Here is a 72,089-nt window from a genome sequence, read left to right as displayed (position 1 = left end):
AACCAGCTGATACTGGTATAGTAGAGGAAGCAGTATGTTCTGAAGAATACCCACTAGATCAGAATAATGATTCAGAAATGAATGGACCATCCTGGGACTACGCTGAAGAATCGACCAATCGAAAAGGAGGCGGACCAAACTGGTTGCTTCCAGACAATCAGGAAGTAGAAGAGTGGAACCTGGGATCAGAGGAAAATCCCAAAATGATCAAGGTTAACAAGCACCTCAACCCGGCAATGAAGGAAAAGGCACGGAAAATGTTCCAGAACTATAAAGATGTGTTTGCCTGGGAACATACAGATTTGAAGGGAGTAGATCCTGAACTATAAAGATGTGTTTGCGTGGGAACATACAGATTTGAAGGGAGTAGATCCTGAAGTCTGTTTGCACTGAATCCCACTGAAACCGGATGCTAGGCCAATAAGATTGCAAAGATACCGGATGAACCCCAACTATGCAAAGAAGGTCAAGGAGGAGATTGATAATCTTCTCAAGGCTGGGTTCATTACGAAAGTGGCAAGCAGTGATTGTCTATTTCCCATAGTCATCGTTCCCAAAAAGAATGGGAAATTAAGAGTTTGTGTTGACTATAGGAAACTAAATGCCCAGACTATTAAGGATCCATTTCCCTTACCTTTTACTGATATGTTGCTTGATGAGATCGCAGGATATGAGATGTATAGCTTCATGGATGGTTATAGCGGCTATAACTAGTTACAGATCGCTCCTCAAGATAGAGCTAGAACCACTTTCATCACTGAGTGGGGAGATTTCATGTATCTGGTGATGCCTTTTGGCCTGTGCAATGCACCAGCTACTATTCAACCGTGTATGATGGAGATGTTTAATGAATTTCTTCATCGGTTCCTCGCCATTTTCATGGATGACTTCACTGTCTATTCAGATGAGGACCAACACCTTCTATTCCTAGAGATGGTTTTTAAACACTATCAGGAGAAGAGGATTTGTTTGAATCCATTCAAATATGATTTTCTAGTATGGAAGGGACAGCTACTGGGACATGTGGTTTCCCGCAATGGAATAGAGATGTCCAATGACAAAATACAGTGTGTTTAGCAAGCTAAAGCACCCATAACTGCTTCAGAGTTGAGTTCTTTCTTGGGTTATGTGAATTTCTATAGAAGATTTGTACACAAGTTTGCTTCTCAAGCAGTACCACTATATGAGCTTACAAAGAAGACCAGTAAGTTCAACTGGACTGCTGAGTGTGAGGAGAGTTTCCAGACTTTGAAAAAATCCATTACCAGTAAACCAGTCCTTAGGCACCCGAATTGGGATATTATTTTTCATGTACACGTGGATGCTTCAGGATTGGCAATGGGGGAAATATTAGCTCAGCCAGATGGCAGAACAAACTATCCGGTTTATTTTGCTAGTTCAGCTTGACTGAATCTGGATTTTGCAAGCTTGTCTGTGGTGGCAAACACTGATTTGCTGATGTCAGAAGTTTTTGTAAAACTTGTGACATATGGCAAAGAATGGGCCGACCAACAGTTGCAGATATGACTCCCTTAATGCCAATACAACCACTGGGAGTATTCATGAAATGGGGACTGGATTTTATGGGACCTTTTAAGAAGGTAACTCCTAGGAAAAACAGTACATAGTGATGGCTACTTGTTATGTTACCAAGTGGGTTGAAGCTAAGGCTCTTCTCGACAACACAGCCAAGTCAACTGCAAGGTTTCTGTTTGAGAATATTGTCTACCGATATGGATGTCCAGTAGATATTGTGACCGATCAAGGAACACATTTTATCAATGACACTATGGAAATCCTATTGGATATGCTTTCAGTCAAGCATCGGAAATCTACTCCTTACTATCCGAGATGCAATGGATAGGTTGAAAGTAGCAACAATAAGACAATAAAGACTATTCTCACTAAGGTGGTGCAAAAGAAACTAGACCAATGGGATTTGAAACTTCAGACTGCTCTATGGGCTTATAGGACAACTTGTAAAGTAACTACTACTAGAATGACACCATTCAAAATGGTGTATGGTATTGAAGCTGTGGTTCCTATTGAGTTTGTAATCCCAAGTCTAAGAATGGCTATGAAGTATAGATTAGACTTCAACCATAATCTTAAGAAGAGGCTGGATGAACTGATGCTATTAGATGAACTTAGGCAAAGGGCTATATTGGAACAAGAAATTGTTCAACAATGAAGGAAGCACTAGCATGGTCACCGAATTAAAGTTCAAGAATTCCAGAAAGGAGACTTAGTGCTTCTATATCAGTCTAGAATGGGTCCAAAGAAGCCGAACTTGAAGATTGCCTGGGCAGGACCTTTTGAGGTAGATTGGGTCTTCTCGAATGGCACAGTCAGACTGAAAGATTTATCTGGATTGATGTTGCCAGGAGTATATAATGGAGCAAATATCAAGCTTTATTATTCAGAGAGCAGAGAAACTCGGCCAGAACAAGGTACTAAGGAACTGGAGGTTGTTGATCAAGAGATATCGGAATCACACATTTTTGGACTTTTTCATGTGCAACCAGTTCCAGCTTCAAAACTAGTAGAAGAAAGACTAGATCAGTCTGACCTTAGAATCAGTACCAGTATGGTCAAGCCAGACTGGAAATCAGTTCAGTACCAGTATGGACACACTTTCCAATTTTAAGTGGCCAACGGTCAAATGGCACGCCAGTGGTAATTATTACAAGGATGGGTCGTAGTCTTGTCCAATGCATGTTTGCCATGACAGCACACCGACACACACAAGTCTAGGAGCGGCAAGTGGTGGAGCTTTTATGGCGCGAACACGTATAACAGTCAGGAGAGTTAGCATTGTTCCTCATAAATCACCTGCGTGACGCTTCCCTCCTCTCAACCATTCGCCATCGCCGATCTCCAAGGTTTTTTCACTACAGCTGCAAACTTCGACCTCTGACGAGACAGTTGACTATCAAATAGTCTTTCTAGCAACACCAGGAAACGGCTTCGACACGACAAGTAAGTCGTCTTCTCCTTCGCCTGTTTCATCGTCATCAACCTCATAGTGTAGGGGTAGAAAGAAACGCTCAGAGAAGATGCAGGAGTCTCTTGAGGAAACCCAGGCTATAGTTGATGAGGCAAAGGTAAGCCTTCCCGTTCTCCCATACAGTAAAATCTAGCGATATGTACTTACTGATCAAGCAATGACTCTGCTACAACTATGGGATCTTCGAGTTCTATTGCAAGCTACAAGGATTGCTTTTGATTCAGATATCATCAAGCAAGTTCTTGATTCCTCTGATGCTAAAAGTGGCAGTGCCATGGTAAATAGTACGGAGGTGTTAGTAACACCAGAAGCCATAGCATTTGCATTCCGGATGCCCAATGAGCCCAAACCTTCTGTGGCAACTGCGCAGCAAATAAGTATCGCTCTAAAGGAGGATGAAATGGCTAGAAGGAAGCACAAGGCAAGTGCTCAAGGAGTTCCAGTAGCAGGACTAGAAGCCTCCACTGCTTACAGGTTTGTAGCTGAAGCAGTAAGCCTTAAGAACAACCCAACGTATGTATCCGAAAAATTGTTTGCTATGCTGTTGGCCAAGATTCTGGATCCACAAGTTCATATCAACCTTTGTCAAATTCTCTCGCATAATGTACTCCAGCAGACTGCCAAGATAAAATCTCAAACTGTTTTCAAGGCCTGGTATGTTTGGCAATTCCTATATTGGGCTACTGCTGCAAATGCTAATGAGCAGGTACAGAAGGCTTGGAGAGAGAAGCCAATTTCTGAACCAAAGAAAATTGAACTGTCCTCAGACGACGAGGAAACAGACAGTCAAACCATTTCCACCAACCTAAAAAGGAAACCAACTGCAGATGAAGCTGGCAATTCAAAGAGGCCAAAAATTACACTGACTTAAAGCAGTGAGTTTTTGAAACAGATAGAAAGCCAGGTCAAGGCACTAAGCACTGAGAAAGCTGAACTGAGTCAGATTGAGCACCAATCTGCTCAGAAGACTGTGGGGCTGATCAATCAGTTGAAAAAAGTACAGTTGCTACTGGGTTTGGGAAAGATCATGTCAAGCCAGTCACTATTGAGAAGATAACAAACCAGTCATGGGACAAAGGCAAGAGTCAACCGGACAAAGGAAAAGGTCCAACGTTCTCGACTTTGCCTGGTGGAGTTCCTACAATTACAAGAAACCCTCTGCAACTGGTAAAACAGGATAAGTTGTAGCAAATGCAGACTCAAAAATTGAAAGGGCATCTTCTGCTCAGCAAAGCTGATTATGCAACTTTACCCTACGTGGCTCCAGTGGCAATATATGAGCCTATTGATTCTGATCCAACCACAGTCAAAGACAAATGTTTAGTCCTTATACAGTCTTCTTGGAATACCATTGTCAGTTGTACGGGACAACTGATGGAGGCTGCTGGATCGGAAGAAGAAGTCAAAAAGCTCAAAGCTAACTTGGCAGAAGCACAACATCAGATTGAAACGCTCTAGAAAGCCCGAGAAGTGCAAAACATACAACACAGGGTACTGGAAGCTCAATCAGAAAGGACTAATGAGTTGTTAAACAAAAAGATAGCTAAGGCTAAATCTGAAATCATGATCATCAAGAGTGAAAGGAATGAAGCAGTGAGAGCTGTCGAGCGAGCTGCTCAGGATTAAACGGGCGGAATCCAGAAAACTACTACTGCACCATACAGCTCTGAAGGCTTCTCTCACTGGAAGATATATCTACAATAGCTTGTCTGAAATTTTAAACCCATGAGGCAATGCTGTTTTCAATTTAGAGAATTTAAAGTCTTTGATGGAAAGTATGCAGAGTGATTTGCGGGACAATGTGAGTGAGTATAATAATGCTCTAATGAGCCAAGCTATAATGGATTATATTGAGTAGCAGACTTCTCAGGATGAGGATGAAGAAGACGCAGAAGATGAAGCTGATCAGGAGGAGGATGGTCCAGAAGTTGGGCATACAAAGGATGATGATGATGCCCTACCACCATCTCCACCTCCAGGACCTGGTACTGGTGGGACAGAGCCAAATGAAGGAGGCCAGTCACACAGCCAAACAAGCCAGACCAGAATAAGGGCCAATAGGAAAGACAGGACAAAGAGCACCAGTCAGGTAATCAGTAGGCTAAAGAGCAGCAGCCCAGTAACACTGGGAATCAACCAACTGATCAGTCCAATCTCAATAGAGATGCTAAAGGGAAAATGAAAGTACAGGATGAGGGACTAGTTGTTGATCATCAACATTCACTACAGCTCATTACCCTGAATAGGCAACTGAGACATCAACAGGCCTCCATCACCAGACAGTATCTAGAGGATGATGATCTCTTGAGTGACATGGAAAGATTTCAAAGACTATATGTGGGAGCCAGGGAAATGGTAGAACATTGGAAATCAGCAGCTTTCCATGATAAAGAATCTTGTCGACTACCTGCGCTTCCTAGTAGAGTCCAGCTGCTGGAACGAGTTCCTGAATGGATACTCAATGCTGATGAGAGAGTGGAAAACCGGCACTGGCATAGACATTCTACTGTAGATTGTCACTCCCTAGCTCTGGAACTGGAACTTATGCGGGGTAACAAACCAACTTACCGCTGTATGAAGGATGTTAGGGTACAACTCAAGAAAGTTTTGGTACAAATGCAAACTGCCAGAGGTGTTTTGGATCAGAGAGTCAAAGCCATTTTTGAGGACTAGACAGCCACTAGCAGAGGACCTCAAACGCGAATGTCAGTAGGATCATAGGCAACTGCGCTCTGAACATTGTTACAGCTAGTGAGAATCACCACAAAGATGATGTAGCAAGAGAACTAGGCCGTTCTCAATTTCTTAGAATTTATGTCTTATTCTCCAGTTCTCTTATATGCTGTTCCAGCAAGAGAAACCAAGCTACTAAGATTCTTTCTAGCGCTGTATCCTCAACATCAAGAACTAGCTAATCGTCTCACATACTTCAAAATTACTCATGATCTTCAGGATTGGTATGAGCAGTCAATTGTAGAATGGAAGACTTGGGAGACGTTGCTCAATGATGCTCTTCAAATCAATGACATTCAGGCAATGAAAGAGGAGCTGCATAGGATCTTGCTGTGTATGGGCCAGTGGAAGATTCAAGTCAGAGGAGTGACCAGGATTACTAATCAATTGCTACAACTTATGGTCGAATCTTCCAAATTACCAGAAAAAGACATTGCAGCAAAGCCGGGTCTAGCACCACAGTACAGGGAGATGGCTGAGATTCTTTTCGAAGCTCGACTCAAAACTAATGAGCCTCTTCTAGAAGGATGGATCCATACTGCTTTGAATTCTCATAAGCTGGCCAAAACCAAACTGTGTAAGGGCAGGCGTACACTCTATGATCCTGACACCAAAACCTACCATTCTCTCACGCCTTATGAAGTAGAGATGACCACCAACAGGAGGGATCATCTTGAGTAGGAGGCCATTTACAGACTGATTCATAAGGAGAATGCTGGTTCTGGGACTTCTCAGGCACCGTCCCGGTCAAAGAGCAAAGGCAAACGGAAGAGGGTCCAATGGAAGGATACTGGGTAGTTCCATCTGAGAATTCAGTGGTGGCGACTTTTCTTCTCAGCAGGCAGGGAGAGATGACAACTCTACCTTGGCCTGATGACAGTTCCACCTTGGCCTGGTGAGATCTCCACCTTGGCCTTTTCTGATGCCTCTCGCAATCCCTGGTTCTTCTTGAACTCCTACTCGTAATCTTTGAATGGCCATTCTCTCAGTGGTCAAGCTGGCATTCCAACATCAGAACTAGACGATGGATTTTTCAGTCTCACATCAGAATCAGACAGGTGAATTTTTCAAAAATTTTGGAATCTTGCCAAAATACAAGAAAGAAGGGAAGTATGTAGATAGCTGCTGGATAGTCACTATGTGGGAAACGTCTTCTTAGAAGATGGGCATCGAATTACTTAGTAATTACTACAGTAAACCTGAAGTGTATAAATAGGGCCCATTACATTGTTATCAGGTTGGCAATTGTTATCACTTGGGTTAGCGCTTTGGCTATAATTGTACTTGAGCATCATTGGCAGTATTTTTGGTTGTACTTTCTCTCTGTACTTACTTCTCGTCGAGTCTTCAGAATCTGAACCTTATTTCCAGTACATAAGTCTGATTCTTATTTCAGTATCCACATTTCAGTCTACTCTAATTCTTGTCTAGTCTGTTGTCTGAAATCTTCCCACACTAGTAGTAGCTGAAATCTTCCAACACTAGAGCTGTCTCAAGAGATCATCTCCAATTCCACACTCCTTCAAGCCTCTCACAACACAAGAGTGATTTCCTTGTACCATCATCCTTCCATTTGGATTTCTTTTGCATGGTCATTCTCACTTGGGTGTTAGACGTTAGCCTGATGAGGTTGCAACATGAGTGCGTATCCCAATGCCTTTGTGCATATGTACTATGTGTTGATTTTCACTTTGTGTCCTAGCTGCACTTTTAGCTAGGTCGTGCCTCAAGGGTTTTTCATCCTTCCATTTGGAGTTCTTTTGCGTGGGCATTCTCACTTGGGTGTTAGAAGTTAGCCTAATGAGGTTGCAACATGAGTGCGTATCCCAATGCCTTTGTGCATATGTACTATGTGTTGATTTTCACTTTGCGTCCTAGCCGCACTTTTACCTAGGTCGTGCCCCAAGGGTTTTTTTCCCCTCCCTGGATGAGTTCCGTGTGCATAGTCTTCATGTATAGGCCAGCAAGTTTTTTTTGCATGTCTCACCTTTCTACTTGGAAAGTGTGAATTCATCCTTGCATCTTCCTTGTCTGACCATATAAAAGGCATTGAAGGATCAACTTGTGCCAAATACTCTGAGATGTAAACAAATGCCTCTTGCACGATCCACCCTTCAGCCATACATGCCTCTAGTTGAGACCATAGCCGCACAACATCTTTGAGAGAATTTAAAAAACTTTCTAAGAAGAACATCCATCGTGCATGCACTACTCCACATATAGCAATCTCATGCACCACGTTAACCAAGAGTTGGATTTGAATAAGAAGTACCGATCGAGGAAATGCATCCTCAATGGCACACATAGTTTCTGTTGCAAGTGTTTGAGCAGCAGGGATAGCATCTATTCCAATTTCCTTGGAGCTCACAAATCTGCAAGAAAACACACAAGGATACACTAAGTGCTAGTTCAGATTATTGTGTACATTAAAAAAAAGTGTAGTTGAGTGGAGTTTTGTGTGTACCTTACTAGCTCTCCAAGTTTGAAAATAGCATCCTGGACTTTCTTGTCCCGACATATACACATACTCACCGAAAAAATGAGCTACAATGTAAAATAGGGAGAGGGAAAGTGAGAGAAAGTCATACACACAAACTATATATAGAATATGGGGAGAGACATTACCTGAAGCATCTTGTGCCAATCATGGAACTTCAACCCATACAATTGAATGCTTCCACCTTTCTTCACTTTTTTGAAAGCTCCCTTTAGCAACCTTATGTATCCTGTTGGTGTGCAAGTAGAAGCAATCTTCACTTTGTCTAAATCTTCTTTGGCAAGCATCCATGGTGCTTTAGGAAGCACAATATTTCCATTAGGGACACGACCTGGAGTAGCAGAGGGTGAGCAGATGTTTCAAAAGCCTCAAATCCTCCCTCACACCCAAAGAGTCCTTCTTGCCAATAATGTGGTCCCATAGAATTTAGGCTACATTCTTGAATATGTGCATGGGATCCAAGAGGTGTTGTACTTTTAAGTCCTTCTAATATGGAAGCCTTAAAAATATGGAATACCTTGACATACCTTTTGGTAGCTTGGGCACGGAGTCGGATTGTTGTTGAAGTGCTCTTCCCAAATGGTTGGCCAATCTCCCATCGTGAGCTTCAGAGGGGTGTTCACATTTGTTGGAGCCTTGTGCTTGCTATGTCCTTGGGGTAAGAAATGATGTTTTTTGGATAGATTACCTTGTGCAAGGCATCGAGCCTCTCTATCACCAATGATGGCCCGCAAGTAGGACATGCATTGTGACCCAATGTGCACAACCCTACATACATATCATATTGTTAGAGAGAGACAAAACTAAAGGGAGAGAGAGAGAGAGAGAGAGAGAGAGAGAGGAAAAGGGAGACACCAAAAATATCTACAAGCCCAGGATAGTCCTGCATCTTCCACATAAGGACTCCCCTCACAATGGCTTCTCTTCCCCCCTTTGCAAGTGAGACATCTACAACAAGAATTCCTCTCCATAACTCCTCCAACTTTTTGATGAGGGGCTCAAGATAGACGTAAATATTTCACACTTTGTACTTCCTTAGCACAAGCAAGGAAAGAAGTATATTTCCCTTCTTGGTTGTCTCCCATGGTGGAATATTATAATTGACGATCAACACAGGCCAAGTGCTCCATGAATTAGACTTAGTGCCAAAGCGCCGGGTTGACACCACCACTTGCTAACCCAAGCCTCTAGCTCGTCAATGACCTGGAGGCATGTGGTGATCTTTTGGAAACATTTTGCCCATCAAACTACAACAAATAAGCATATTAGTACAATAGAAAGGAGGTGGCACCATAAAGCGAGAAGGGTATATAATTAAGGATCCATATTTCAAACTTACCCTAGTGCATCGACACTTGCATTGCTCCAACCAAATTTTGCTTGCAAGTTGAGGACTTCGAATGCTGCCCAGAGCATCAAGTATTGTGCACCGTCGTAAAGAGGTGTTTGGGCACTTGCCATCAATCTATCCTTCATTGCCACTGCTCGTTGAGTGCAGGGCTAGCAATCCTCCTTGCACATGTCGCGTTCATGAGCTAGTAACTCATCACACATGTCGAACATGTGCTCATCCTCTACCTCAAAGTGTGACTGAGAGGGCCACAAAAGCTGTCGAAGTAGAGCTAATGGGAGGATCACCATGCAATGCACCCAAATCGTTCAATAGCTCTTGCCTCTACCGGTTAGCCTTGCGTGTTGGTGCACCAACCCCGAACACATACCAATGGGGCACATCCTCAAGCGATGGGTGAGTGGTGCTCTCATCTCTCTGAGTGCTTTTTTGAGGATGCCAATGCCCTTCGTTCTCCACGTGATCCAATGGAATGCGCCTCAAGCAAGGTATTGCCCTTTTGCACTTGGCCCAAGGACAAGGGAGTTTTTCCTTGAGCCATCGATTGTGCTCAGGGCCTCCAAGGGGGCTAGGATCATCCCAATCAATGTCTTACACATGTGATAAACCTTTTATTACGTCATATGTGCCCGAGAAAATAAAGGATTAATTAATAAAAGTTCTAAATTTCAATAAAAAAGAAATGGCATTAAATTCAAAGAGAATAAAGTGCAATGAGTACTACAATTATTTTTCAATAAAAATTGACTTTACAACTGCAATTAAAAAATATCTAAAAGTAGTGCCAAAAAAAGTACTCATAACAAAATTAAAAATCTTCATCAAAAAACTCAAAGGCTAAGAAATGAAATAATTGATATCTAACGGTAGAGGGGGTGGTTTGTACCCCCCCTCCCCCCCACCCCCTCCCCTGCAACCTTGGATACTCTTGTATCCATTTGAAATGACGGGTCGCAAAAATAATCATAGTAATACCTACGGTAATGCTCGCAGTAATAGCGGCGGTAATATCTGTGGAAAAGACTGGAACCTACAAAAGGAAGTAGGGCAAAGCATGTTACGTTTTTGTTGCATACCCGGCCCTCCTTCTCCACCATGCCTCATCTTTGTGCTCCTTCCCCCCCTCTCCACCTCCCACACCCTCACTCCCTCTCTCCCCAGTCCATCTCTCTCCACCTTCTCCCTCCCACAAACACAACAAAAACAACAACAACACACACATACACACACACACACACACACACAAAAAAAAAAAGACATGCACGTTCGAGTCGAGGAGGAGCTTCAATTTTCTTTTGGTGACTTCATCGAAGGGGGGTTTATCGCGCTCGTCCTTGGAAGCTCAGCCTAACGGGCAACCGTGCTACAACCTAAGGTAAGCACAACCACCCCCCCCCCCCCCCCCCCCCCCCCCTCCCTTCCTATTGTATTCTACTCCACAAACACACGCACACGCACACACATGCACACATACATGCATAAATGAACAAAACAAGAAAGATAGAGATAGAGAGACATACCTCGGTCATTTGATATAGGTTGCATTGTGGCATAGATGAAATCTCTTTGTGAGTGGTAGATTTTCTAGATTTTTTTGCAAATGTTAGATATGTTAGAATCTCTTTGTGTTAGATTTGTTTGCAAACGAATGTGCAGAATAGATTTGATAGGAAATGGATTATGAGAGAGAGAGAGAGAGGGAGAGAGAGGAAAGAGGGAAAGAAAGGGGAGAGAGAGAAGGGGGGGAGAGAGATAAGGAAAGAGGGAGAGAAAGAGAGATAGAGAGGGAGAGAAAGAAAGAGAGAAAGAGAGAAAGAGAGGAAAGAGGGAAAGAGATATAGGAAAGAGGTAAAGAGATAGAGAGATAGAGAGATAGAGAGGAGAGAGAGAGATAGAGAGGGAGAGAAAGAAAGAGAGAAAGAGAGGAAAGAGGGAAAGAGATAGAGAGATAGAGAGGAGAGAGAGAGAGAGAGATAGATAGTTCTATTATCATCCTCAAAGGTCAAATATGACCTATGGGACCAAATAAACATGTCATGTGCTGTGAGTGGAGGTCATAAAGTGACTCTCGATGCTCAAAAATGGATAAAATGAGCGTCGCAATAGAGAGTCCATATTGTGGTTGGGAGAGGAAGGTATGTAGGGAGAGCTCATGGCTGAATAGATGGGGAAAAGAGGACCTAATTTGGTCAAAACTTGAGCACGCAAGTAGTGTGCGGTACTCACTCTCTCGCACTTGATGAGGAAATAAGGTGCAAAGTCGATGAGACTCCTTTCCAGTGCCCCAACGTCCTGTCTCGCAGCGTAGAGAATGGGAGCTAAGATGAATCGAGGCAACGGTGCGGATCGCACTCAACGCGATGGGCTCAAGGATGTGGGGATCAGTTTGGTTACCTTGTTCGGAGAAGAAGAGAGATTTGTAGTTTTGGCAAATATGTGTGCTGTAATCGTTGCAGCAAGAACCTCTGGATTTCTCCCAAGCTGTGATACATTGGTGTTGTAAGAAGGCCTCATTAACTTGGGAGTCGATCGATGCATCCTTGACCAAGTGACATGCATCCCATCTTCCAAACCATTTCTTAATGTCAAGCATCTAGCCGGAAATTAGTATTTTGCTCTTGCATGTCTTTTGGACCTTTTGACTTTCTTGATATGAAATTCTAGGAAGTCGATACAAAGGGATACATTGTGTCTTAAGCATGTACTCGAGAACCCTTTGCATGTCCATCTTTCGCAATTCTGAATTTGGTATTATCAAATCCAACAAACAGACCAAGATCAACAAGTCTAGGAACTGAAAGAAGATTACGTTGAAGATCTGGTACATGTTATAGTCCTCGCAAAATTCGAGTGGAAGAAGATAAGGTGCCAAGATATAAGTCTCCAATACCCTTTACTTGACAAGTCGTATCATCACCAAGATAAACAATACGTTGAACTGGTAGTGGATGATAGTTATGAAGCCACTTAGACTGATATGTTATATTTCTTGTAGCACCAGAATTGACAATAAAAAGTGATTCATCACGTACATGTAGTATTCTGTCTGGAGCAACTGAACATAGGAAGCAGCTTGTTTCTGGTACAATACTGTTTCGATATTCATTAGCATATGATCTATTACAATCTGTGTTGAATCGACACTTATAGCACATATGAGTGGGATGATCAGATTGTCCACAATATTCAAAAGAAGAAGAAGAAGAGTTTCTAGATAAACGTGGTTGCTTTGTGGTAATATTGTGTTCTTCATTATATTGACGTTCCCAACAATCATCTTCAATATGGCCATTTTTGTTTGTTGAGCTTATATGTGAAGCTACTCAATATATGGCTTCACATCATCTCATGTGTGTATTCTACACACTTTGGGGTTCTATTTATGTGCTCTCTCTCTCTCTCACTCTCTCTCTCTCTCTCTCTCTCTCTCTCTCTCTCTCTCTCTCTCTCTCTCTCTCAACATGGTATCAAAGTAGTACGCTTTTGTTTTCAAATTTTCTCTTGATTGAAAACAATTTTGCAGAAACTAATCTTGTTGGGCAACGGAATCGATGTGGTCTACAACTTTGCAGAAAGTTTTTTCAAATTCTGCACCGATTTTGAGTTATCGTTCACAGACTGTGTATATGTCCGAAAAGCAACTTGCGTTTTATGTTTTTAATTTTTCTCCTGATTGAATTCTTTTTTGCAAAAACTACTCGTGGAGAGGGCCGGAATCAATGTGATCTACAACTTTGCAGAAGAAAGTGTTTTCAAATTCTGCACCGATTTTGAGTTATCGTTCGCGGACTACGTACATGCCTGAAAAGCAACTTTCATTTTTTGTTTTTGATTTTTCTCTTAATTGAAAATGATTTTGCAAAAACTAGTTGTTTGAGCCATTGGAATCGATGTGGTCTACAACTTTGTAAAAGAAACTTTCTCTAATTCTGCACCGATTTTGGGTTATCTTTCTCGGACTGCGAACATGTTTGAAAAGCAAATTTTACTTTTTGCTTTTTATTTTTCTCATAATTGAAAACTTCTCAATTATATTTTCTCTTCATCAATCATATATTTTTTACTGATGTAACTTTGCTGCAGAAGCCAGTTATATATCATTCCGATTCAGTCGAGTCTTTGATCGTCTAAATTATATAGAGTTACTGTTGGTACATGATCTTTTGTTATATGATATATTCGTTCATTGATTCTTGTATAATTATTCTTTTAGATATATAGCTTATGTCATTTTATTGATAATCTCTCGTTGATACAATAGTGATTTGGATGGTACCATGATGATGTTTGTTAGTATTTTGATCATGGTGATATTCGTTGATACCCTGATGATATTCCATTGATACCATGATGTTGTTTCGTTGATGCCATGGTTATTCTCGATGATACCATGATGTTGTTTCGTTTATACCATGGTTATTCTCGATGATAACATGATGATATTTCGTTGATGCAATGGTTATTCTCGGTGATACCATGATGTTGTTTTGTTGATGCCATGGTTATTCTCAGTGATACTATTTGTTTCATTGATACAATGATTATTCTCGATGATATCATGATGTTTTTCGTTGATACCATGATGATTTATTTATTTTTATTGATACAATGATGATGTTTTGTTAATACTTTGATTATATTCATTGATATCACTACGTTGATAAATGTCGTTTTATGTAGTATATACACATGTCATTTATATCACGTTGTGAGCGGGATGAAAACACACACAACGCCTGTATAATGACCCGACACACACTCTTGGGAAGATATACACACACACTATGGGGCACCACTCGGCTTAGACAACACACCTGGCCGAGACAGGGAACACACCTCTGGAGTGAGAGGAGAGAGACTATCCACTTGCCCACTCCACACAGACACACACACACACACACACACACACACACCCAAAAAACTCATCTCAAAAGAGGAGAATTTCTGATGTTTAGATACAAATGAGCTTGGGCCAACACCAATGGGGCAAATAGCTCACACAGTATGGGTAAAATAAGCCAGACATAATCACAAATTGGAGCAGAAACTTCGCTCATAGGAGAAACTTACACAGAAAAACAGCAGAAAAAGAGTGAGTAATTTGGCAAAATGGACAGCTCCATTGCGTCCGGAACGGTCCAAAACCCCAGTCTACAATGTCAAAGTGCTCAAATCCGACCTCGGATGAGCAGCTTACGGCCAAAACAGGCTCCAAAAACCCAAAAAAACACACCTGCGGCTGTTCCTCCTCTCTTCTCCATGTTTTTTCTGGTCTTCTCTCTGTTTTTTCAGTTCCCACACTTAGATTTATTAGTTGGGCACCCTTGGTCTTTTAGATGACCTCAAACGGACCCCGAACAGGCCAAAAACTGACCTCGCAGTGCATAGTTGTCACCTTTTTGCATCATCCGCACACCTGGCACTCAGCTTTTTTCCAATAATGCATCTCACCACCACGTGAAGTGGCCCCAAAAAGTGTTGCTAATGATGACCTTTCTGCATAACTCTCACAAGAAAACACCCACGTCGTGTCCGTCCTCATCTGCGTGCAAATATTGACCTCGTTCGCCCTCCTGACGCCACTAGATGCCATCTGACGCACCTGCTGACCTCACGTCGTCGGCCCACGGATAGCTTCCTCGAGAAGTTTTATGTGCTATAAACTCCTCATTATTGTAGAAAAAACATATTGGTACTGGTGATAGTGAAAATCGATGCACTATGTACACACTGTCCTACCTGTACACATGTGGGCCCCACATAACCACCTGGCTAAGGAAAATGGGCAATCCTTTATTTGATGCACCATGCATGTATATGTACATATGCGCAATCCCTTGCTCCAAAAAACTCCTAACATTTTTTGCCCATCCCCTAGCCTGCTAGATCATTCATGATCAGCAGCAGCAAAGAGAGATATGAGACTCGCCGCATCACAGGTCTCCTCATCCCTCACCAACACTGCTTGATCCACAGACAGCTCATCTTGCTCCACCATCATCAATCTAGCATGATACAATTTAAGACGCAACCCATTTACCCTTGACTTATGTAGAACATCATCCAGGTTAGCCAGCTGATATGTGCCATTTGGAAAACACTCCACTACCTTGAAAGGGCCTTCCCACTTAATTTGAAACTTCTTTTGGAAGGTGTTGTCCAGCTTACTGTTGTAGCGCAAAACCAAGTCATGTTTCTTGATACCCTTACTTTTAACCTTTTCATTTATCTTTGCCAAAGCCTTATCCTGCATCTGCCCATAATGCTTCAATGCGCTCATCCTATCCAACTGGACCTCTTGTAACTGCAAGAGCCTCTCTTTGAATGCATCACTAGGCGACCCAAGCAACTTCTCTAACATCTTGACCGCAGGCAACTCTACCTCCACAGGCAATAGTGCTTCCTTTCTATACACCAAATGAAATGGAGTAAACCCTGTACCTGTCTTCACCAAAGTACGATAAGCCCATAATGCACTAGGAAATTCCAAATCCCAATTCTTTCCTTGGTGCTCTGTCACTTTACAAAGAATTTGTACCAACTCACCATTGAATCTTTCATTTAAGCCATTACACTGCGGGTAATAAGGAGTGGTATGCTAGTGCCTAATCTTCATCTTTGTGCATAAGAAGTCTAGCAGTTTAGCTCTAAATCCTGGCCCCTTATCTGAAAGTAGCTCTAATGGCACCCCAAACTTGCAACATATTTCATCATACACAAATTTTGCCACATCCTTTGCAGTGATCTGTTTTACTGCTATAGCCTCTGCCCATCTAGAGAGATAGTCCACTGCTGTCAAGATATAGCTTTTGCCCCTGCTTGTGATAGGTAACGGGCCTATTGCATCAATCCCCCACTTTTCAAACACATCAAACGCCATAATGGTTTTTCGGAGCTCTGGCTCCAACACTCTCTTCCCAAATGCTTGACATCTATTGCAAGACCTACACCAATGGTGAACATCCTTGTGCAAACTAGGCCATACATACCCCTCTTGCAAAATCTTATGCAAGGTGATCTTTAGAGAAAAATGGCCACCCCATGCACCTTCATGATTGTCTTCCAACACTCTGTAAAGCTCCTCCCGCCAAGGTACACGTCTCAACGCGAGATCAGCCCCTTTCATGTATAAGACATCACCAATCAATTTGTACCTGTATGCTCTACGCACAAAGCCATACTTCTTAGACTTCTGAATCTCCTTTGGAATGATTCCTGTTAGCAAAAGCTCCTCTTCTTGAGCCAAACTTTCCCGGCCATGATAAAGAGGTAAATTGGTCCTCAAAACGAATAGCTCCCCAATCATGCCTTGAGCTGCTTCATGTGCCTCTCCATTTAGAGCACGTTCAATGTGTCTGATGCTCCATGCTTCGAACTTTTTTAATAGGCCTTTAATTCTCAAGCACATTTCCTTCAATGAGGTGTTCTTGCTCTTCCACACACCCAGCACTTGCTTCACCACTAACAAGGCATCACCTTTTATGCTCAACCTTCGAACTCCATGCTTCAAACAAATGTGTAATCCGGCTTCCAATGTAGCATATTCAGCCTCATTGTTACTATGAGCATCCAATTTGAACCCTCTCTTGCATACTAGCTTCCCCTCTGGATCATAAAGTGCTATATCCCCTGAAGCTGCATCATGGCTCTTTCTGTATGAACCATCAAAGAACAACACATGTGCATTGCTGATCTGTGGCACTTCTTCAACTACCTTTCTCACCACCTCTTCCTTAACAATAAGGGGATTCTCCTTGTAGGTCAACAAATCAGCTAGGGTAGCCCTTGTACTATCTTCCACTAGAAAAGAGAACTCAAACTCTTGCAGCTCAATTACCCATTTCTTCACCACATTTGACATGTTAATACCATTAATTAACTGTGGCAAAAAGGCATAACTCGTCAAAAAAACAAAAGGCCGTGGTAGCAAGTAATGACGAAATCGTCGACAAGCAAATATTACACTGGCCATCACTAGCTCTACTTCCGATAACTTTCTCTCCGCTACCAACTTCACTTGGCTTGCACAATACACTGGCCTCATATAATGGCTGCCCTTCCCCTTTTGCAATAGCATGGCTCCAATGGCATCATCCCCTACTGATGGATTTACATTAAAAACTTTCTCCCAATCAGGAGCCTGCATGGCTGACAACCCCCCTAACACCTCTTTCACCTCTTGAAACACTTCTTCACACTTGTCATCCCATTGCAATGGATCATGCTTTGCCACTTGCTGTAATGGATAAAGAAGCTGCGAAGACAATGGAATAAACCGTGCCATGTACTTCACTTTGTGTATAAAGGTTGCCAATTGCTTCGTACTCATAGGTGATGGAAGAAGAATAATAGACTTCACCTTATCTGGATCAGCCTCAATGCCATTTCTGACACCATATGGCCCAATAACTTCACCCTTGGCTGTGCTAGATGACATTTCTTTCGATTTAGTTGTCCTCCACATTCATCATATCGAGCCAATACCATCTGCAGCTTCTCATGGTGATCAGCCCTACTGCTATAGACACAGAAGTCATCCATAAAAGCTTTAACACAACTACCAATGAATGGTTCCAACACCCAATTTGCTCTCTTGATAGAAGGAAGGTCCATTTGACAACCCAAATGGCAATACTGTGTAGCAATAGCAGCCCCATGGCGTAATAAAAGTTGTCTTTGTGCGGTCTTTAAGAGCAATCTTCAATTGAAAATAGCCTGAAAAACCATCACACACACTGTACCTCTCATAACCTGCCACTGAATCCAAAATCTGATCAATGAATGGAAGAGGATATGAGTTCTTCTTAGTGGCTGCGTTTAAGGGTTTAAAATCCACACAAATTCTCCACTTCCCATCCTTCTTTGGACTGACTACAACTGGACTCACCCATTCTGTGGTCTCCACTGGAACTATGAACCCTACCCTCAATAACTTGTCCACCTCTACCCGCAAGGCTTCCATTTGCTCTTGACCCATCCTTCTTAGCCTTTTCCGCACTGGCTTAGCACCTTCTTTCAGCTCTATATGCATCTCTTTGCCCTTGAACCCTCTGATCTCTTCATATGAAGTAATGAACAAATCAGGAAAACTAGCCAGCATGTGCAAATATATATCCTTCTCCATAGTTGAGAGGTCTCCACTGATCATTTGTGTCATCAATTCTTGCTTCTTTGACAACTCAACCTTGGTTTGCATCAGCCCTTCAATCACTTCATAAGGCCCTTCACTTTCATCTTCAACCTCATTCGCAAATGCAACTAAACCAATCTCCTGGATTTCTTTGTCCATCAAAAGAAATGCAACATCAGCATCCTCATCACTGCTGGTAATGCTATCACTGTCCTCATCTGTCACCATGGAAGAGTCTTCATCACTAGACTCATCCTCATCTTCATAAAGCTCCTCTAATCGTTTCCTTGTGTTCATATTATAAAGCTTCTTGGTACCTGTCTTTCCATAGAGGCTAATCGTACCATGTCGCCAATCTTGAACAGCTCCCACTACACGTAACCATGGTCTGCCCAGTATAATAGGATATGCTCCCAACCTTGCTAGCATCACATGAAAATCAACCACTGCCTTTGCATCATATGCCTCCACTTCTAAGCTCTTTACAACACCCAAGCATTTTACTTTTTGATGGTTTGCCAATCTGATCCGAAACCCTGACACCCCAGCCACTGTGAGACCCATCTTCTCAACACATGAGTGTGTTATGACGCATATTTGGGCTCCGCCATCCACATAACCTTGTCCCAAATTTTTCCTTTTATGCCACACATCTACTATTGAACAAATGTCTGGTAGCTCGTCCATTGCCAACACCTTCACTGAACCTCTCTCTGGCTCTTTCTCCATTGGGTTAACCATCCTCTTCCACTGTCGCTTTAGCTTAGGCACCATCTCTATAAGCTGCCCAAAAGTAACATCTGCCTTCCTGCTCGTCCGATCCTCCTTCAAGTCATAGCCTAATTGCCCATCCCCTAGTGGAAAATCTGAAACATGAAACTTTCGACGAGCTCTCCTTTTCCTCTGGGCCTTGACATCCTCGCCTTCATGGCTCTTTCCTTTCTTCTTACTAGGACCTGGGGCACTTCTTCCTTCCTTTTCCTCTGTGGTCCTCTTCCCAATAGGCATCACTAATGTATCCTCTAGCTTTGATGCCTTCTCCAAGGTGACTACACTTAGCACTTTTGTCTTTCCCTTTTCCTCCTGGGTTAATCCACTGGTTCCTTCATCTCCCTTAATTTCGATGCCATAATCATTTGACCTAGTTATTACCTGTCTTGGCAATGGATACATGTCTCCCCCCATCCTTAGTGGCTTATCACATTGCGGGCTGATGTGACCCAACTCTCCACAATTATAACATGTGGGCGTCTGCCTCCAAAACCTACCATTGCTTTGTCCAACACCATTCCTAGGCCTTTCTTCACCTCCTTGCTGATTTGCAAACCTCCCTCGACCTCGATTATTTCCCACTTGACCTAGCATGTTTAGGCTGAGATTCTTCATCAAATCTACCACTTGCCTCATGTCTTGCCTTAGCCCATCATCTTGCACTGATGTAGTGACCACTGTTGGCATAACCTAAGTAGTAACAGGAATCACTGGTTCATGATGAACCCCTGACATGCGACCTTGTAAAGATTCTATAGGCTGAAATTCAGACCTCATTGGCAAAGACTCCACCCCTAACTGGCTCATTTTCCTCAACTTCCACTCTTTGTTCCTTGCTACCTCTAGTGCATCTTCATATGTCCTAGGCTTCTTTAGCTCCACTCTCCAACGTATATTCTCCCAAAGACCAGCTAATAACCTGTCCTTCTTCATCATGTCAGGCGGGGGTACTTGTGGTGCTAAGGCCTTGCACATTCGCTCCCATGCCAATGAAAACTTACGTATGTACTTATCTACTGGCTCACCTTCCTTTTGCACCAAAGCCTGTACTTCTTGCCACACCTTGTCAGGATCTTCTATCTTCACAAACTCCACTTCCAACCCATGTCGTAGATTGTCCCAACTCAACCTTACAGGTGGATCAGCCACACGCAACTCCTCTTCAAATGCTTTAGACCAAACTCGTGCATCACTCTTCAAACAAATTTGGAGAAGGCGTAACATTTGCGTAGGGTCATGAATCTGGTTGCTAATGCAGGCAACCTCCATCTTTTCCAAAAATTCTTCCACATCTTCATCACTTCTTCCATGAAACTCCGGATAAGAGAAAGCCATGGCTACCCAAATTATGATGCTTTGAGAACCCCTTTGAACACACGTGCAAGAACCCAAAACTTTTCACTACCCAATCCCCAGAAACTTCAATGGAGCTCAACTTTAGATAAGGACAAACACATGCACATCAAATGAGTTTTCATAGTTGATCATCAGAATTACAACAGGCAAAGGACATTCCAGGATCTCTCTCAATCTTCTTGGCCCAAACATAAAGACTATGCGCAACTGGAAAAAGATCTTCCTGGACACATGAACATTAATCTGAATTCTTTGAGTTAAATGAAAAGGAGTGAACTGAGGGCCATTTTGATCATCCATTAAAGCCAACCATGAAGCTCCCAAGAAGGCACACCTGACTCAACCTCTGATTTTGCCAAAATTTCAGCAGCATAACAGCATAAATGGCTCAAAATACCAAAAAACCAGCCATCATAACTTGGGAAAATTTCGACAGAGTTTCCCCAGAAGTAGAGCAGTAGGCACCCAAAATATAGACTGTCTATGTATGCATAAACTATCAACAATAGAACCCGAGCATCAAGTAGGACTCACTAGTACATAGCCTATGGCGAGGTCACAAAAAGGGTGCTCCAGCTACCTGTATCACCGAAAGGATCTCCACATTTGAGAATCCCCCAACTCAATAAAAACCTCACGCTATCGACCCTCACACGAAGGCTAATGCAAATCGCATATAGTCAAGTCTCAAAAATGACTATCTTCTAGACCAAGTCTCAGAAATGGCTGGGACTGCCAAATACAACCAAGTATGGCTCCACAAATGCGTACAATGGAAGTTTCCACAAGTAACGTACAATCCAGCAGACAATGCGCTCAAATAGGCGCCAAGTGATGCATTCCCACAACAACTGCAAGTGACATCACTGCTAGTATATCATTGTACTCCAGCTACCTGTACCTGTGTAAATCACCTGTACCTGTACCTGTCTCTGTAACCTATAACCTATAACCTGTAACCTGTAATCTGCAACCTGCAACCTGTAATCCCGAAGCTCGAAGCAGAAGGTACTCGAAGAAGATCCTCAGTGGGGGCACCAAAAGAATGTGAGCGGGATGAAAACACACACAGCGCCTGTATAACGACCTGACACACACTCTTGGGAAGATACACACACACACTATGGGGCACCACTCGGCTTAGACAACACACCTGGTCGAGATAGGGAACACACCTCTAGAGTGAGAGGAGAGAGACTATCCACTTGCCCACTCCACACAGACACACACACACACACACACACACACACACCCAAAAAAACTCAGCTCAAAAGAGGATAATTTCTGATGTTTAGATACAAATGAGCTTGGGCCAACACCAATGGGGCAAATAGCTCACACAGTATGGGTAAAATAAGCCAGACATAATCACAAACTAGAGCAGAAACTTCGCTCATAGGAGAAACTTACACAGAAAAACAGCAGAAAAAGAGTGAGTAATTTGGCAAAATGGACAGCTCCATTGCGTCCGGAATGGTCCAAAACCCCAGTCTACAATGTCAAAGTGCTCAAATCCGACCTCGGATGAGCAGCTTACGGCCAAAACAGGCTCCAAAAACCCAAAAAAACACACCTGCGGCTGTTCCTCCTCTCTTCTCCATGTTTTTTCTGGTCTTCTCTCTGTTTTTTCAGTTCCCACACTTAGATTTATTAGTTGGGCACCCTTGGTCTTTTAGATGACCTCAAACGGACCCCGAACAGGCCAAAAACTGACCTCGCAGTGCATAGTTGTCACCTTTTTGCATCATCCGCACACTTGGCACTCAGCTTTTTTCCAATAATGCATCTCACCACCACGTGAAGTGGCCCCAAAAAGTGTTCCTAATGATGACCTTTCTGCATAACTCTCACAAGAAAACACCCACGTCGTGTCCGTCCTCATCTGCGTGCAAATATTGACCTCGTTCGCCCTCTTGACGCCACTAGATGCCATCTGACGCACCTGCTGACCTCACGTCGTCGGCCCGCAGATAGCTTCCTTGAGAAGTTTTATGTGCTATAAACTCCTCATTATTGTAGAAAAAACATATTGGTACTGGTGATAGTGAAAATCGATGCACTATGTACACACTGTCCTACCTGTACACATGTGGGCCCCACATAACCACCTGGCTAAGGAAAATGGGCAATCCTTTATTTGATGCACCATGCATGTATATGTACATATGCGCAATCCCTTGCTCAAAAAAACTCCTGACAACGTAATCACACAACATGTACTTTTATGTTCATACTATATGTACCATATGTTGTCATGTGTATATATGTTGTCAAAAGAGTGGCGTCGCGAACCATCTCTTATGGCATCACCTCCAGTGGACCCAAGTCTTGAGGCGGTGAGAACAAGCAAATAAATAAAGAGTGTCTCTAGCTAGTTAACCCTAAATCATGAGTGTCATAAAATTATTTTTATTATTTGCGGGCATGGCCATCCTACATGTACTCTACTTAGGTTCCTCCACCGATCATAGATCGAGACCTACAACAGGATCTCTCTTTATGAGACTAGTACCTCAGTTTGACGGAGGGATTGTTTGGCCGCTACACTGTGTAGCAGCTTGCATCCTATGGTCTTTTTCCGCAGTCCACACCATGGGAGAGTAAAGGAGGGACTCCTAAGAACACTCCAATGAATTTGTTGAAGGGTCTAGAGATTTTCTCCCTTACATGATTGAATGTGTCTGGTGCATTAGTCAAGCCAAAAGGCATGACTAGATACTCATAAAGACCAAACGTTGTACAAAACGCAATCTTTAGGATATCTTCATTCACTATCCTTATTTGATGATAGCCACTTTTAAGGTCAATCCTACTTTGGAAGTAGGTAGAGCCAGACAGATCTTCTACCCAAGGTATGGGAATTTTTTTTTTGACAGTGATATGGTTTAGTGCTCGATAGTCCACAAACATGTGGTATGTACCATCTTTCTTTTGCATTAAAAGAAATGGAGAACAAAAGGAAGAGGAGCTAGGCCTCACCATACCTTTGTCTACCATTTCTTGTACTTGCCTTATGATCTCCTCTTGTTGAGCTTGGAAAACTCAATAAGGAGACTTGTTAGGCATTGAGCTTCCCGATAGGAGCTCAACTCGATGGTCATCATCCTCTCGTTTTTGGAGCTAAGTCCATAGGGATATCATCGGTGAACACATCTTGGAATCTATTTAGAAAATTAGACAAGTCTAACTCTTCTTAATTCCTACTTTACTTTTGATGAAACATTAGGACCTTTTAGGGCTCTTTGACAGAAATCATGTACGTAGAAACTGAGCTTTTCATTGATTTATCAAAATCACAAGAATTTACAAGTCATATAGTACAACCAGACTCACTAGCGTCTATATACATGCTCTTTTCCCTGTAGGTGAAGTAGATTCTCCTTACAGGGAACTTCATGTTGGTAGCCATGTGGTTGATCCGTGGTGCCCCTAGGATAACATCCTCATGTTGGAGAGGAGAGATGAAAAAGTCTTCTTTGTTGACATAGCTTTGGACATGAAGCCTCAACTTCCTAATCAGGGGAGTAACAGAGGCTTGCTGTCCATTGAAAGCTGTATCAGCAGTTACAGTATCTCCCATCTCAAAAGCTTGAATGTCCAACCTGGTGTCCTATTCCGTTGATATGAAGTTGTGAGTAGAGCCAAGGTCAAACAAGATAAGGGTGTCATGCTCCCTAAACTTTTCCCAAGCATAGGAAAGAGGTGATCCTTTGAAATGAGCATCCTCTTTTGGATCCTCGATAGTGGAATCTCTAAGAGTCTCATTGTGGGAATTTCTCTTGGGGCAAGAACGATAGCCATGTCCTTGCTCCCCACACTTCATCACACAAATCAAACATCCTTGGGCTTGTTGAGACATTTTGGGAATAGAAGGTAATTTAGCTAAGATGAGCATGTGATTATTAGAATTCATGAGCAGTTGCATCCATCCTAAAAAGGTTCATTGATTTTAGACATTTTTATCAAGTGCATTGCATGTCTAGAGTGGATGAGGGTCCTTAGAGAGGGAATTACATTGAACCTATTAAGATATTCTCGGTAGGTAGTGAGACAAAGAAGTTGAGCATGCCCTTTCTAAAACCCATGAGCTGTTGGTGTTAGGTTTAATGGCCATGTGGCCGACCGCCCATCACTAACTGCCACTAACCCTAAGTGTTCAGCTATACACTTGTGTGAGACAGTAACACTAAGTACAATGTGTACTGTGCCTTAGTGCATAAGATAAGAGAATAAAGAAAGGGGACACACAATACGTTAGCTCTCCACCTTTAACATGTGTGTGTGGCTATGGTGGTGTGTGAGTGAGTGCATGTGTATTCTTCTTTCGTTGTGCTCCCAGCTCCTCCCCTTCATCTGGTATCAGAGCGATTTCATTCTCAAAATCGTTTCCACGCGCACGTGCACTTTCAAGAGTGCAAACATGATTCCGATTTCACCATGGGCAAGTTCAACTTTCGAAGAGCGTTTCCACCAAGTGTCCTGGCGGTTTACCCCCCTTTCGGAGCCATTCGAGCCATCAGAAACCCCATTCGAGCTACGTTCAGGAGCTGAAGTTTTCAGCCCTTTTGTGGTAGTTTGTGTTGCAGTGCTTCCATAGCCAGTTGCATGTACCATTGTTGCAGTCTCTTCCATCTACAAAAGCCCACGGCTCATTCAGGAGTATGTAGCCTCTTTCAGAGTGGATTCATACACACACATAGAGTGGGAGCTGGACAGCATTGTCTTCTTCGACTACAGGTACATAGAGAGGCTTGGTTAGCTTTCTTTGTGCTTTTGGACCTCGATTTTGGCTTCGGGCTTACGACATTGGCATCGACTCACAGACATTGGCATCCCGATTGTATACTTTTAAAATACATGTTATCCCAAGCATGCAATGCAGAAGGCCACTGCCACTCCCCTAGATTGATCTCCCCTTCCATATCATAACCGCTAGGATGATTGTCACGTGCACATGGCCATGCTTCATCAACATCGAGTGTCTAGAATCCTAGGAGGTTAGTACTAGAAATTTTGTGATCCTGTTCTCGCAGGACCTGCATGTCCGTACAAGTCCATTAGATTAGGTTTTCTAGTTTATAAACCCTCTTACATAAATGGTTGTACACACATTTTGATAAATTTTATTACATTATTTTGGGCATCTAGCATGACGTGCATGTAGTTCTAGGTTAGAGGAATCCAACAAGCCATTCCTCACATCGATCAGTCTCTAGGGTGGGTAGATGCGCAATAGTTTCACCTGAACTTACACCCCTTGACCTAACTTATTAAAATAAATTATTGATTCACTTGTTGGGTCTTGTGGAAATTTCTTCCTACGTAACCCCTAGCACATAAATAAGTGAATATTCTTATCTAAAAAGGGAGGTAGGCTATTTTTTGTGGCAGATTGAGGAAGCATTGGAACCTTAGAGAGCTTGGCATCTTGAGAGAAGACAAATTCAGCACAGAGTTTTGCCAAGATCAACCAAAGTTTTCCATTCTCAGCCCTAGCACTGCATTCAGCCTGCAAATCAGCCAGCGTTTTTAGTTTTTCATCCCTTTCGATCGCGGAAAGTGCAAGATCTGCTAACGCCAGCCGCCCCAGATGAGGTCCAGTACTTGGGAAACCCATTGAGCCTCCCATCGGCCATTCCCTTGCCACCATCGAGTGCTCCATTGTTGGCCATCATTAGCATCATCGAGATCTGCGTATTCAGCCCTTCATTCCTCTCACATTGGGAGCACAATTCAGTCCCAGATGTTCCCCTTGGTGGCCATCCACAATCCTGCATCGAGACGGATCCAAAGGTGCATCAAATCAGCCCTGGAGGTGCCTCATCTTGAGGAGCTACCGTGGCCACAATCATCATTTAAGTCAATAGAGTCTAGACTTGAGGTATTGGATGTGTGTATATTCCATTTACACAATCTAAAGAAAATACCACATTGGCAATGGAGTGGGGGGCCCTTGAGAGGGTTGGTTGGGACCCCAGCAGGTGTCACTCTCCTCTTCTCTCCCCTTGTCTCTCCCTCTACACATCTCTACCGCCTTCTCTAATTCCCTCTCTTCAAGGGAAGGTAAAACGAACCATCATTCAAGCTAAAAGGAATCACTAATTCAAGGAAGGAAAGGAAAGGATTTTTGAAAGTGTAAAACCTAGATCTTCACCATTTCAATTCCGCAAGGCTTTGGAGATTTTGCACTAACTGCTAATCCCCCAAAAAAAAATCTCTTGTGTTTTTGGTTGTGTTGGAAACCCTTCAGTGGATACTCTTCCCTCACTTGGAACAGTAGGCCTACCATTGCGTGTAGGACCGTGCGCCTTGTCAGAAAATAGCAACCAATTGTATATTGGGTGTTGCATGCGGGGTGCACCGACAAGGGGGTAGATAGTCTCCCAAAGATTATTTTGCAATCTTCTTTGAACCAAGAGGAGAAATCCTTGCATGGTCAAGACTTGTAGCAGTATGGAGACCTGCAACAATCAAGAAGGCAAGCAAGTTCCACCTGCAATCCTCCCATGAGACCTCCCCCTAACCCTTCCTCTTTGCCACCAAATCCCATAGATCATATGATGCGGATTATGATGGAGCTGATGACGATGACGCGGCAAGAGAAGTTACATCAACAAGAGAGTGTGAAAATGGCAGAGAGAGAAACATCGATTGGTGGCCAAAGCTATTGTGTGTACGACCGTGCGCCTTGTCGGAGAATATGAGCATTGAGGTCAGGATTGTGAACCTTCTAGTTTATTTGAACTATACATTGTTTTTTCTTATGTCTGTTATATTTTCTATGTACACATGTTATATATCCAGACAAAGAAAACATAGATCCAAAGGTCAATGTAGGAAAGTAATTGAAGCCTTTGATAAACAAGTGGTCTCGCAAAGTATCTGATGCATGACATAAATATAAGGTTTTGAAGGGGATGTTTTTGACTATTTTATTACAAAGAGTGTAGTGCTTGCAAGTGAAATACACGGCATGGATATTTTCTTAAAATACCATAAGACTTAAAATAAGAAGGTAACAATACCATTGTTTCATGATGTGTTGCGAGGCAACACAACACTTGCTTCACAAAGCACAAGCTAGAGGCCGTTGTTGTCACCATGATTCAAAAGCTCTAATCATAGAGCTTTGATAAATCCACCTGCTTATTCTCACATGTGCACCCAGCTAAAGAAAACCTTGTCTAAGTACAATAAATTAACAACTTCATTAGCATAAGACTATTCTGATTCTGCTCACTATCCACGTTCTTTATCCTTGAATAATGTAATATTTTATTGAGAAAGCATGGGAATTAAAATAAAGAATGTAAAAATAGCATCGTTAATAGACAAGTAAAAAAAATATCATTCCTAGACGAGCTACCGATTGGGGCCGGTGGTTGCATGGTTATGACCGCTTGACATGCTCCCAACTTATGTTTGGTTAGGGCCTTTAGTGCTATCTGCCCGGATTCTGATGCTTCTGATCTCTATTGTGCTTGGCCTAGGGTGCTTTGATCTTGGTAAAGAGCATAGAAAGGTCACCACTTGCGCTACATTAGGCTATGCCTTTACATACATCAGGCTGCACCCTGGTGGCTAAGAATCAAAATTTATAAGCATAGGCTAGAGAAACCGCCTTGCAACCTCATACCCACGATTAACGTAGAACCTTCTTCATGAAACTACAAAACGACCATAAAGAAAAAGAAAAAGTTATGTTGACACATAATTTGACTTATCTTTGTCCATGTGTTACATGATATTCTTGTGTTGCAGTCGTTCTCTCAACAACTTGTTTGAAACGTCCACTTTGTGAGATCAATTACGATGAACTTTTGATTGTTTTGTCATGAAGCTTCATCACCAGCCATTTTGCCCTACCTTGGATTCTATGCTGCTCTGATTGGCATGTTGAACTATAGGGAGAGAGTGCAGTTAGACAAGAATAGAGAGAGAGAGAGAGAGAGAGAGAGAGAGAGAGAGAGAGAGAGAGAGAGAGAGAGAGATGTCACCATCATTTGCAAACCCCAAAGTGTGTATAGATCACACACTGAGTACACATATATAGTGGGGACTCCTAGCTATATATAGCATAGGGGTTGGTATATATAGCTCCAACACTCTTATTATTTACTCCCATCACCAACACATCCATAATATTATCAATGCATTAGGATATTTTATAGATAATTTGGAGGGCCTTTTATGAAATCCTATTTCTCTCTCTAGAAAATTTTCCTAAAATGCATTTGCACTTATTGAGTACTTTTAAAGATACAACTAGACATTTTGAAAAGTGAACCTTACTTTGGAGCAAGAGCTATTGCTTGAACTTTTCAAATCTTTTGAGAGACATCCTGCCATATGAAAATATACATAAAGCTAGAAAAGTCGTAAAGAACATGAATCTCAAACTCTAAGATTTTGTGTGACTGATTAATCTCTTTGTCTGATGCCATGCATACGAGAAGTCGTCCTTCTTGTGTAAGGAAATTCAAGAAAGTCCTTTTTGGAGGATCGTGTCCATGTCAAGATCCGTTATTGAGATGGAATTCTTTTTCCTCTGCATGCCAAATCCGCTCAATTGTGCCAAAATCGATGTTGTCAAGATTTCCCTTGGCCATAACAAGTCCCAACTAAAAACAAATTGCACTGCCATACTCATTGGCGGTTGCTATAGGTTACAGAAATGATGTACATAAGTTGCACTTTCCTTGATCTGCAAACATATTCTTAACATGCCTTTCCTTTTTTGTAGTGAATAACTTGATGTGAGTTCTTTCTCGGATTCTCAACTCATAGACAATTCCTAAGAGAGAGGTCCATGAGCGGGTATTCCAATAAATTGCAAGGGGGTCTATAGCCTACAAAATTTTTGTTTTTGGAAACTCAGATGGTAGAAAATAATTGTGCATTTCAAAGCTTTGAAAAATTGAATTGCCAATTTGTTGAACGTGCCAAGATCTGGATACTTTTCGTGAGCTATGGACCATAACTCGAGAGGGTACTCAAAATAGGTGCCCCTTTTTGGATTTTAAAAAAAGAATAATGCTCTCTATTCTACAACAATGTATGTTATCGATATTCGCCTACCCTACTCAATATCAGCCGCCCTGCAGACCTTCCATGCAATTGTAAAAAATATCACCCTCCGTAACACGAGTTTACTGAGCCAAATCGTGCTCAAAAAATTGGCAATTCAATCTCTGAGTGAATTGCCAATTTGTTGAACATGCCAAGATCTAGATACTTTTCGTGAGCTATGGACCATAACTCAAGAGGGTACTCAAAATAGGTGCCCCTTTTTGGATTTAAAAAAAAGAATAATGCTCTCTATTCTACAACAATGTATGTTATTGATATTCGCCTACCCTACTCAATATCAGCGGCACTGCAGATCTTCCATGCAATTGTAAAAAATCTCACCCTCCGTAACACGAGTTTACTAAGCCAACTCGTGCTTAATTTGGTCATGCATCATTTGGTTGAGATTTTCCCGCAAGGAGTGCTTCTTGCATAGCCATGGCAAGCTTCCGAATCTTGTAGGCATGCATCCAATGCCCCTTAGGAATTTCCTTGGCATGGCCTCCATGGTGTGTGTGAGAGAGAGAGAGAACAAGAGAGAACCAAAGACACCGAGAGAGGAAGAAAGACAACCAAGAGAGGCTTCATGAAATCTTTAATAACATCCAGCATGGTAGCTTCATGGATTGAACGCCAAGGTGGTGCACACCCATCCTTCTCCCCTCTTCCATGGCTACCTTACTCTCTGAGCTCTAACATGAAACTCAGACTAGAGGGGACTGGACCATGCAACTCTCCACCCAAGCTCAGTATATATAGACTCATAGCCTACTAAAATATAGCACTCCTTGATTGTATGTCCCTCTTGGCCCTTGGCATGCCCGGTGTTGGGGTATATGGGGTTCAAATGGCAGCCAAACTCTTAAAATAAGGAGATTACCATGTCTATTGATGATGCCATTTTTAGCTTTTCTATTTTAATCCCCATGCTATTTCAACAAAATATTCCACTATTTCAAGGATAACAAGCATGGATAGCGAGCATCATCAAAATAGTTTTATGCTAATGAAGTTGTTAATTTACTATACTTAGACACGGTTTTCATGGCCTTCAATTGGGTTTTTAATTCATGGTGATGACAGCCGCTTCTAGCTTGTGGTTTGTGAAGGAAGTGTTGTGGTGCCTTGCAACACATCTAGAAATTGATTAGAAAATCATTATAGAAGTATCTATAGAAAATAGAATGTTTTGAAAAGAAAAGAGATCACCTATGTATCAAATTATTAGCCTTAATGTTGACTAGCATATTGTTGGCAGTTATCCTAGTTTTTGTCAAACATGCAATGACAATCCACAGCTCAAAACAACTCATAGTAAATCACTTGTTTAAACTTACCGCTTGTAGTGGTCCAACCGTCGCGTCGAATTGCTCGCAAGAGATGTGGTTGTTTTCAAAAAACCATCACCAAATATCAAATTCTGTATGTTGCTCCCGATACTTGACCATCTCTCTGGTTGGTCTAGAGAGAGTGACATTTTCCTAAGTTAGCAAATAACAATACCAAATTATCAACTACAATCTTTATAATCAACGATCAACGTTATAATTCAAATAATCTTACATATTTATCCTTCCAAGCTTCCTTGCCTCCTGAGCCATAGTAGGTGGGAGTTTGTCTTTCGCGGGCCTCATGTTGTTGTCTATATGATGAGCTCGTCGCAGCTTGATTGCTCTTCTCTTGAATTGCCCACTCCCACTCTACGTCTCCCATGTTGCCACCACGGTAATTGTTGTCTCGATCTCTGACTTGGTTGGTTGCTACGTGCCGCACACTGGATTGCTTGTTTTTTAGAAATGTCTTTATGTAGCCCTCCAACCATTGTTGTGAAAAACGTTGATCGTGGGCGTTTGGATATCTAGCTAATAGAGTGTCCTCAATGTACCGTGCATGATCGGATAGTTGGTCTCTGAACTTTATAAAACAATTCTTATACATTGAATGTATAAGAATTTGTAGATGACATCGAAATGCCCTACCCTGTGTTGTGACAAAATCAACCTCCCCACCATATTTAACCCTGTAGTAGCGCCCATGCGTGTCTCGCACGGGTGCATCAGTATCCTCGTCCTCTGCTTCACGGACGGCATGCTCTAAAGGTGGGGACTCCGTTCCCTTGCCACTACCAAAATATGTGAAACCACAAGATCCATCGCCGCTTCGTCTCTCACGGCACTCGCTGCCCTAAGATGAGCGTCGACGCGCGTTGCAAGAGGAAGTCCGTCGACGATGTTCTGGTAAAGATGGAGTGGGGTAGGACCCTATGATGCCATGGGAGTAGGTTCTTGGGATGCAAGGGGAGTAGGACCCTTGGATGGAATAGAAGTAGGACGATAGGAAGGGAGAGTAGAGGGAGGTGCCGTTGGTGCGAGACTCTGAAGGTAAGGAGTCCCTCCTTGACTCCCTTATGGTGTAGTCTGCTGAAAAATGCCATAGGTCGCAAGCTGCTGTGGAGTGTAGCGGCCAAAAAAATCCTCCGTCGAACACAGGTACTGCTCTTGTAAAGAGATAAACCGCTGTAAGTCAGGATCTACGACCGGTGCAGGAATCTAAGAAGGGTAGGTGTAGGATAGCCATGCCTCCAAATAACACCAAAAAAAACAATGACACTCATGGTTTATGGTTAACTACATAGAAACATTTTTTTTTTCTTTGCTTGTTCTCATCGACTCAAGACTTGGGTCCACTAGAGGCGATGTCCACCCCGGGTGGGAGCCGGTCTGAGATGTGAACCAACCAAAAGAAGAGCCAGATGGCTGCTCCTCACCTGTTGGTCTGTCGTCTCCTGACATCTACATTACAAAGAGCAATATAAGATTAAGCTTTCCATCCTACTCACTCATCTAAATATACGTACACAAGTATATGACCACACAAACACGTAGATACATATATATAATAGTAGACCTAGAAGTAGAGGCTAGTAGTGCCAAAGGTCAACTGCGCCTCTGTAGATATCATCGCAGTCTCAACCGTGGTAGAACCAAAGTTACGTTGCAGTAATCCATGGATGAGTGGATCAATGACCGCAATAACACGATTAAAACATGACTATACCCAAGAGGAAGCGTCTAACCTTTGAATGCTATGCTCCCGTACTTAGTGCCTACATACATGCATAAACATATATATATGTTCACACATATATATGTTAAGGTTGTAAATGTAGCCATCGTTTTGTGTTGGCTGCACCTAAATTCAATGTCTAAGTGATCAATTGATCGTAACATTACAATTCTCTCCCAAAGGATATATATATTAGCACACAAACACGTAGATACATACACATGTTGAGCTTATATGTGAAGCTACTCAATATATGGCTTCTCTATATATGGCACCCAGGTCCCCTCTATATATACATCATCTCATGTGTGTATTCTACACACTTTGGGGTTCTACTTCTGTGTTCTCTCCTTCTCTCTCAACATGGTATCAGAGCAGTACGTTTTTGTTTTCGATTTTTCTCCTGATAAAAATCGATTTTGCAGAAACTACCAACTGGAGGGATCGGAATCGATGTGGTCTACAACTTTGCAGAAGGAAGTTTTTTCAAATTCTGCACCGATTTTGAGTTATCGTTCACGAACTGCGTACATACCTGAAAAAGAGCTTTTGCGTTTTGTTTTTGATTTTTGTGCTAATTGGAAACGATTTTGCAGAAACTACCCGCATGAGAGACCGGAATCAATGTGGTCTACAACTTTGCAGAAGGAAGTTTTTTCAAATTCTGCACCGATTTTGAGTTATCGTTCGCGGGCTGCGTACATACTTGAAAAGCAACTTCCGCTTTTTGTTTTTGATTTTTATGCTGATTGGAAACGATTTTGCAGAAACTACCCGCGAAACAGACCGGAATCAATGTGGTCTACAACTTTGCAGAAAGAAGTGTTTTCAAATTCTGCACGGATTTTGAGTTATCGTTCGCGGACTGCGTATATACCTGAAAAGTAACTTTTGCTTTTTTGTTTTTTGATTTTTCTGCTAATTGAACACGATTTTGCAGAAACTACCCACGTGAGAAACCAGAATCGATGTGGTCTACAACTTTGCATGAGAAAGTGTTTTCAAATTCTGCACCGATTTTGAGTTATCGTTCGCGGACTGCGTACGTACCTGAAAACCATTTTTCGTTTTTTGTTTTTTATTTTTCTGCTTATTGAAAACGATTTTGCAGAAACTACCCGCGTGAGAGACCGGAATCGATGTGTTCTACAGCTTTGCAGAAGAAACTACCCGCTATGGGGATTGGAATCGATGTGGTCTATAACTTTGCAGAAGAAAGTTTCTCTAAATTCTGCATCGATTTTGGGTTATCGTCTCGGACTGCGAATATGTTTGAAAATCAAAATTTTACTTTTTGCTTTTGATTTTTCTCATAATTGAAAACTTCTCAATTATATTTTTCTTCATCAATCATATATTTGTTACTGACGTAACTTTGCTGCAGAAGCCAGTTACACATCGTTCCTATTCAGTCGAGCCATTGATGATCGTCCAAATTCTATCGAGCTACTGTTGGTACATGATCTTTTGTTATATGATATACTCGTTCATTGATTCTCGTATAATTATTCTTTTAGAGATATAGTTTACGTCGTTTTATTGATAATTTCTCATTGATATCATAGTGATTTTGATGGTACCATGATGATGTTTTGTTAATACTTTGGTCATGGTGATTTTCATTGATACCATGATGATATGTCATTGATACCATGGTTATTCTCGGTGGTGCCATGATGATATTTCGTTGGTACTATGGTTATTCTCGGTGATTCCATGATGATATTTCATTGATTCCATGGTGATTTTTGTTGATACCATGATGATGTTTTATTGATACCATGGTTATTCTCGGTGATACCATGGTTATTCTCGCCATGATGATGTTTCGTTGATACCATGGTTATTCTCGGTGATGCCATGATGATGTTTCGTTGATACCATGGTTATTCTCGGTGATGCCATGATGTTGTTTCGTTGATACAATGATTATTCTCGGTGATATCATGATGCTTTTCGTTGATACCATGATCATTTATTCATTTTTATTGATATAATGATGATATTTTGTTAATACTTTGATGGTATTCATTGATCACTACATTGATAAATGTTGTTTTATGTAGTATATACACATATCATTTGTATCACGTAATCACACATTTTGTACTTTTACGTTTATACTTTATGTACCATATGTTGTCGTGCGTATATATGTCGTCAAAAGAGTGGCGTCGCGAACCATCTCTTATGGCATTGTGAACGTAATTATTTCATTAACGATGCTAATAATTTTCATGACATGTTTTTTTTGGAGTCTATGATCTATGTAGGATTGATCAAAGAATTGATTTTATGAGGACAAACTTGGTGACAATAAAAGATTTATGAAGATATGTTTGGTGATGCCATATTGATGACAACATGAAGACATGTTTGGTGATGCGATATTGATGACAAGCTACACAGCAGATTCACGGAGACACTTTTGATTACAAGCTAATCCATAGCTTTTACACCTCTTTATTGAACCTTTGTATTCATTATTGTATTGATAGGATAGGAGTAATGTAACTCCTCATAAAACATTCATTGTAAAAGGAGTGATGTAGCTCCTCGTAAACATTTGTATATTCAATGATTTTTATAATATAACGGTGGGTGTATATAGAGCTGTGGGTTTTTCCCTTGATCCCCCAAGGGTTTTTTCATCCACAGTTAGGGACCCTTATTTGAGCGGGGGATTCTGACTCAGTCGTAGAAACTGCAACACAACGTTGTTTCTTGCTAGTCCAAGAAACAAGACAACCATTTATAAAGAAGCAATTTCCACTAGTAGATCGCATAGATAAATGTGAGCTTGCCCAGTCTGCATCTGTGTAACCCAAAAGAGAAAGAGATTGCATAGAATCTGATGTGAGTTGTCGTCGATAGACTAAACCAAAATCTGTAGTGCCTTTCAAGTATTTCAACACACGCTTGGTAGCAGACCAATGCTTAAGAGAAGGACATGCAAGATGTTGTCCAAGATAATTAGCAGCAAATAGAATATCAGGACGAGTGTTCATGCCAACAAACTGAAGACATCCAATCAAGTTAGCATAAGGTTGATTTGTGACAAGTTGACTGCCATTGTCAGAAGTGTTCTTCGTAGAGCTTGCAAGACAAGGTGTGTTGGCTGAATGTGCAGATTCCATACCAAATTTTTGAATAGTATCTGCAATAAACTTTGACTGTCGAAGGAATAAAATACCTTTTGTACGGTTCTGTTGGATTTGAATCCCAAGACACGAGTGAATCTCTCCAAGATCCACCATATCAAATGCAGAAGACAATAACTTTTTCACTTGCAGAAGAAATCCCAAATCATTGGAAACAAGGATGGTATCATCCACATAAAGAGCAAGAATCACAAAACTGCTACCTTGGCATTTTATGTATAAGTTGGGGTCTGACGAGCAAGAGATGAATCCTTTAGAGGTGAGAAAAAGATCAAATTTTGTATACCAGGCTCGCGAAGCTTGTTTGAGACCATATAGTGCCTTATGGAGTTGAGCAACAAGGTCTTCTTTACCTGGAATAACAAACCCTTCTGGTTGTTCCATATAAATTTCCTCTTCCAAGTCACCATTAAGAAAAGCAGTTCGCACATCCATTTGATGAGCTTCTAAATCAAATTGAACAGCAAATGCCAATAAAACTCGAACACTTGTAATGCGAACAACTGGTGAAAAGGTCTCTTGATAATCAACACTAGCTACTTGGGAATAACCTTTTGCAACTAAATGTGCCTTGAACTTGTCAAAAGATCCATCTGATTTTACTTTTGTCTTATACACCCACTTACATTTAATAGCTGTACGACCAGGAGGTAATTCAATTAGTATCCATGTACCTTTAGAGATAAGAGAATCGTACTCTGCTTCCATAGCCTCTTGCCATTGATCCTTTTGTGGTGAAGAGATAGCTTCATCATAAGTAATGGGATCTTCGGAAGTACAAAAACTATTATCAGCAATATCGTCATCATAAACATGACATGAGCCATGTTCAAAATCAATAGGCAGATCAACAAAAATATCAATATCATCATTGGCGACATTCGGAATGGATGGTTGTGAAGAGGAAAGTTGCTCTATAGGAAGAGTTTCATCTTCTGAAAGAAATGGAAAAGCTTGAAGCAATGATTTAGTATCATCAGAATCATCCATGGACCATGAGCCTCCCATAAGCTGTTCGTTAAAAGTAGCATCACGATTCACAATTACTTTCTTGGAGGAAGGGTCATAGAATTTGTAGCCTTTGAAAGTGTCAGAATATCCAATAAAAATAACTTTAAGACCAGGAGCATCAAGCTTTTTTCGTGTTTCTTTGGGAACATGAATATAAGCAATACATCCAAAGGTTCGAAAATGAGATACAGAAGGAATGTCACCTGTCCATGATGTGATGGGTATCTTACCAGAGGGTGCAGTAGTAGGAAGATGATTCTGAATAAATACTGCTGTCAAAGTAGCTTCAGCCCAAAAAACACGAGATAAGCCAGAATGAATCAGCATACATCTTACAGCATTGAGAATAGTGCGATTCTTTCGTTCAGCAACTCCGTTCTGTTGAGGCGAATATGGAATAGTGTGTTCATGATGAATTCCACTGTCCGCACAGTAACTCACAAACTCTCGAGAAACATATTTGCCTCCATTGTCACTACGAAGCTTCTTAAGGCGACGACCAGTTTGAAGTTCCGCAGCCTTGTGGAATTGTTTGAAAACAGATAAGGCTTCAGATTTTTGTCTAAGTAGAAATACAGTCGTATACCTTGAGAAATCATCAATGAAAGTAATGAAGTAGCGATATTGTGATCTCGAAGAAGGTAGAGGTCCACATATATCAGTATGAACAAGATCCAATATGTCCTGAGAATGAGTTGTATTTGAAAGAGGAAAGGTTTTGCGATTGTGTTTCCCAAGAGCACAAAATTCACAGATTCCCATATGAGGATGGGCTTTAAGATCCATGCCATGAACAAGATCACGACGTTGAAGCTAGATCAAGGAGTTTTGAGAAATCACCATGAAAAAAATGGTGATGCCATACTTTGCAATCATGATCACCTGGAGCAGTGATAACATTTGCTACATCATCGTTGAGAGAGAGTTCAAACAAATTACCATTTCGAGGAGCAGTGGCTATAGTCTGTCCATCTTTCTCAATTCGGCATTTGGTATGATCAAATCCAACAAACAGACCAAGATCAACAAGTCTAGCAACTGAAAGAAGATTACGTTGAAGATCTGGTACATGTAATACTCCTCGCAAAATTCGAGTGGAAGAAGATAAGGTACCAAGATATAAGTCTCCAATACCCTTTACTTGACAAGTAGTATCATCAGCAAGATAAACAACACGTTGAACTGGCAGTGGATGATAGTTATGGAGCCACTTAGACTGATATGTCATATTTCCTGTAGCACCAGAATCGACAATAAAAAGTGATCCATCGCGTACATGAAGTATTCTGTCTAGAGCAACTGAACATAGGACGCAGCTTGTTTCTGGTACAATGTTGTTTCGATGTTCAGTAGCATATGCTCTATTCCGATCTGTGTCCAATCGACGCTTATAGCACATATGAGTGGGATGATCAGATCGTCCACAATATTCACAAGAAGAAGAAGAAGAGTCTCTAGATAAACGTGGTTGTTTTGTGGTGTATATAGAGCTGTGGGTTTTTCCCTTGATCCCCCAAGGGTTTTTTCATCCACAGTTAGGGACCCTTATTTGAGCGGGGGTGTTGAGCTTATATGTGAAGCTACTCAATATATGGCTCCTCTATATATGGCACCCAGGTCCCCTCTATATATACATCATCTCATGTGTGTATTCTACACACTTTGGGGTTCTACTTCTGTGTTCTCTCCTTCTCTCTCAACAACCTCTCCATTGTGAAGATACATGTTATGGATCTACATGGAAAAAAGGTAGCTTCCAAAAGACGGAGATCATGATGCTCCAAAAAGATCATGTGAGTAGGAGGGGATGCTTTAGTCTAGCATGGCTTGTTGATGACAGGTCCACACAATTGTGCATTCCTAGGAAGATAACTATTAATGGGAACATAAAAACATTGGTAAGAACAGAGATCTTGTTTCCTCAATGGAAAGAGAGAGAGAGAGAAAGAGAGAGAGAGAGAGAGAGAGAGAGAGAGAGAGAGAGAGAGAGGTGATACCTGTTACTAGAAAACCTTGAGAAAGAGCCTCTAGTAGGAATAGGCCCTGACAGGTCGTTAGAATACAATTGCTTGCACGCATCAAACGACACGTCAACTTGATAGGAGAGTGTGTGTGATGATTGACTCATGCACTACAACCTTGAATTTTGAATGCAGCTATGGGGGGAAAGTTGATCTCCTCAGCTTAGCTTAAGCAGGCCCTTTAATTATTACCAGAGACGCTAGATGTTAAGCAACATGATGGGTGTTGCCAATAAGGTAGTGTTGAATACTCAGAGGACGTTGAGGTTGGAAAGAAGGGTGAGTTTAGGGGGGATTAGACCTGTGAGAAAGTTGTTGGAAAGGTGGCTGCATAAAACAATATCAGCTCTCTCTCTTGCTCTCTCTCTCTCTCTCTCTCCAAGAAATCAACCCTAAGGAAAGATACAATTACTTACAGCTCTTCCAAGGAATGGAGCTCAGCCAAGTGGGAGGAGATGGTTCCAGAGAGACCATAGTCATAAAGATATCTGCGGCAAGGAGAATGTCCTGCAACGGGGACGACATTAGAGATGAGAGAGAAAGGTACCATATATATTTCCAATCAAAATCTTATACAAAGATGACATAACATGTATACGTACATGAGCCTCACTTTGTTGTCAGCATTGGAGGCCACTTTTGAATGCGATGAGAGCCTTAAGTGCACGCGCGGATGAATTAGAGAGATGAGCACCTGCATCAAGGTATAATTAGGCAATGCATGAAGGTATAATTACCTTCCGGTAGCTGAAACTGCGCAGAAACGCCAGGAATGGAGCGGCCGTTCAACAAGAGTACCTGCACTAGAATGAGGCAGACTGCATTAAGGAGCTGCTGCCGAGCAATGAAAATATTAAAGCGGGTCGTCATCTTTGCCTGCAGGCTGTGAAGTTGAGGAGAACAGAACAAAGAAATGGCCTCTTTTTGTATGCATGATGGCGCAGGTGGGGGCCTTTATATAGCTGAGAGAAGAGAGCTTGTCCCCCGTTTCGAGAAAATGAATGTACCCACTTCATGATTGCGATGTCTCCGAATGAGGGCTGAAGCGCCCTCAGATTCAGTAGGCCTCGCCGCCCTAATATTTGTGTCACTTTTCCTTTTTTTCGGGTCCAAACATACAAAATCATTTCTCCAAACATACAAAATTCCTTTCCTTGATTTTATCAAGAGGAAATTTAGAAAATTAGTTTACTTTTTTAGGTTTTTGCACTATTTTTCTATATTTTGGACCGAATTTCTCCTTTTCTTTTCCCTCAACTGGCATTTTGGAAATCGAAAATGGCACGATATTAAGCTGAGCACATATTTCCCGAACATTGCCTCGCGCCCTTTGATTTAGTAGGCCTTGCGCCCTCATATTTTTGCCATTTTCCCTTTTTTTGAGGTCCCTTCAAATTACTTCCCTTTCACCAACTTCGACAATCAAAGTCATAGGCTCCTTCTAATGTCATTGTCACCCCCTACTTGCCTAATCAACCCATCCCTTACTTTGCATGACTCTTGGCATTGTGGTAAACTTGTGAGAGTCTCGTCAACATGGTTGTGGGTCTTTCATTGGATGCATCTATAGGCCACTGCCTTTACATAATGATTAGATCATATATGCACCTGCTACCTCAATGGAAATCTCGTGTTGGGAAAGGAACACGTCCATGACATAGATATACATCAGACAAACTACTATCAATGAGATAATCAATTGTGTGGTATTTGATTTCTTATGAGGGGAGACTATATTGTACTCATCACATCAAGGTGATAAATGTACAAAGATATCAGTGTCAAGTACACACCACAACAAATTTGGACACCATTGAGATGGTAACAAGCTTGTTGGTGCTTGTTACTAAAGCTCTATGTTATAAGCGAGCCTTCAATGGTACTTTTATTATGTAGTCTGGGTGAGGTTTTGGACTTATTGAGTAGGGTAGATGACAAACTTAAGTTAGGGTCTTAGTACCTAAATGAACAAAGGGGAAAAAATGCCTTTTGCATATTCATATGTATTGGCTCATAGGAGGAGATGTGAGAAGAGTACACATATCATAATGATGAACTATAGTTGAAGCAGGATGATGATAGTTTGGGCAACTACTTTCACGTGAAGTTGGATGTTGGTGGTCACCACCATCATTGTTGATACGATAATATATAGGTGGAACACAAAAGGGGTCTAATGCATGTGTCAAATATATGAACATCATATATGCATGCAAATGCATCATGAACCATAAAGTTGGTGCAAGAAGATCAAGAAAATGGGTTTTTAGGACTTAGTATACAATGAAAACATAAAATTGTAGCTTCACAAACTACCACGACTTATAAAGGATTTTTCATATGGAGCTTTCTTCACTCAATTCGTAGAGAACATATGCATGGGTGCCAGGCTCTATACCGCTCAATTGATTTATAAAATTATAGAACTCAATTCTTATGCTCACATATTCCATCATGATTCATACATCTGATTAGCTCAATCATTTAGCTTGAGCACATGCCTAGTATCTTCAACCCTTAACGCAAAGCTTACTATGACTTGAAGATTTGGACAATCACTTTGCTCATTTTGTAGCTTAGATGCTTGCCAAATTAGAATGCTATTCTCTTTGTTTTCTATCATGTCATCAACAAAATTTTCTTTGAGAGAGCTCTTACCATGTAACAAAGATAAAATAAACTTGACGCTATCACTGGAGGTGGGAAAGGAAGGTTAGCTACCACTAAGCTCCATCTTAATTTTTGACCTTACTAAGGGAGAGATATTTCAAGTTGGCAACTACTTGAGCCTTGCCTTTGTTTTGAATTTCCTCCTTGACATCCAAGGTTGTGTTGGTTGCAACTTTCACATACACTATGAAAATCTCCAAATGTTTACCGCACTATTTTACTGCGTGTTATAGAGAGAAGGTGTAGATTCAATGAGAGAAACAAGAGAAAGGAGGGTGGGGTTTTTTTGTGTGTTAAAAGTAGTACCGCAACTGTATCCGCTGTTATTACCGCGTTCATTGCCGTCGTTATATCCGCTGCTCAAATTTAGTGCCTAAACTTTCAAATTCTAGATTAACTCCCCCCTCCCCCCCCCTCTTCAAATTTTGGTGTTTCCCTCCTCTCAATAAAAATTAAAGAGTATTGTATATACTTTTCAAATATAAAAAAGAAGAGAAAGAAAGAGAGAGAGAGGGAGAAAGATAAAGAGGGGGGAGAACGAGGCAGGGGATATAAGGCCCGGTCCAGATGCTACGGTGGAAATGCTTCCCACAGGGGCATCTAAGTTGCGTGGCAAAAGACTATTTGTTGTATTACATATCAAATTCCTTTGGGCCTACCATTTTTCTTCTGACACCCCCCCCCCCCCCCCCCCCCCACCCCACAGAAGAGCTACTCGCCTCTCTCCACCTCTCTCTATTTTTCCTCTTCTTCCTCCAACACCGTTTAGACGAGGCAATAGTAGAACTAAAGAAAGCCTTTCTTCCTCCAGCCTCATCTGAACCCAATCTAAGATTACCATTTTTTACAACTAAAATAATCATTGTCAATTGATTAATATAATTGAGTAGATTCTCAAATCTAAAGAGAGGAAGAGGAGGGAGAGAGAGGTGAATGGATTACACGATAAAAAAACTTCATAACTGCAAAATGTTTATGAATCATCTTCCAAAAGATCTCTATATGAAGCATCATCCAATTCTAAGGCCATGGATCCTAAATCAATAAAGAGAGAAACGGAATTGTCATTTGTGGATGCATTGCCAGCTTCATCATCTTTGAGTTCGTCATCCTCCATCTCATCATCTTCATCATCATGACAATCATCTTTGCTAATTAAGACTTGCTGTCGCTAGACTTGATTCATCGTCCTCCCTCTCCTATGTTTCCACCTCATCCAAAGATGGAGGTGGAAGAGGGTAGAAGATAGTCTCCACTTCATTTTAGTGGAACAAATGGTTCTCCCCCGAGGTGTTACAAGAATTACGAACCAAAGTTTTCGTTGGTGGATTGCTGGGATAAAGATGACCTATAAAATAGAAGCTCAAAGTGAGCAACGTTGGTATAGCTAATGCTACAACAAGTAAATAAGAATAAAAATGGTACATGTCACTCACCTGCTCACAATTGCACGGTAAAACTAAATTGTCATACCTCGCTGTGTGATGCACACTAGAGTCTACCATGTAGAGGCCATTCCATGTCGTCTAGATATCATGGATGCTTGAGAGTCAGTCGTTGCTTGCATCATTTCCTATGTCATCGCCTACATCATCGCTAGAAGAATCTAGAAGATTCTAGGAGTTTCTGGAAACACGGAGAAGATTCCTAAAGAATCTATAAGTTTTTGGAAATCTCTAGAAAGTTGAAGAAGGATCTAGAAGGGTCTAGAAGAACTAGAAGGATCAAGAAGTTTCTAGAAGCTGGGAGAAGATTTCGAAAGAATCTATAAGTTTTTGGAAATCTCTAGAAAGTTGAAGAAGGATCCAGAAGGTTCTAGAAGAACTAGAAGGATCAAGAAGGTTCTAGAAGATTCTAACCTCCTCAAGAAGAACCTAGAAAGTCCTAACCTCCTCAAGCACTAGCATAAATAGGGGTCTTGGGCCACAAGCCCCTCAGTCTTGCCAACACCAGTTGTTGTGAGGCTCCTATGAGGAAATCCTTCTTCTAGTTCTTGTCTTATGTTTAATTGTTGTCCTTGCAATCAAGATTTGTCTTGTACTCAAGTCATGTAATCCAAGTCTTGCATCTAGCTCTCTTAATAAAGTATTAAATATTATAATCAATATTAACACTAGGTTGGTAATGGGACACTTTTATGTCTTGTTAAGTGACCATTTTCCTTGAATTATGTCAAGAGATTCAAAATGGATTTTGAGGTGCTATCTATCTAGAAAGTTGTCTCATGAGCTGAAAAAAACTCGACATTTTTTTGGAATATCAATTCCATCTTTAACCTTGTCCTTGCACAACATTTCACAACCTAAACTGTGTGAAAAAACGGGTCCTGTTTTTGCCTTTTTTCAACTTTTTGCAACTATACCACTCTAGAATTCATGTTTGTGAGGTCTATAATGCTAGAGAACTATCTTTAGTAGTCCTTAACATGTCCTGATGCTTCAAGGGAGAAATAAATATAAAAGTTGTAAGTTATGACCAAATTACAAAAATTGTCAAATCCTGTATTTTAGCCAATTTTAGCTCTTCTATGATTTTTTTGGTGGATTTCATGATATCCAAATGCATTTTTTATTTTCTATGTCGCATATTGTAACATAAAGCTAATATTTCTTGAGTTTTGGGGCACCTAATACCCTATTTTGCATAGTACACAACGATGGTTGATTTTTTCAATTATAGAAGAAAACGAAACATTCTAGTATGTCAAGTATAGCTTTTTCAATGATGGTGTCAACCCCTTCGGCACTAAGTATACTTCATGGAGCACTTGGCCTGTGGTGATCGTAAACTACAATATTCCACCATGGGAGACAACCAAGAAGGGCAATGTACTTCTTTCCTTGCTTGTGCCAGGGAAGTACAAAGTGTCAAATATTTATATTTACCTCGAGCCCCTCATCGAGGAGTTGGAGGAGTTATGGAGAGGCATTCATGTCGTCGATGTCTCACTTGCAAAGGGGGGCAGAGAGACTCAAGTGAGGGGAATCCTTATGTGGACTATGCACGACTATCCTGGGCTTGGAGATATTTTGGGTAACCCCTTGTCCTCTATCTCTTTTTGCCTCATTCCCTCTCTCCCTTTAGCTCCCTTTAGCTCACTCATCTCTCTAACCATATGATATGTATGCCGGTTGTCCACATCGGGCCACAATTCATGTCCTACTTGCGGACATCGTTTGTGACGGAGAGGCCAGATTCCTTGCGCAAGGTAATCTATCTAAACAACCATTGTTTCTTACCCCAATGGCATATCAAGCACAAGGCTCCAACAAATGGGAATACTCCTCTAAAGCTCACAATGGCAGATTGGGCAACCATTTGGGAGGAAAACCACAACAACAATCCGGTTTCGTGTCCTCCACCAAAAGGTATGTCAAGGTATTCCATATTTTTTTAAGGCGTCCATATTGGAAGGACTTCAAAATAAAACTCTTGGATCCCATGCACATAATCAAGAATGTAGCCCAAATACTATGGGACCACATTATTGGCAAGAAGGACTCTTTGGGTGCGAGGGAGGATTTGAGGCTTTTAAAACGTCTCCCCGCCTCTGCCACTCCACAACGTTCCCCAAATGGAAAGATTGTCCTTCCTAAAGCACCATGAATGCTAGAAAAAGAAGAATTATACAAGGTCAAGTGTATCATTTCCTTTATTCGCACACCAACAGGATACATGAGGTTGCTAAAGGGAGCTTTCACAAAAGCGAAGGAGGGTGGAAGCACTCAATTGTATGGGTTGAAGTCCCACGATTGGCACAATATGCTTCAGGTAATCTTCATACTTCCTATTCTATCTATAGTTTGTGTGTATGACTATCACTCACTTTCCCTTTTCCTGATTTACATTGGAGTTCATTTTGTCGATGAGTATGTGTATATGCGGGACAAGAAAGTCAGGGACGCTATTTTCAAATTAGGAGATCTAGTAAGGTACACCACAAGACTCCACTCGACTACACCTTTTTTATGTACACAATAATTTCAACTAGCACTTAGTGTATCCTTGTGTGTTTTCTTGAAAATTTGTGAGCTCCAAGGAAATCAAAATAGATGATATCCCTGCTGCTCAAACACTTGCAACAAAAACTGTGTGTGCCATTGAAGATGCATTTCCTCGATCGTTCCTTCTTAGTCAAATGCACCTCTTGGTTCATGTGGTGGAGGAGATAGCTATATGTGTAGTAGTGCACGCACGATCGATGTTCTTCTTAGAGAGGTTTTTAAAGACTCTCAAAGATTTTATGCAGCTATGGTCTCAACTAGAGGCATGTATGGCCAAAGGGTGGATTGTTCAAGAGAAATTTGTTTACATATCAGAGTATTTGGCACAAGTTGATCTTTCAATGCCTCGCATGTGGTGAGGCGAGGAATATTCAAGGATGACTTCACACTTGACAAATGGAAAGGGGAAACTACTTAATATGGATATAAATCTATCCCGAGTGGTCGATAACATTTGCATTCTCAATGCAAAGATTATGACCAGGTGAGTGGACTTGTGGACAGTGGAAAAGTCCAGGAATTTTCAAGACAGGGAAGCATGGAAACAAGCACATGGAGGAAGGAGGTCACCCCGAGTGCCTAGACACCGTGCATGTTTCTCAGATCTCATTGGTGCAGAGTAGATTCATGAGAGAATGATCGAGGCAAAAGCGCGCGGAGAAGAGATCACCAACAAAGAATGGGAGGATGCACGAGGCTACGTACCAAAGGTAGAGTACTCGTATACCTAAACCATATTGTCTCGCTATATGTTTAAATTATCTTTAATATGTATTTGATAAATTAATATATATGTTTCTATTTTGTAGTGCCTTCCCTTTAACTCTATGTGGTCAAAGGGTCGTCACTTTCGTACACGCCACATTGATGAGCGTAGAACCACTATGGATTGTGCAATCATGGTCAACTTTGACACAGACGGTGATGAAGCCAGGTACTGTGTGAACCTTTCATAGCTTCATCTTCGAGTGCAAGTGGTTTGCAAATGTGTCTAGTGTTACGAGCGTGTATAGAGCTACAAGAGAGCAAGAGGAGGCGCTCACAATGTACAAGAACTTGGATTTGATGATAAGCTTAATATGGATTATAAGACTTAATACTTTATTAAGAGAGCTAGATACAAGACTTGGATTACATGACTTGAGTAAAAGACAAAGCTTGATTGCAAGGACAAGGCTTGAACATAAGACAAGAACTAGAAGAGGGATTTCCTCATAGGAGCCTCACAACTGGTGTTGGCAGGACTGAGGGGCTTGTGGCCCAAGACCCTTATTTATGCTAGTGCTTGAGGAGGTTACTTGAGGAGGTTAAGACTTTCTAGGTTCTTCTTGAGGAGGTTAGAAGCTTCTAGAACCTTCTTGATCCTTCTAGTTCTTCTAGAACCTTCTGGATCCTTCTTCAACTTTTTAGAGCTTTCCAAAAACTTATAGATTCTTCCAAAATATTCTCCCAGCTTCTAGAAACTTCTTGATCCTTCTAGTTCTTCTAGAACCTTCTAGATCCTTCTTTAACTTTCTAGAGCTTTCCAGAAACTTCTAGATTCTTTCGGAATATTCTCCATGTTTCTAGAAACTTCTAGAATCTTCTAGATCCTTCTATATTCTTTGAGAGCCTTCTGATGTAGGCGATGACATAGGCGATGATGCAGGTAGCGACTGACTCTCAAGCATCCATGAAATTACCCCCTACTTTAGCAACGAGTTCCATGAGAGCTGTGGTGTTCCTTGAGTTGGTCTTCCATGGATGTTGTTGATGGAACTCTTGGACTTTGAGAGATGCATGTTGTAGATTGTGTGTTGGTTCCCAGGTTCGTTCACTCACATCATAGTCTTTCCAATGCAGCAAGTACTGTAACCTACCACGCGAAACTCGAGAATCTAGGACTTTCTCGACCTCATATTCGTCATGTCCTTGACTCTCAACCGGAGGAGGTGGTTGTAGGGCTCTTCCTGGGAACTTAGATGTGTGACAAGGTTCTAGGACTGAGACATGAAAGACCGGATGGATTTTCATGGATGAGGGCAATCGGATTCGATAGGTGACTGGATTGATTTGACGGATAATTTTAAACGGGCCAAGCCTTCGATAATCAAGCTTTTGACAGGGACGAGATGAACGCAGATCACGTCGGAGGAGCCCCACTTTATCCCCTTCTTTGTATTTTGGATGCTGCATGCGATGGAGATCTGCACTTTCCTTATACTTGCATTGAGCTTCTTTGATATGAATCGTAAGTTCTTTGTGAATTACAGATAATTGTTGTGTAAGATGAATAGCGGCTGGATTCTTGACTTGATAGTGTCTGTGGATATCCTGTTTGGGATGTTGACCATAATTAGCAAAGAATGGAGTGTGATGGGTGGAGGCATGAAAATCTGCTAGCGATAGGAGCTCGACCCAATTATCCTGGTGATAATTGATAGTACAATGGAGATATTGTTCCGAAACTTGATTTACTCTCTCTGTTTGTCCATTACCTTGTGGGTGATTGGTTGAGGAGAGGTTTATTTGTACTCCGAGTAGCTTGAATAAGCTTTTCCAAAAGCTAGAGATGAATCGTGGACCTCGATCAGAAATTATGTCATCCGGTAATCCGTGATAACGATAGATATGTCGTAGAAAGAGTTTGGCCGTACCTTTGCTGGCGATGGTTTTAGTGGTTGGAATGAAGTGTGCCATTTTTGTAAATCGATCCACGAATACTAGAATGGAGTCAAATCCTTGTGACAAGGGTAGCTCTACAATGAAATCCATGGAGATGGATGACCATGGTTTGGTTGGAATGGGCAAGGGATGGAGTAACCCATGAGGACGATGATGAGGGGCCTTTGATCCATTGCAAGTGTCACAAGTGCCTACATACTCCTTGACAAGCTTCCACATTTGAGGCCACCAAAAGTCACGGGTCTTATTAACCCCACAATTCCGTGCTGATGGAAGATCATTCCATTGTTGAAGTACCTCCAAGCGTGTTGGTCCTGGCGGAACATAGAGAAGACCCTTATAGTAAATTAGTCCATGAATTTCTTGAAAGTCCTCATTAACCTCTTGTCCTTGTAGTTATATTCTGAGCAAGTGGGTCTTTGGCAATTTGCGTCTTCACCTTAGAAAGAAAAGTACAATCTTTAGGATCTTGGCTCGTGGTGGCGTTTAGCTTAAGTTGCTCAGGTTTCAAAATCACGACTCTTGGTAATCAAATGCTTCGTCGCCTTCTCTATGTGCAAGGTAGGATCTTCTTGATAAGGCATTTGTCTTAGCTTGTTGACGGCCAGGTCTATATTAAGAGATAATAAAATCAAACCTTGATAGGATATTTCCACCTGGCTTGGCAACGATTCAAGATGCAAGATGTCATGAAGTATTCCAAATTCTTGTGATCTTATGAGGAGCTCCTTCAAGTAGATGACACCAAGTGTCAAAGGAGTCAATGATTGCTAAGAGCTCTTTGTCATGGATTTCATAATTGATTTTTGCAGCAGCAGACAGCTGAGAACTTGCGAAAAGGAAAATCCGCTGGATGTACTCGACCATCCTCTCTACTTGGGATAGAATAGCGCCAAGGGAAAAATCTGAAGCGTCTGTTTCTAGGATGAAAGGCTTTGTAGGATCGGCATGAATTAGAATGGGTGCGGTCGTGAAAGCTTTCTTGAGAGTCTAAAATGCTTTCGCGGCCTCTGAGTCCCAGAGAAACTTATTATGGCATGTCAACCTTGTGAGTGTTGTAACCACCTTGGAGTACCCCTATATAAAGATACAATAAAAATTTGCAAATCCGAGGAAACATTGAACATCTCTTACCGAGGTGGTGTCTCCCAATCAAGGATGGTTTGACCCTTCTTTGGATCCATGGAGATTCCCTTTTCAGAAATTACATAACCAAGAAATTCCACCTTAGATTGATGAAAAGAGCACTTCTCCAACTTTGCATATAACCCTGATGCACGAAGCTTTTCAAGCACTAATCATACATGGTGCTCATGCTCTTCTTGATCCTTCGAAAATATCAAGATATCATCCAAATATATTACCACAAAATAATCCAAATACTCCCGAAAGATATCGTTCATTAAATGTTGAAAAACATTAAATTTTGAAAAACAGCTGGGGCATTTGTGAGACCAAATGGCATGATGGTATATTCAAAGTGGGCATACCTTGTCCGAAAGGTTGTTTTCCATTCATCACCTTCTTTGATTCTGACTAGGTTGTAAGCACCACGAAGATCTATTTTCATAAATATTATTGCTTTGCCAAGGCTCTCAAGAAGCTATGGGATCAAGGGAAGGGAATAACGATTCTTGACGGTGATCTTGTTTAGGCCCCTATAATTCATGCACATCCGGAGAGTTCCATCTTTCTGAGCTCCTTCTCGAGACTTTGAATGTCCTATGAACCCCTTAGCAAGATTCTCATCAATATTTTTCGGTAATTCTACCAAGTCATCTTCAGATAGCTTGTATATTAGGCCAAAAGGGGGTTGGGTTCCCTCCTAAAGCTCTATAACACAATCATAGGGTCGATGCTCCGGTAAGAGGTCTGCATTATTTTTCTCAAAAACATCATTGTAATCTTGATATTGACATGGAAATGCCTCCACGATTTTTGTTGTCGACGTGTCGGTTGGTGTTGCAAATACCAGGAAAGCTGGATACTTGTTGGCTGCAAGCATGAAGAACTTGGCTCTAAAATATATATGCCTATTATACCTTCCCTTCTTCTATTGTACTTTTCATGGTTCAATTCTACAAACCCTCCAATCGATGCCAGGATTATGTAATTCAAGCCATGGTAGCCCAGTAACAATTGGACTGCTTGGGCTTTGTATAATATTGAACGCTATTCTTGAAACATGCTCCTATAATGTTACTTCTATGGGACGAGTTTCATACCTGACATCCCCTGAAGCGAGGGGACGGCCATCAATGACTTCTACAGTTGCTAAAATAGACTTCTTCACAAGTGGTATGCCTTGTTATTTTGAAAATTCTTTGTCCATGAAGCAGGGCATTGCACCTGAATCTAATAATGCTTCACAATCCATGTGCCTACCCGGCATATGGATCTTGACTAGTAGCATAAAACTTGAAGTGGAATCAGCGGGAAGAAAGAGACCTTTTTTTGCTTGTCTTTTGTCCAACCGGTCGGTCTCTATTGGGGTTGGACGTTCATGTTTTCCGAACACGTTGAGGCCATTGCGCCATGAACCTTTATCCTTCTCTTCCTTGGACACTGTTGAACCATGTGCTCCTGCTCTCCACAATACATATATAAGCCATTAATGCGTCGCCTTTGCTTCTCCTGGGCTGAGAGAGGTTGAAACTGTGCTGAATCAATTCGCATGGGCTCAATGATTGATTCATGGACGTGTTGAGGTGTGTATCCATTATGTGTCACTTCTGTTTGGGGTCGCAATGGTGCCCCAAGATGCCTCTCTTGTCTCCTCTCAAATAGTCGATTATCACATTCTATTGCTTGAGAGATGAACTCTCTTAGTGTGTGAACCTTTGGCATAGTCAATAAAAGATCTTTTACGTCATCCTTTAATTTGGATAACGAAATATTCCTCATGCCAAGTTAGATCACAAGTGAGTTGTTGAAATTCGGATGCATAGACGGATGCAAGTCTCGATCCTTGGCGGAGATTTCTAGGTTTGGTTTCAGCAACCCTTGCTCTATTAGTTTCCCCAAAGGTTGAAGAGAATTCCCGCACAAAAGCTTCAAAGTCATGAAGAAAAGGAGATTCTTTTTCAAGTAAGGGAGCAAACCAAGAGAGAGCCGCACCCGAGAGGAGGGTCCCAGTAAGGCCTACTTGAGAGGCATCATCTGGATAACGCTCTGGTTGCATTCGAATGAAGAAGCGCACTTGTTGGAGAAAACCTCTAAACTTTGATCTAGTCCCATCAAATTTTTCAGGCATGCTGACCTTCCGCTCCTTCTTATGTTGTTGAGAATAGCTAGATCTTGCAGCTTGTTCTTGATGTGTCCTTGTCTTTTGAAGCTCTTGAATTTGACGTTGAAGATTTTGCAAGGCGAGTCCCAAGATTAGGGGTTGCCCTGCTTGAAGTTGAGCGTTACTCTCACGAAGTTCTTGTAACTGAGCTTGGATGCTTTGCAATGCGTTGATGACACCTTCCATCGTCGGCTCCATGATGGCTTGAGAGATTAAAAGATGGTAGTCTTGCCAAACTGTTATGGGTGCGTATAGAGCTAGAAGAAAGCAAGAGGAGGCGCTCACAATGTACAAGAAATTTTATTTGATGATAAGCTTAACACTAGGTTGGTTACCTAATAGGACATAAAAGTGTCCTTTCAGGGTTTTGAAAAAAACCTCCAAAACTATAGTAGATCCACTCATTTTGTAAAATCCTTTCATGAGGTTATAGTTCAAGGCCTACTATACATGGAAAAAATAAGAAACTTGTAAAATATCTCATCTTTTGGTCACACCAAGCCTCCAAAGTTGATGGACCAGTGCATTTTCTTTAAAACAATCATTTCTTACGTTTTGTTGCATAAAAATAGGATTAGGGATTTTTGTAGGACTTGATATAAATTCCCTAGTTAACTTCAATGGGTTGGTGATCAGAACATATGATTGCTTCTCACTCACTATTTTTTGTTTTGCGAAAATAAATAGGTACAAAAAAGTTGAATTTTTACCATTCTGCAAACCTATCATCAAAGTTTTTATAGCCACGCTCAATACAAATAATATATGCATATTTTCTTAGTTCCCTATTGTCCTTTATGTTCATAAGGATTGCAGTGACATAGTTTCTAGCTCCTCGGCGATCTGGAGGCATGTGGTTATCAGCTGGTAACATTTTGCCCATCAAACTACAAGAAACATGCGTATTAGTATAATTCCTAGAAGACGACATCATAAAGAGAGAGGGAGAGAGTATATAAAAGCCACATTCCATACTTACAGCAATAGTGCATCGACACTTGCATTACTCCAACCGAATTTTTCTTGCAAGTGCAGTACTTCCAATGATGCTCGGAGCACCGAGTATCGTGCACTCGTCATCAATCTATCCTCCGTTTCGGCAGCCTGTTTAGTGTAGGACTGACAATCCTCTTCGCACACGTCACGTTCATGAGCTAGTAACTCATCACACATGTCGAACATTTACTCATCCTCTACCTCAAAGTGTGAAGAAGACGTCGTAGGAGCTGTCGACGTAGAGCCAACGATAGGATCACCATGCGGTGCACCCAAATCGCCCAGTCGCTCTTGCCTCTACCATTCGGCCTTGCACGCCGGTGAACCACCACCGAACACAGACCAATGGGGCACCTCTCATGGGATAGGTGAGTAGTGCTATCATCTCTCCCAACGCTTTTCCGAGGATGCCAAAGCCCTTTGTTCTCCACGTGCTCCTAAGCAATGCACCTCAAGCGAGGAATTTCCCTCTTGCACTTGGCGTAAGGACAAGGTAGTTTTTCCTTGAGCCAACGATCTTGCTCTGGGCGTCTAGGAGGACCACGGTCATCCTAATCGATGTCCTGCACATGAGAAAAGTTGTTTATTTAGTCATGTGTCATTAAAAAAAAAAAAAACTTAATTCCATTGAAAAAATCACATATAGCTAAAGTCAAAGGGAATAAATGACAATGAGTTTTAAAATTATGTTTTAACTAAAAGAGATTTTAAAAATTCAATTAATAAACATTTAAAAGTACTACAAAATAAGGTATCCATGAAAAATTAAACATCTTCATTAAAAAAACTCAAAAGGCTAAAAAATGAAATAATGTATAGCTAAGGGTGGGGGGGTGGTTTGTACCCCCCCCCCAACCTCGGATTCGCATGTATCCGTTTGAAATGACTAGGCGTGGTAATAAGCATGGTAATAGCCACGATAATAGTTGGGGCCTAAAAAAAGGAAATAAGGCAGAGTATGCCGTGTTTTAGCAGCATACCCTTCCTTCCCTGTGTTTCTTGCTTTCCGCCATCGCTCCCAAGCTCCCCCCCCCCCCCCCCCCCCCCCCCTCACCTCTCCCTTCCCCCTGTCTCATTCTCCAAGTTTCTCAAGTTTCTTTGAAGAGGGTTTCGTCCAAGTTTCAGCAAGGGGGTATTCCGCTATCTTCTTTGGACGCTCAACCTATTCGAAGCTCAACAACGCTACAAAGAAGAGGTAAACACAAAAGCACATCCTCCCTCTTTCCCTTTTGTTTTCTACTACTACTACTACTACTACACACACACACACACACACACACACACAAATAAAAAAATAGAGAATCCATTATAACATACTTGGTTCATTAGGAAATGGTTGTTTTGCTAAGCACATTTGAAAATGGTTGCTTTGCTACACAGGTTTGGAAATGATTGATTCGTGATGCACGTTTTGAAAATGATTGTTTGGATAGTGTTAGATGAAATAGAGAGAGAAAGAAAGAGATAAATGAAGAAAGAGAAAGAGAGACAGAGATTTAAAGAGAGGGAGAGAAATAGATCAAGAGAGTGAGAGAGGGAGAGAAATGTTAGATAAAGAGAGGTAGATGTTAAATAGAGAGAGAGAGAGAGAAATAGATAAAAAGGGAGAGAAATGTTCGATAGAGAGAGAGAGAAATAGATAAAGAGAGTGAGAGAGAAAGAGGGATAGAGGTAAATAAATATAGAGAGAGAACTAATGAGAAGGAGAGAGAGAGAGAGAGAGAGAGAGAGAGAGAAAGAGAGAGAGAGAGGGAGAGGGAGATAAATAGATAAAGAGGGAGATACATGCTAGTTAGAGAGAGATAAATCAATAAAGAGAGTGAGAGAGAAAGAGAGATAGAGGGAGAGAAAGAGAGAGAGAGAGAGAGAGAGAGACAGAGAGAGAATTAATGAGATAAAGAGAGAGAGAGAGAGAGAGAGAGAGAGAGAGAGAGAGAGAGAGAGAGAGAGAGAATGATAGCAAAATAGAGAAAGAGGGAAAGAGAGAGTAGATAGAGGGAGAGAGGGAAAGAGGGAGAGAGATAGGAAAAGAGAGAGAGTAGATAGAGAGGAATAGAGATAGAGAAACGAAGAGAGAGATAGAGAAAGAGAGGAAGAGATAGAACGAGGGAGGAGAAAGAGAGAGATAGAGGGAGAGATAGAGTGAGAGAGGGAAAGAGGGAGAGTGATGGTGGAGAGGGAGAGAAAGAGAGGACTAGAGATAGAGATAAAGAAAGAGAGATAGATAGATAGATAGATAGTTCTATTATCATTCTCGGAGGTCAAATATGACCTATGGGACCAAATGACCATGTCATTTGGTGTGAGTGGAGGTCATAAGTGACTCTCGATGCTCAACAATGGCTGAAATGAGCGTCGCAATAGAGAGTCCACATCGTTTTTGGGAGAGGAAGGTATGTAGGAGAGCTCATGGCTGAATATATGGGGAAAAGAGGACCTAATTTGGTCAAAAGCTGAGCAGCCAAGTAGTGTGTGGTACTCACTCCCTCGCACTTGACGAGGCATAAGGTTCAAAGTCAATGACACTCCTTGAGAGTGCCCCAACTTCCTGTCTCGTAGCGTAGAGAATGGGAGTTAAGACGAATGGAGGCAATGGTCTAGATTGCACTCAACGGGATGGGCTCAAGGATGTAGGGATGGGTTTGGTTACTTCGTTTGGAGAAGAAAAGAGATTTCTAATTTGGGGCAATGTGTGTGGTGTAATGGATGAAGCGAGAACCTCTGGATTTCTCCCAAGCCGTGATACATTGACGTTGTAAGAAGGACTCATTAACCTGGGAGTCAATCAACGCATCCTTGACCAAGTGACATGCATCCCATCTTCCAAACCATTTCTTGATGTCAAACATCCACCCGAACTTAGTATTTTGCTCTTGCATGTCTTTTGAACCTTTTGAATTGCTTCATATGCGATTCTAGGAAGTCGATGCAAAGGGCTATGTTGTGTCTTACGCATGTACTCCACAACCCTTTGCATGCCCAAGATCTCAATGGGAAGCGATTCGGACTCAAGAAGTAAGAGCATGTAGGGTGTCTGTGTCTTGACATGGAAAAAGTTGGTGAGAAAACGCTTTTGGACATTCTCAAACTCTTTCCAAGTAGACTTCTCGATGCTTCCACCACACACCTCCACTCCATAAAGAAGCACCTATGTTACCCATATGATCTTGGAGGAGGTCATGGAATGCCAGGGGATACAATTGCTTTCACAAGTTACCATGAGGTTGGCACATGCCGGAGCATGTGCAGGTTTAGAGGGGGTGGATGTCGTGCTGTGCCACGTACATAGTGGGAACACATCCTACAAGATTTATCTTGTAAATTTTTAGATACATAGTTATATTTTCTATAATGTACATATGCATATTTAAGTATAAAAATATGCTTTCTATCTCATTCTATTATTTATCTCAAGGGTACCCTATTTTTACTTTACCAACCCATCAAAAAATACTATAGAAAAAGCGTCAATAGTTCCACCTCTTTAACTTGGGGCAAAAAGCATTGATTCTTTATTTCTACTATCTCATTATCATCCCACACCCTAGGTAGATCCTATATCTAGGGTAAACTCCAATATATATATATTCTATGTATTTTTTATATTTTTCTTATACTTCTTTTTAAATAGCTACTAGGAGGGAATCAAATCCTAGTGGGACACTAGGTGGCATGATTTCAAAGATACACTTATTTTAATGCATTATTGCAAGCATGATTACAAAAATTTTTCAAGGAGAAATCTCATGCTTTCATATGGCATGAGGTTTCCTTTGGAATCAAATGAAAGTCTATGCTAAGGGGACCACATGAAGACTTTTGCTGCCAGAAATGGACCCTATTTTGATTATTTTTTTACACAAGGTTCCAATCCAAATTGGAAGATGATTTTAAAATGAAAATCGTAGCTAATGAGCTGAATTTTTGGCTCATATTTTTACTTTTTTATTTGGAGCCACGGTTGAGGAGATATTATCAAAATACTGGACCCCAGTCTGCCCACATCATGCATGGACAGTTCATTTCCAACTTTTCCAATTTCTGTTCACACTGGCTCCTCTCTTCTTATGTAAACCCTTCACCTATAAAAGGGGACCTTTTCTTCCTTGAAAGGAACTCAAGCATTCAAGCCATTGATGAGAGGAATTCTTGAGGGAGTGAGTAGTAATGCCTAATTGTACTTAGCCATTAACATAAGCACAAGCCTACACTTTATCCTAGAGGAAGACTAGCCATTCTTGTACGCTATCCTTGGAAGATGAACTCTAATCAAAGAAGGTCTTGGACTTGGTGTATCAATCAATGTTGAATTCTCCCCTCTTCTTCTCTCTCCATCAATAATGGTGTCGAAGGATTTGTCAAGTAAGATGTGTTCTACATGTTGGAGCTATATATGGCTCACTCTACTGAACTTGGTCTCACCTATATATTTGTATCTTGTCCTCAATATGAATCAGTCTTTGGGAGCGTATATGGTGTGTATCTTGTCTCGTCTCTCTCTCTTTCTCTCTACATCTCAACATGGTATCAGAGCGGTAACGATCACGCGCCGATTCAATTCATGGTGACACAACAGTATGTGTATGCGATTCGCATGTAAGATTCAAAATTGCTACAAATTTTATTTTTGAGCGTTGATTCTTGTTAACTATGGTTGTTTTGAGTTAAGAAGAATATGATTAGTGTTTTATGTGGTGTTTATTTCTATTCAATCTAATCGTTGATTGCGTTTTCTTGTTGATGACACCCTGAACTTCATCTCACTTTTTCTTGCTGTTCTGCTCAAAATTTGGAGAAACGGGAAAAGCGCGATGGAGTATACTTTTCATTCAAAAATTGTTCTTCTCCTCGAGCTCTTTGATTTGAGTTCTAGGTTTGCGTCAATCGGAGTTCGCAGCAGAAAGTTATGTTGTTTTTACTACAATTGAGCTTGACGCTGCTTTCTTCGTGAAGCGTCTGCGATCCTTTTTCTTATTTTGGCATTAACTTTTTTGAGAAGATTTATCTTTTTTCTATTCGTATTGTGGCCGTCAATCTTGCGTCTCATGCCACTCTATTTTGAGGACTTGTTTATTATTGACGTCTCCTTTACCTTATCTTTTTTGGGTGACGTCTCTCACATCTTTGGACGTTCCTTGAGCATCCTTCTTACGTTTATCGTACTCATATCTCTCTCATTCTCAATTGTGGCCTTCACCATATATGGTGTGCAGATTTTGCGATCTTATCTTATACGTCTTCTTGGAACAAGATATGGCTATGAATATTCTCGTCAACGGCTTTCCTTCTGGCCAGCGTTCTGTTCCTCCTTTCCAAGGGCAAGGATTTCCAGGCTGGAAAGCAAAGATGTTGTTAATTCTTGAAGGCGATGAACTCTCCGATGTTGTTCTTGGAAATCGTGTTTGTCCACCTCAGCCTGTTGATACGGATAATGATAACATGCTTATCACTGAAGGACCTATATTTGAAGATTGGAATGTTCCCTATATGAATTGGCAACGACGTGATAAAGCAGCTCGACGGTATATTCTTTTTGCTCTTACTGATTCCCTTTTACTTGATATGTATGAACTGCCTACTTCCCACGACGTATGGAAGTACCTTATTGCAAACTACCAGAAGAAATCTGTTACAGAAATACTTTATTTGAGAGGGTTTCTTAACAAGTTACAATATGAAGTTGGTACTGCCATGACGGGACATATTGAATCTTTCAAATCTATTATTAATCAACTTGCTATTGCCGGTGATCCTGTTCCACAAAAGCAACTGATACAGTGAGGGAATCTTCTTATGATAACATTGTTACCATTCTCTCTAATAAAGATGGTCTTGATTTCGACCAAGCCTGCATGTCTTTAATTGAATACTCTCAACGTCAAGAACGTCGGAATGTTGGTCAAGATACAACTATGATTTCAAAAGAGGAGAATGAGTCACAATAGATGGAACGTGCTTTTTATGCTCAAAGGCGTCCATTTCAACGAGGAAACCACAGAGGTGGCCGTCGCGGTAATATTTTCTCTCGTCTCAAATTTCCTAATAAGCAAAGTTCTTACTGCAACAGAAATGGCCATACTGAAGAAGATTGTTGGGCACGTCAATATGATGAAGAACACAATATTACCACAAAACAACAACGTTTATCTAGAGACTCTTCTTCTTCTTCTTGTGAATATTGTGGACGATCTGATCATCCCACTTATATGTGCTATAAGCGTCGATTCGACACAGATCGGAATAGAGCATATGCTACTGAACATCGACACAACATTGTACCAGAATACTTCATGTACGTGATGGATCACTTTTTATTGTCAATTCTGGTGCTATAGGAAATATGACATATCAGTCTAAGTGGCTCCATAACTATCATCCACTGCCAGTTGAACGTGTTGTTTATCTTGCTGATGATACTACTTGTCAAGTAAAGAGTATTGGAGACTTATATCTTGGTACCTTATCTTCTTCCACTCGAATTTTGTGAGGAGTATTACATGTACCAGATCTTCAACGTAATCTTCTTTCAGTTGCTAGACTTGTTGATCTTGGTCTGTTTGTTGGATTTGATCATACCAAATGCCAAATTGAGAAAGATGGACAGACTATAGCCACTGCTCCTTGAAATGGTAATTTGTTTGAACTCTCTCTCAACGATGCTGTAGCAAATATTTTCACTGCTCCAGGTGATCATGATTGCAAAGTATGGCATCACCGTTTTGTTCATGCTGATTTCTCAAAACTCCTTGATCTTCAACGTCGTGATCTTGTTCATGGAATGGATCTTAAAGCCCATCCCCACATGGGAATTTGTTAATTTTGTGCTCTTGGGAAACACAATCGTAAACCCTTTCCTCTTTCAAATACAACTCATTCTCATGACATATTGGATCTTGTTCATACTGATATATGTGGACCTCTACCTTCTTCGAGATCACAATATCACTACTTCATTACTTTCATTGATGATTTCTCAAGGTATACGACTGTATTTCTACTTAGACAAAAATCTAAAGCCTTATCTGTTTTCAAACAATTCCACAAGGCTGCGGAACTTCAAACTGGTCGTCGCCTTAAGAAGCTTCGTGGTGACAATGGAGGCGAATATGTTTCTCGAGAGTTTGTGAGTTACTGTGCTGACAGTAGAATTCATCATGAACACACTATTCCATGTTCGCCTCAACAGAACGGTGTTGCTGAATGAAAGAATCGTACTATTCTCAATGTTGTAAGATGTATGCTGATTCATTCTGGCTTATCTCGTGTTTTCTGGGTTGAAGCTACTTTGACAGCAGCATTTATTCAAAATAATCTTCCTACTACTGCACCCTCTGGTAAGATACCCATCACAGCATGGATAGGTGTCATTCTTTCTGTATCTCATTTTCGAACCTTTGGATGTATTGCTTATATTCATCTTACCAAAGAAACATGAAAAAAGCTTGATGCTCCTGGTCTTAAATTTATTTTTATTGGATATTCTCACACTTCCAAAGGCTACAAATTCTATGACCCTTCCTCCAAGAAAGTAATGGTGAATTGTGATGCTACTTTTAACGAACAGCGGGAGGCTCATGGTCCATGGATTATTCTGATGATACTAAATCATTGCTTCAGGCTTTTCCATTTCTTTCAGAAGATGAAACTCTTCCTATAGAGAAACTTTCCTCTTCACAACCATGCATTCCAAATGTTGCCAATGATGATATTGATATTTTTGTTGATCTGCCTATTGATTTTGAACATGGCTCATGTCATGTTTATGATGACGATATTGCTGATAATGCTTTTTCTACTTCTGAAGATCCCCTTACTTATGATGAAGCTATCTCTTCACCACAAAAGGATCAATGGCAAGAAGCTATGGAAGCAGAGTACGATTCTCTTATCTCTAAAGGTACATCGATACTAACTGAATTACCTCCTGGTCGTACAGCTATTAAATGTAAGTGGATGTATAAGACAAAAGTAAAAGCAGATGGATCTTTTGACAAGTTCAAGGCGCGTTTAGTTTCAAAAGGTTACTCCCAAGTAGCTGATGTTGATTATCAAGAGACTTTTTCACCAGTTGTTAGCATTACAAGTGTTCGAGTTTTATTGGCAGTTGCGGTTCAATTTGATTTAGAAGCTCATCAAATGGATGTGCGAACTTCTTTTCTTAATGCTGACTTAGAAGAGGAAATTTATATGGAACATTCAGAAGGGTTTGTTATTCCAGGTAAAGAAGACCTTGTTGCTCAACTCCATAAGGCACTATATGGTCTCAAACAAGCTTCGCGAGCCTGGTATACAAAATTTGATCTTTTTCTCACCTCTAAAGGATTCATCTCTTGCTCGTCAGACCCCAACTTATACATAAAACGCCAAGGTAGCAGTTTTGTGATTCTTGCTCTTTATGTGTATGATACCATCCTTGTTTCCAATGATTTGGGGTTTCTTCAGCAAGTGAAAAAGTTATTGTCTTCTGCATTTGATATGGTGGATCTTGGAGAGATTCACTCTTTTCTTGGCATTCAAATCCAACGGAACCGTACAAAAGGTATTTTATTCCTTCGACAGTCAAATTTTATTGCAGATACTATTCAAAAAATTGGTATGGAATCTACACATTCAGCCAACACACCTTGTCTTGCGAGCTCTACGAAGAACACTTCTGACAATGGCGGTTAACTTGTCACAAAGCAACCTTATACTAACTTGATTGGATGTCTTCAATTTTTTGGCATGAACACTCGTCTTGATATTCTGTTTGCTGCTAATTATCTTGGACAACATCTTGCATGTCCTTCTCCTAAGCATTGGTCTGCTGCAAAGCGTGTATTGAAATACTTGAAAGGAACTACAGATTTTGGTTTAGTCTATCGACGACAACTCACATCGGATTCTATGCAACCTCTTTCTCTTTTGGGTTACACGGATGCAGACTGGGCAAGCTCACATTTATCTATGTGATCTACTAGTGGAAATTGCTTCTTTATAAATGGTTGTCTTGTTTCTTGGACCAGCAACAAACAACGTTGTGTTGCAGTTTCTATGACCGAGTCAGAATATGTTGCAGCATCACTTGCAGCTCGTGAGTTGATTTGGCTTCGACAAATGCTGGTTGATATTGGTCACTCTCCTCTTTCTAGCACACCCTTGCGGTGTGACAACCAAAGTGCTATTAGTCTTGCAAAAGACTATGTTCAACATAATAAGTCAAAGCACATTGCTGTCCATTATCATTATGTCAGGTATGAAGTACGCAAAGGAGCCATTATGGTTGAACACTGTCCAAGTGACCAGATGATTGCAGACATTTTGACCAAAGGCCTCAATGAGTCAGGTTTCATCCTCTTGCGCTCGGATCTTGGAGTTTCTTCGGCCTCACTCTTTCTAGATTAGCTTCTTTGCTATTGTAATAGCTTTGTACATATGACAATGTAATCTTTCAGGTACCATGCACTATGCACACTCCACATTTTCACATTGTGATATCTAAGTCACTGGAATATTTGTACATAGATGCACAATTCACTTTCACATCATCACCGCTGGTTCATATTTTCACATTGTATAGGGGCTTGTGTTTTTCCTTTGAACTCCCCAAGGGTTTTTTCATCCAAAGCTAGAGACATTTGTTTGAGTGGGGGTGTTGGAGCTATATATGGCTCACTCTACTGAACTTGGTCTTACCTATATATTTGTATCTTGTCCTCAATATGAATCAGTCTTTGGGAGCGTATATGGTGTGTCTCTTGTATCGTCTCTCTCTCTTTCTCTCTACATCTCAACACTACATTGATGTTTTCTTGATTTCTTGTTGTTTTCTTTTTCATATCTATATATATATCTAATCTCATCTCCTTAACCAAATCTGTCTCTCTCACTCTTAGTAATTCATCCTCTCTACAAATTTAGGTTCTCCTTGCTACAGGTACATCTCTCCCCGCAGTATCCTTATTGCGTATGGGCAAGAATAGGGCTTGGGAGGGAAACTCTCTTCTCTTCTCTTCCCTTCTCTTCTCTCATATCTACATTTTACACATACTAGAGTTATCCTAGATGAATAATCCACATGATGATAATTTCTATCGCTTTCACTCTCTACGATCTATTAGAATTAACATATGGATTAGCCGTAAAATACACTTTCAACAACGTATAGTGTTTCTCTTTGGCCCAGAAAGGCTCAATGAAATACTTCTATCACCGGATCCCATTATACAACCTCTCATAGACTATAACTTTTCTTTTGTGGTAAGCGTAGTTATCTTGCTATGAACCAAGAGGATTTGTACACACAATTAATCCCAATCACTAGACAAAATATATATATTATGGTAAGCACAAAACTACAATTCCAAAGAACAATTCGTAGAGTATTTGGTCAGCCAAGATTGAATGCCATTAACTCATCTATTAACCCTTTCATACTATCCATGATATGATATGACCATAGCCTTGATGTTTTCATCTTTGTGTTATTTTGACATTCTCTTTTGTGTTCTTTCATTGTGTGTGTGAGTGCACGAGAGAAAGAGTGGGGCTTCTTTGATTGCACTTCTTTCCAAACCCTATTATTCATGGCATCTATGGTTTAACCCCTTCATATAGTTTTTTGGAGTTCTCTCACAAACTCTCACAGCCATAAGCCCGGTGCTTTCCTGGCAAGACCGCAACATTTCTTGACATATTTTTGGTGAACCCGACGTGAACAAGCCGGGGTGAGAGTACATAAAGATGGCTAGCAAAGTGGAGCAGCTATATGCTGAAATGAAAGAGCTTGCAGACATATGCAAATGGCTTGAAGAAGAAGACCGGATTCAAAAAGCGATTGAAAGCTCTAGGAAATCTGTATATAATGAGCTTAATATATTTGAAGGATATGATCTAGAAGGATATCTTCAGTGCTATGTGATAGAGATGAGGCTTCAAGAAATTCCAGAAGCTCGGATGATTGCAGCATTTTTTGAACTTGTGAGTGATGATTTCAAGCACCAAGTTCAAGACTATGTAAGTGTATATGCAAGCAACTGGGGTGAGTTTTCTATAGCTATAACACAGGTATGCTTGGAACATCAAGACCAAGAGATGGAGCAGAGTGGAAGTGGATGTGACCAGCTAGAGTTGGTGTCTCTTGTAAGCCATGCAAGTGTCAACACATCCATACAGGCTAATTTAGAAGCAGTAATAGATGCATATCTTTTGCAAGATGCAAATTTATTGTATGCAGATGAAGCAGACATAGTGGAAGCTATGTATGCATGTTTGGGTCTTGTAACCTTCGTATCTCAAGATAATGACTCTCATGATGCTATCCAAGTGCTTGAAATGGCTCAAAGCGACTTAGAGGATGATGCAAACTCATCGGCTATGATAGATGATTTGGACGCTCCTTTTGATTCCTTTGAAGATGCACATGAGTGTATATACAAGGATGAGGATGCTATGGTTTTGACAGAGGATGTGAAGGGAAAACAGGTGGAAGACGACTATATTAGTGATGTGCTACAATCTACTTTTGAGCAGATCGAGGAACTTTTACCAAGTTTAGAAGAGCCGGATGCCTACGCTGAAGACATATGCCAGGATGAAGAAGTCATTATCAATGCTTTCCTCGAGTTTGATGCATGTGGTACTACCCAAATGGATATGCCTAGCTGCAAAAGTGCTAATTTAGAGGGGGTGACTGAAAATCTCTTCCTTTGTGAGTATAGCTCTGCTAGTAGCATTGCGGATTGTGAAGTACCTCAGCTAGACGAGGTGGAAGAAGAGGAGTGCATTGACAGAGTAATATGTATGTCTTGTATATATGGGGTAGCAGATGTGATGCAGATGACTCATGAGATTGTGCCTTATCTAGAGCTAGATGCAGCAAGCTTTCACAATTCCATGGTAGAGGAAGGAATGACAGATGCAAATTCTCTGCATGAGGATTGGGGTTCTACGGATGAAGCTATGAATCTTCAAGATTCACAAATCAAAGATAGAGAAGTGTTTGGTTATGCTATACAGGTTGAAGTGACATCAGAGGATAGAGTGGCATAGCAAGAAACCTCTTCAGATATGGTCCGTGATTGGGGTGATATTTCTTATCTGTGTGAAGATGCAAATAAAGATGCTTGCCCTAAAGTGTCTACTATACAGGGTTCTAAGAATTTTGGTTGCCTGCAGGTATGCAAACAATATCTGAGGCATAAAAGGGATTTAGGTCTTGTGTCACAAGGTAAAAATTGCAAGCAGGTTTGTGAGCATCTATCTGCTATGGATAGGAAGGTTATACATGATTATGCCTTGAAGCAAGAATAGGATTCTAGCTCTATGCTGATACCAGAGTCATGTAATGAAGAAGGGTTCTCCCTAGATGAGTGGAGACATGATTTAGTTGAAGATAATTTAGCGATGTGTCAAAAAGGAAGAAGGGGTGAATATATTGTGTCAGAGACTAACTCCAAGGAGGTTTTTGAGCAGTCACTTACAAGTGACCGGGATCATACCTATCAGAATGATTTGGAAAGGAAATTAGACACCATATTTGAGAGGTATGCAAAGTTTTATGATGTAAAGCTGGAGAGGTATTTGGTAAAAGGTGAGAGAATTGATGAGAGGTTTACCATGCATATTTCTGAGGTTTCTCCCGATGTTGAGAAAGGCTATCTAGAGGATTCTTTTGAGAATGAAGATGCAGATTCAGACTTCTATGCGAAAGAGGTAGATATGGATTTAGAGGTTGGTGAGAAGGTTGAAGTGCAGTTTAAAAAATCTTTTCAGTATATTACAGGAATCCTGGAAGTGTTTTTTGAAGAGGAGGATGAGGAACTTATGTCTCTACATCATGAAGATTTTGTGTATAATGGAGATTTGTTACAGATGTTTTGGAGACAGATGTATATAACAATTCCTTTTTATCCGAGAGGAATTAAAAGATGCGGAGAATGTCAATGCTTAGTACAATACAAGTTTTTGAGTTACCCATATGATCCTGGAGGAGGTCATGGGATGACAAGGGATACAATTGCTTTCCAAGTTACCATGAGGTTGGCACATGCCGGAGCATGTGCAGGTTTAGAGGGGGTGGATGTCGTGCTGTGACACGTACATAGTGGGAACGCATCCTACAAGATTTATCTTGTAAATTTTTAGATACATAGCTATATTTTCTATAATGTACATATGCATATTTAAGTATAATAATATGATTTCTATCTCATCCTATTATTTATCTCAAGGGTAACCTATTCTTACTTTACCCCATCAGAAAATACTATGGAAAAAGCGTCAATAGCTCCGCCTCTTTAACTTGGGGCAAAAAGAATTGATTATCTATTTCTACTATCTCATTATCATCTCACACCCTAGCTAGATCCTATATCTAGGGTAAACTCCAATATATATATATTCTATGTATTTTTCATATTTTTCTTATACTTCTTTTTAAATAGCTACTAGGAGGGAATCAAATCCTAGTGGGACACTAGGTGGCATGATTTCAAAGATACACTTATTTTAATGCATTATTGCAAGCATGATTACAAAACTTTGTCAAGGGGGAATGTCATGCTTTCATATGGCATGAGGTGTCCTTTGGAATCAAATGAAAGTCTAGGCTCAGGGGACCACAAGAATACTTTTGCTGCTGCCAGAAATGGACCCTATTTTGATAATTTTTTTACACAAGGTTCCAATCCGAATTGAAAAACGATTTTAAAATGAAAATCATATATAATGAGCTGAATTTTTTGCTCTTATTTTTACTTTTTTATTTGGAGCCACGGTTGAGGAGATATGATCAAAATACTGGACCCCAGTCTGCCTACAGCATGTAGGGACAGCTCATTTCCAACTTTTCCAGTTTCTGTTCACACTGGCTCCTCTCTTCTTGTGTAAACCCTTGGGGGTTCCCTTCACCTATAAAAGAGGACCTTTCCTTTCTTGAAAGGAACTCAAGCATTCAAGCCATTGATGAGAGGAATTCTTGAGGGAGTGAGTAGTAATGCCTAATTGTACTTAGCCATTAACATAAGCCCAAGCCTACACTTTCTCCTAGAGGAAGACTAGCCATTCTTGTACGCTATCCTTGGAAGATCAACTCTAATCAAAGAAGGTCTTGGACTTGGCGTATCAATCAACGTTGAATTCTCCCCTCTTCTTCTCTCTCCATCAAGAATGGTGTCGAAGGGTATTAACCCTCGTGGCTCACGGACACCCTATCGCCTACGACGAACACTGTAACCGTATTATTTATTTAAGTAGAGTCAGGCACCGGGCTTGTCGGTCCAATAGGGAAAGGTAGAGTGATCGCCGATGAGAGGCGCACTCTAACACGAACATGCTAGGGTTAGTTGGCTAAGCATGGGCGCCCAAGTGTGAATGGGGTGAGCTCACATAAAAGCCAATTAAACCTAAAATTGAGTCATTCTCTCATTGTGCAATAGAAGCTGCTCTTGCTCCATCTCCACCTTCTCCTTCACCATCTCCTTGTGTGTGTGCATGTGAGAGAGAGAGAGAGAGAGTGTGAGAGTGTGTGTGCGATCAAGCATTGCGGCGGCACGACAGCGGCAAGGCGGTTGAGCGCGGCGCAGCGGCGTCTCCCTCTTCTTCGCGGCGAGGAATCCTCTACGGCAGGAGCATAAGGCGGTGAGTGACACACCATTGCCCTCTTTGAGCTTACTAGTTAAACTAGTAGTGTGCTTGGAGCCATCTGCGGCTCGTACACGGTGTATCGGCAAGTCCCTTGCTTCGACAGTGCGGCAAGGAGCGCACATTTTTGGCGCCGCTGCCGGGGAATAGCCCTGCACTAAGCCCAAGAGGCACTTTGTGCTTCTTGTGTGAGTGGTTTTCAGTAGGAAAGAAGAGGGAGAGGAAGGCGTATTTTTTCTGCAAGTTGTTAATTCTGTTTTTCCAATGCTCATAGTTTGCATTTTCTATTTTTCTGCTGCGTACATTCAGTAATTAGTTAGACAGTTAGCAAAATTCTATTTTTCTGTTTACACACAGTTAGCATTTCTTGAGTTTTTTTTGCATTTTCTGTGTTTTCTGTGTTTTCTGGTTTGTGCACAGTTAGGCGCACAGTTAGTTAATTAAGCAGGTTAGTAATTAGGTGAACCACTGATTAGCAGGTCAGTAGGTAGGTGGGGCAATAAATAGGTAGGTGAGGTCAACGCGCACCAAAACGCGTACCAAATAATAAAAACGAAAAATAAAAACGCGCGTGAATGGGAGGTTAAATTTTTGAAAATAAAAAACGTGAGTTATAAAAACGTACGGGCTGGTTTGTATAAAAGTTAGATCGGGATCGGGATCATTTTCCCAAGCCCAAGCCCAAGCCCAAGCCCAAGCCCAAGCCCAAACCGAGGCCCAGGCCTCAGTCCTCAGTCTTATGATATATACCAGACTCACTCTTATATATATACCCTACTCCCTCAAGAGAGAATGAGAGCATGTGGGACAAGTCCTCCACTCTCCTCCCTTCTCTTCCCACTTGTACCCTTAGACTTTCTAGTTTGGGCCTAGTTCCCTACTGGAAATTGACAGTTTTAGGGATTCCGAAGGCATAGAGTGACCAAACGGAGGGCTGGAAAGCACGGCACGACCCTCTGACCGATACGCTCGTTTTGAGCTATCACACGGCCCATTCAACGACACGCTCTAAAAAATCTAGCAAAAAAACAAACAAAAAACACGCTAAAAACTAGTCACAAGGCCTCCTAGAGCAGCTTTTTGACACCTTAGGGTATCAAAAGCACATGCACTTACGCTCTGGGCGGGTGCTAGAACACGAGCATATTGAGGGTGCCTCTGTTCATACGGACACCCATTACCCATCCAGGATAGGCTCTAGACCCTCAGCGGGGACACAAGGTAGCACCACCCAAGATCCTAAAATAGCTGCTAGTGATTCCTCCTCCGACTCAGAAATCATGGAAGCATACCCTACCCAAAACACTGAGAGAGAAGGCCATGCACCTCCCAAAGCTCCACAGCCTAGTACTAGTATGTTTAGCCGTTTCATGGAAACATTAGGTAGAGCTACTCGCTCGGAACCTGATGCAAATGAAGCACACGAAGGGGGTGGGGAAGTGGACTCTCCTTTCACATCGCACGTGGACCCCACACCCCCAAAAAGTGTCCATGTGGATATCCTGCCAACTTCTTACCAAGAAGGCCCTGTTGAGCTGCCTCCTTCAGAAGTTCCCTCTAGAGTACCGTTGGTGACAAGTAAAACCACGGGGAGCAACATTGCTTCTACCTCACAAGAAACCGTTAACACGTCGACTCTAGAAGGATTGTTCATTAATGATCATTGGACATATGACCTTCACACTGAGGTGTTGACGGATCTACACTCTGGCCACGTCTACCATGTAGGATGGATAGAGATTGTACAATCCACCTCTAGTGCCACGAGCATCGAAGATCAACAGAAAATGATCTGTAATGCTATCCATGGCATTATTCAATCAGAAAGGCAAAATCGAGGGGTAAATATACTCTCAACTGGCCCCATGAGATTTCTGGATACGAGCAAGGCTCAACAGCCTACTCTATCACAAATGGAGACTCCTCTAATGAGCCCCATGGACCCATCTTACGTCATTTCACCTGGGGTCTCTATGCAATCTGAGCCTCCGAGCGACAACTTTAGCTTCCCTAACTTGGCCCAACCCTCTATTAAGGAAAACACAGTGCTCGCTCCAGGGATAAGCCTGACAGAGAATGTACCGATGACATCTACGGTTAGCGCAGTGCCACTACCTAGTGTCGTAGTACCTAATATGGGGCCTCGACCGTATGTGCCTCTAGCCCCTTATGCACACATGGCCCCCACACCTCCAATTGTACCACTTGTTTATGCTCCTCGAGTGCCGCTCCCTAGCCCTTATCCGAGTGGACCTATGCCCGGTTATGTTCCATATCCTGCATCATCCACACATATGCCAAGACCGGTACCCATCACTCTCCCACATATGATTCCAAGAGTACCTCCACCGGCCCTGCCTCCTCACATAGGTGACTTGGTAGCGTTTGCTCAAACCATAGGTCGATCTATCGCCGAAAATATGCGTCACGCATCTGATAGAGAGCCTAGGAGTAAGGCAGTACAAATTGCCAAACTCATGCAAAAATTCAATGGGGACGAAGATGCTAGAAAACACATTGAAGTGTTTGAACAAGTATGTGATTCCTTAGGGGAACGCAACGAACTACATAAGTGCAATGCCTTAAGCTTGACATTAAGTGGGAAGGCTGGAGATTGGTATAGAACCCTAAGGGTGGACGAGAAAACAATCTACCCTACCCTTCGAAGGTTGTTTCTAAAGGAGTACATATGAGAAGGTGTGCTTTGGGGTGTAGCATCTCAGCTACAGAAGGCCGAACGTAAGGAAGGAGAGTCAGTAAGGGACTTCATTAGTCGTCTAAAGCACTTAAACTCTCGCTGCCTTGTAAATGAGCGCTTCAACAATAACCAACTGCTTGATCGATTCATTCGAGGGTTGAGGAATGAAGGAATCTATAATGGACTAGTGATTAGAGGTATCACAACCTGGGAAGATGTCACTGCCAATGCAATCCAACTAGAGGACAACTTGATGACAGCAGGCATGAGGGTGTCTACTGACACGAGATCCACTAGCTCACAAGCCATTGAGTATGAACCCATGACTGCAAAGCCCATTGCCAATGAGCCAAAGGTATTTGAGACATTCTTGACAGACCTCACCAAGGCAATCCAAGAGTCTCTTAAGGATAATCGACCCCCTCAAAATAGTCACATGTATCCAAGAAGGGAGCAACAATGGTGTTCCATTTGCTTAGGTCCACATAGCACTAGTGAGTGCCCTACGTTTAGAGTAAAATTTAATGGAACTTGCAACGCATGTGGTAGGTATGGTCACCAAGCTGAGGATTGTTTAATGATCAAACGTATGATGGCAAATAGACCACCTGTAGCCTGGACAGATGCACCTCGAGCTCCTGTATTGATGCCTGCTCCACCTGTTGAGCAACTACCGCAACACATGGTCCGTAGATCTCAAAATGTTGTACAAGCTACACCGTTACCACCTCCTATGCTAGCACCGCAGCCCCCGCATCCAAGGGTCGCCCCTATGAACCAAGTGGGTTGCGAGCCATCTAATGCTTATGCAGATGGTTGTGAGGAGAAAATAGACACTAATATTGCCTACGGACTTGATACATTGGAAGAGTGTCCTATATACTACATGGAAGATTGTTGGGGGCAAGTTAAGCCGGTTTATCAAGCTGCTGCTCTCGCATCCAGAGGTCAAAATATCAACACCCAGGCTAGGAGGCCACCTCTTCAATGCTACGAGTGTGGTGGACCACATCGGGCAGCGGAGTGCCCTATTAGGCTGCAAAAGAATGCTGCACAGATGCAAATGAATCAAGGGAGCACGTCTGCAATGCCAATACTCACATGTAATCGTTGTGGCATAGATCACTTGATTGCCCAATGCCCCTATAACCCAAATGCGCCTAAAATCACACCCCTAAATTTGGTCTAAATTGCTAGTGTGACATCGCCAATACCACCCGTCGCACCCACTTATGCGATTACACGGTCCATGCTTCAAGGACCAGGCCATATCCTCGAAGAGAGAGATACCGCGTCAGTTATCCAAGCAAAGAAAAAGAAGACACGAAGGAAGAGGTCGCAGAATACGGGAAATTCAAAGCCAAGTTCCAAAACAAACATAGGAACAGGAGATGACCCCGTGTATATGAATGACCTCGAGGATGATTCAGATTCAATCGAGACAATGGAGACTAGAACCAATGCCACAAAGGGAAAGACCGACAAAGAAAACCGTAACATGGAACCAAATGAAAACCGAATAAGAGAAAACCATAAAGAGCCTCTGAAAGCACCACAAGTGTTTCCAAATCCAATCCAAGACCCCCAAGATAAACCGCAGGGGCAAAAAGGGAAGAATCGTAAAAAGAAGATTGGGACGTACCCAAACCCAGTAGACGAGATTGAGCAAGTGAAACATCTAAGAGTTTAGTGGAGGAGACTCAAAGGAAACTAGAACCAGAACCCATGCATGTCAAAATTCATGACACAGTGTTTCCCACGCAAGTTCATCCACCCCACATGAACCATAGACCGTTAGCCATATCTAGTATCATCCAAGAAGGAAGTGAGGACGGGGCATCAGAAGTGAGCATACACCTTTCTTGTTGGAAAGGATGTTTAACGAAGGAATACCTGATCCCATTGAGGAATATGAGATTCCATCCTCACCAGTTCCTAGTCAAGGACCTACACCCTGCAAAATGCCAATGAATGTT

The 72,089-nt window shown here is 41.5% G+C and overlaps 1 protein-coding gene across 1 annotated transcript; it reads right to left on the bottom strand.

The window, feature by feature from the left end:
• Positions 1-47,509: 47,509 nt before the first annotated feature.
• LOC147441504 (uncharacterized) lies at positions 47,510-53,806 on the bottom strand. The gene is made up of 2 exons (XM_086483439.1): positions 53,774-53,806; positions 47,510-48,160 (listed from the first exon to the last, which is right to left on the bottom strand). Exons 1-2 carry the CDS (start codon positions 53,804-53,806, stop codon positions 47,510-47,512), a joined length of 684 nt encoding a protein of 227 aa, XP_086339565.1.
• Between the last annotated feature and the right edge of the window lie 18,283 nt (positions 53,807-72,089).

The sequence above is a fragment of the Adiantum capillus-veneris genome, chromosome 15 (assembly GCF_014529385.1).
Source record: "Adiantum capillus-veneris isolate H3 chromosome 15, ASM1452938v2, whole genome shotgun sequence".
Classification (NCBI taxonomy): Eukaryota; Viridiplantae; Streptophyta; class Polypodiopsida; order Polypodiales; family Pteridaceae; genus Adiantum; species Adiantum capillus-veneris.
Note: the sequence above shows the minus strand (reverse complement) of the source record. Positions and strands in the feature narration are given on the sequence as shown.

What these genes read in the sequence shown, in the direction of transcription:
- LOC147441504 (XM_086483439.1), bottom strand. Translation starts at nt 53,806, where the DNA reads ATGGCGGAAAGCAAGAAACACAGGGAAGGAAGG. An exon ending in AGAAACACAGGGAAGGAAGG is followed by an intron (nt 48,161 to 53,773) that starts GTATGCTGCTAA and finishes CATCCCAAACAG; the next exon opens with GATATCCACAGACACTATCA.